The sequence below is a fragment of the Tiliqua scincoides genome, chromosome 1 (assembly GCF_035046505.1).
Source record: "Tiliqua scincoides isolate rTilSci1 chromosome 1, rTilSci1.hap2, whole genome shotgun sequence".
NCBI classification, from domain to species: domain Eukaryota; kingdom Metazoa; phylum Chordata; class Lepidosauria; order Squamata; family Scincidae; genus Tiliqua; species Tiliqua scincoides.
This window is the reverse complement of record NC_089821.1, coordinates 95,549,047-95,621,135: the sequence shown is the minus strand read 5'-3', so window position 1 is coordinate 95,621,135 and position 72,089 is coordinate 95,549,047. Positions and strand designations below refer to the sequence as shown.

Sequence of the window (72,089 nt, the reverse complement as noted above, 5' to 3'; positions counted from 1 at the left end):
TAGCGACGCCAGTGGGGAGAAGGACTGAAACCCCTTCCCTGATGTCACAGTCTCAACCTTGATCAGTTTCCCCCACTCAGCCAATGTGGCTGCCATTAAGTTATAAAAATTGAGTCCACCAACCTTAATCGCTGACTTTATGTACCAAATAATTTGGCCCTCATTCTGCCCAGCTTTGAAACTGCTTTGAAACAATATCATGTTTTCTATATGCCAAAGGGCCATGGGGAAGCTGACATTTAATTTGAAAACCCTCATTACTGCCATGCATTCCAGTTAACAAACCATAGCAAAATTCAATGAAATATTTTCCATCCAATTGCTTAAATGGTATGTATGTGGAACCCAGAGGAAAGGAGTAACTGGACTGAAAACTGACAATAGCCACTTACTGAAAAGGGACATGCATGCAAACATTGTCGTTGTGCTGCAGCACAATGACAATGAAGTTACTACTACTACTTAGCAAATGGGGCCAAATGAACAGCAATGCAGAACTAACAGAACACCCAGCTGTCATTTCTGAAGCAGCAGCAAAGCTCTGTTGGGATCAACACCAAACAGCCCGAGGCTGGTGGTTTGGATATTGCGGTTTTAATTCTTTGGCTAAGAGTTTCTGACGCTGGTGTTTGCAAAAGGATATGAAAGCCAGATCTGGGGAAGCTTGCTTTGACTTCTCATGCCCATGTTTCGGATTCATTGTTGTTTTAGACAGCCTTTCAACTATGATGGATACTGTTGTATTTATGATGGATCCAGTCCCTGATCATAGCCAGCATTCAAGAGTACCCTGAACAGTGCAGGATTTAGGCATAAGCTAAACAAGCTACAGCTTAAGGTCTCACAATCCTCAGGAGCCTCAAAAGGATAATCTTTTCTTGAAGGAACCTTGTAATAAAATCATCAATGGAACTCTAGCACTGAGTGTCTTCACCTTCAGAAACAAGGTGGCGGATAGCGGCGACAGAACCTTTTTGGTCATGTCGCCCTGTTTGTGGAACTCTCTCCCTAAATGTATTCACCTGGCACCTACATCATTCTGTTTTTAATGCTAGATAAAAGCTCTTCAGATCCTTTTAAGGTTTTTTCCTGCTGCTGGGTGTTTAGTTGCAGCTTTGGCTTAAAGGAAAGAAAAATCAGTGGACATTATGGATTCTGTACCCATCTACCACAAAGAGTACAGTCAAGTTTCCCATGTTTGGGGAGATTGTAGGGGGTCAGCTCATTGGGTGCAGTTGGTGAACCTTGCTTGGGAAGCTCTGCCTTGCTGTTCGTTGATGAATCTGCTTTATTATTAATTTTGTTGGGGTGTGGCAAGGGATGGGCTTCTGAGAAAAAGCAGAGGTAGAAATCTCTCCCTTTAACCCATTTCTGCCCGACCCACAGATGTACACATTTGGTCGCTGTTGCTTATATGCAACATTGGGCAGAAATGGCTTAAATAAGCATATACAGTAAATAGAAAAAGAACTCTGTGTGTCTGTATGTGTTGCGAATAATTGTAACAGCTATCCCAAATCCCATCAGAAAGACAGAAGATGCCTCCTTAGCTGTACTTAAAAAAAAAATGGGCTGAGTTCTTCTATGATAAACTGTCCTAATTATCCCAGGGACTTTGTTCTACTTTTCCTGCATGCATCGAGCAAGCTGATCCCTTGCCTTGAAGTTACATCTCTGCAGTGCCGAAAGCAGCCTTTTGCCCACAATCTCAACGGCACAGATGAAAGGAGCTTAACTTTGATCCAGTTTCTGGTATTATAAATTCTGGCGCAGTCCAACGAAGAGAGCGAGAGACAGGGAGGAGAGACGCTTTAATTCTTCATGTAGTTTTTCAAACTTTAAAACACGATGTGAGAAGGGGAGGCAAATGTGATGCTGGTTGTGAAATATTTATGTGCTAGTGCAGCATGTTTCATCTAAAGCCAGTCACACAATTAAGGAGCTCACTGAGTAGCACAAACTGCCTCCGGCATATGCAGAATGCAGCGTTGTCAACATTGTCCTTGTCTCCAGTGCTGCTCATCTTTTGTCCTGTAAGCAGCACAGAGCAAGGCATGGCTAGGCACTGAGATAGCTGATCTTTGGCTGGTAATTCTTTGATGCACTGAGTGCTGCTTTCAGTCTGGAGGAGGAAGTGAGCCACAAACTCAAACCGGACGTCTTCAGTGCCCAATACCTGTTGCTTTACCAAATGTCTACGTTTTCACTCATGGTTCCTTAAATCAGATATCTGCGTTCCATGTTTTCCCTATGGGAAGACAGCCTCTCCCATTCCCAACTAGAAATGAGTCCATCAAAAGATGTATATATTTTTGACTATTGGCACTAGCAGGCAGCCTTGCATGCCTTGCTCACTGCCTATTCTTTAGATCTGCCTTTTGGTCCATCGCTTCCATATGAAGAGTGGATGTAATTATACCGCATGGTCTGCCTAGGGAAGAACTTGACAACTGGTATAAAAAGGTTGTGTGGGTTTTCCCCTTGTGTCAGGAAGATGGTTTGGGTCTTGGGGCAGGAACCACAGAACTCTGCAACGAATGCCTTGGGCTTCGCAGCTTGAACCGGAATGTAGAGTCAGCCACAGACAAGATGACGACAAGCTCAACTCTATGATCTGAGGATCTAGCTCTGAGTGGGGCATGCCTCTGATCCAATCTGTCATGTTACAAATGCAGTTGCTTTGCTGGATCAAATGGTTAGTAATAACAGATGCACACGATGCCTGTAGCGTCTGAGAGGAGACATCCTTTAATGGGACTGAGATTCCATTCACAGAAAGAACCGTCAGCAAGTTGTACAAGCACTCATTCCAAGTGGGGCTTAAATTTAAACATCTGGTTGCTGGATGTGGGTTTCTTTTCACATACACTCGACTTGATCTGCAAGGGGGGGTTGCATGCATAGAAAACCGTTTCAGTGCACAGATGGCTCTTTTCTGCACCAGGACAAATCTCTATTAATTTTAGACCTGGAACCAAACAATGCTACATTGTCTTTAAGCTAAAAGTAAGCTAATGTTATAAATATGGAGCTAATGACATACTCATTTTTTTCACATTATCACCTCAAACATATTAATTGCTTTCTAAAGCAACTTATCTTTGTGAACAGAAAAAAACCCCTCAGATTTTCTTTTAATAGCTGGACAATTGTTTAAATTTAACTTTTGGGGCTTTTATATACCGTACATAACCATCTTATTTTATTAAACTACTTAGGGTGCAGTCCTAACCAACTTTCCAGCGCTGACATAGCTGTGCCAATGTGGTGTGCATCCTGCAGTGGGGAGGCAGTCAAGGGGGCATGTTTGCTACATTACCTTGGGTCTGCATTGTAGCTAGGTCAGTGCTGGAAAGTTGGTTAGGATTGCGCCCTTAATGAGACAATAGGAGTTCACAACAGTACAATTACTGTTAAAAAGTGTTTTGAATGTGTGAATGCATGTATCATGTAGAAATACTGGTGCTCTGATAAACACTACTTGAAGATGAAGTTCTTATTTCTGTTCTTCAATAGCAGATTTGTTGATTTTCTTTAATCATTGTAACTCCCTTTCATACATGGTCCAACCAGAGCTAAGTATTTTCAGAACTCCTTAAAAGTTTAAAAACACTTTAAAAATGGTTGTCTGGGAGTTCGCTTGTGTGCTTCAATTGTTTCCATTGAAAGAAAATGGAATCTAAAGGTGATTTACTGGATCGTGCCCTTTTTCATTTACAGCAATACCTTCACTTTCACTGCTGTGCTTCTTCAGCCATTTTCAACTGTAACCACATTTCAAATTTTATTCACCTGCTTTCCTCTTTTGTCCAATTTCATCCAACCTTCCATGACATTTGTCAACATTCTTACATTTATTTTTCTTTTATTTCTGTTTAGTCAGGTTTCACACACATTCACATGTGTTATATAGTTATTTACATTTTTTGCCAGCCAAATAAATTTGCAAGCTAATTAAGGCTATGCTCTGACATTCATCCAGGTTCTGGTCCTTAACCAGATGAAAGTGCAAGGTACTGCTGTATTTGAGAATATTCACCTTCCATACTTGCTGAAAATTATAAATATTATAAAACCTGCTCCTAGATTACCTGGGAATTCTTTGATGTCTCAGTGCATTCTTTGATGCAATATCATAAAATCTTTTTAAACAGGTTTTCAGAATCTCTGTTCTAGATTTTATGTAGGGTGTTAACAAAGAAGGCCTAGTGATAAAAACAGACAATAAGCACTGACTTAATTATATACTTGTATGAATATGCTTTTGCATCCCTTGTAATTATGTAAATGAATTCTCAAAGCACTTACATATGAAATAATTACATTGTTACTTACCCAATTAATTAGCAATGTAGTAGTAAAGTACAGTATGTATCACAAATTTTACTCTTCACATCTAGATTTCTTTTCTTGTTTGTTTCAAATCAATTGAATTTTCTCCAAACTCATTTTCTCAAAATTCTACTCTGAATTTACCCCAAAAACTGCTGCTCTTATCTGGGAATACAATATAAAATTGATTCTCCCCCCCCCCCCAGCATCTTGTATAAACTGCATAAACATTGCAGCTGCCTTTATAAATCATGGGTTGTGGTTGTTTTTTTTGGGGGGGGGGGCTTAAGATGTGACTTCTGTATTGTATTTGTGAGTCAAGTCATTCTAGATGTTGTACACATTGTATGTTAAATGAAACACTAACAGCTTGGTGAAAGTTCCATTATGGTCAAATGCTGAATCCTAAGCAAAAATACTTATAAGCAATCAATAAGTTTTCTTCTATCCTGGAGTTGGAGAGAGCTCTTGTCACTAGCGTTGCTAGGGGAGTGCGGGGTGTGTGAAATAAATTATTTCTTTTATTTTAATTTAATTATTTATAATTATTTATTTTAATTTGCTTGGTGATGTCACTTCTGGCCATGACATCACTTCCAATGGGTCCTGGACAGATTGTCATTCTAAAAAGTGGGTCCTGGTGCTAAAAGTTTGAGAACTGCTGCAATAAGGTATTAGTAAGTTGACATGGGGGTGTGTGTGACTCTACGAGATTTCAAAATCACTAAGATCAGAGTTTGGAGGAATAATCCCATCATGTTATATATCAATCAATGCGCAATTTCATGCAGAATGCAATGAAACAAACCGCATTGAAATATCTGTGTTCTATCAAAAGGTACAGCCAAAAAACCAGTGGGGGCGGGGTGATGGTACATCACCTCATCCACCACCTGGGGTGTTGCCCCGCCCACTGCATGGGGTTGACGTGCAGGCCTCCCGCACTGGGAGACACGAATCCTAGATGCCACTGCTTCTCCCTACCATGGTCCAAATCTAGATCACTTCCCCGCCCTTGGTATTTCCCCTGGGATGGGAAAAAACCCAAAAAGAACCTGAGGTTTCTAACATACAAAACATAAAAACAAAATGAATAGCACAATCACAGTTAGTTAACACTATAAAATTACCAAAAGAGCTAGCAGAAAGCAAGAGTTCAATACTATCTATCTATCTATCTATCTATCTATCTATCTATCTATCTATCTATCTATCTATCTATCTATCTATCTATCTATCAAATTAAAAGAGGAGAAAAACAGCAGAATCAGAAATCACAAAGCCTTTTAGACTAAAAATGGTGAGACAGTACACCAATAGAGACGGAGGAAGCTGAGAATGCAATCCTAAATGTTGGTTTGGCTGATGCAGCGGCTGCTGCGCTGGCTGAAGGTGACCTAAATATGTCATTAAATCATGTTTGTGGCACCTGGAATAGGCCTGCACCACTCTACCAACGCTGCATTGTGAGCCCCTGGCCACCAGTGCAGTCACGTAAGATGCTGAACAGCACAGGAGCATGGAAAGGGAGACAGGAAGGGGGCATTTCTGGATGTGGAGAGAGTAAAATGGGAACTGGATCAGACCTGGGAGAGGGGTGGAATTAGTAGAGATCCAAGTAACCTCATAATGCAGGGTGGGGCATTACTTGGGGTAAGGGAAAAAATTTCCCCTTACTCTGAGGAGACCTCCAGCTGCATCCTAACATGCACTGGATACAGTGCTTACCATGCAGCCTGGCTGTGCCAGAGCAGGTTAGGATTGGGCTGCCTATGGCAGTGAGTTCCACAGGATAGGTGCTACCACCAAGAAAGCACTTTTTGTGTATCCCCTCCAATCAAGCTTTAATAAACAGCAGAACATGCATCAGGGGATGAGCAGATCTACTTGAAGGGAGGGGGTGAAGTTTTGTGTACTTTAGTTCTCAACAGTTATCTAAGAGTAAGCCCCCAATACAACATGTATAAACATGTATAGTATTCACTGCATGACTGTGTGAACAAAAGGGACAAGTTTTGTTAAAGGGTAAAAATTCATATTATGAAATCCTGTAAACACACAATCTTCTTTCCCGGTGAGATGACAGTCTGAAGTTTGATATCAGGGAGAGAAGAGAGTGAATGAAGAGGCAAGAATGTCTTTAATGAGGCGTCTTGGGGTCATAACCCCAACTGTGGGGCATAAGGCAGTGACCTACTCTAATGCAATCTAAATGATACATCTGGGTCAACAGTATAAATAATAGATAATAAAAGTGCTCTCCTTGCTTTGCAATAGACCAGAGGGTTCCATATGCCACTTGGGGAGAGACAGAAACGCAACATCATTTTGCCGAGAAGTCTTTAAAAATATTTCCCTGAGGAACAGACTAGACTCAAGACATTCTACGCAAGTGGCTTCCACTCTTGGACAACTGATGAGTTAAATGTAACAGCTTGTTGAAGGTCAAGTCATATTTTTATTACGATATGATAAATTGGAAGAATTAACAAACGGAAAATGCCTTTGGGAATTATTTTTCATCCTGCTGCTTCTCCGGAAGACACTGTTGGAAAGGATGCTAGGAAGCAACCATAGGGATGGCCAACATCAACCTCTTCTTCCACGCATCTATCAAGCGGACGCGTGTTTATTTTATTTCTACCCCAGTTTCCTTCAAAAGAATTCAGAGCAGTAATTGCTTTATAACAGTAAAAACAATAAAGAGGAAAACCAACAGCAAATAACAGTGTGCAGACAGAAAGAAATTAGAGCAATTGAGGGCCTCCTGGAAAAGTCCTAAGGATGGGAACTTGAGTCAGGTGACTTCAGTCAGAGTTGCAAAAACACATTTTTTGCTGTTTACACTCGAGTCACTGAATCAGTCAGTGACTCAAGTCTGAGGACACTGACTCAGTCCCCGCATATGCAGACTCAAGTCTGTGTTGGGGGTGCTTGCTTACTTTTTATCGGCACATGAAAGATCTTGTGGGGCCATCATTCAGACTGGGAGAGCAGCAGGGAAGTTCCATCCAGGAGACACAGAAGGGTTAATGTTCTGCTTTTGAATTGAGCAGGAAGGGGGGAGGGGCGAAGGCGCTCCTGTTCATCTCTAATGGAACTGATGGTCCTTTGAGAAAGGATGGGTGGTTTGATTTTTTTTCTTTGGGTCAGGTAGGGCAGAAGGAGGAGCCCAAGGGGGTTCTTGCCTTAGAATTGGCTGTAGAAGCCTAGGGAGGGGGAGGCAGTTTGTAGTGATCACACTTTCCAACTTCACGGCTCCTCATTGCGACATTGTTACTTGGAAGGAGGAAGCTTCATTGAATGACTGACTACTACAAATGGGACTACTTCTGAGTAGACCAGCAAAGGATTGGATCATCCTGGTAAGCCTCGCAGCTGCTGCACATGACCCTCCTCCGTCTTGCTGCTTCTGTCCCCACTTCCATGCAGTCCCACACCCCCTCCTGCCTTGTTTACAGATGGGGTGGGGACATCAGGGGAGTGTTTAATGAGAACTCACTCTCACTTGCACACACACACATCTGGCAGCAGCCCTGGTTTTTTGTGGAGCCACGGATGGCTTTTTAAAGAGAAAGACTTGTGACTCGTCTCTTCTTGTTGCAAAAACGCTCTGGGTAACTCTGAAAGTCCACTGATTAGGAATTATTTTCGACTGAAGTTGTGGGGTGGGGGGGAAGACTCATGACTCAAGCCACACTTGACTCATCCATTCCTGAACAGTCCTGTTGCCCAGGTGGAAGAATGCATTCAAAGAAGGTGTCGAGCAGGTTTCTCCTGGGAAGAATACTGTATTTTACAGTGTTGGCCATTGCTGAAAAGGCCCTGCCTCTTGGACTGACCTGCTGCACTTAAATCAGTGAATGAAACTTCCTGTTATAAAATGCTTAGCATTTGTATAATGTTTTATGAGTGTGCAAAATGCTTCACCAGTATTACCTTGGCAATGTCCTTTCAACAACCTGGTAAGGCGAGTAAGAATGAACATTGTTAAACTGCAACTAGGGAGCAGAGGCTGAAAGTGAGCTACTTGCCTAAGACCACAGAGTAAGAATTCATGGGAGAGGTGAGAGTTAAACTGGAGAAGTCCTAAACTGCAGCCTCTTCATCATCTCCATGGTACCAATGTTGGTTGAAGTGCATGTAAGGAAAAGGCAGTCCTTAAGGCAGTGGTTCTCAAACTGGTGGGTCACGATCCACCTGTTTGTGTAATGCTTCCCCGTCCCTTTAAGGCAGGGGTCTCCAAACCCCGGCCCGGGGGCCAGATATGGCCGGCGGAGAGCCTCTATCCGGCCCATGGCCAGTCTCTGATCCCCTGAGAGTCTCTGGCTCAGTTGACCAAACACAACCAGAGTTGTGCTAGTGGGGTAGGGCAGTGGTATTCAAACTGGGGCATCGCGATGCCCCAGCCTGTGGGTCCTGGCCTCTGCCCCCTTAAGGGGCAGGGTCAACCAGGAGACAGGGGAAAGGCAGCAGTGCGATCTGTAGGATCGCACAGCTCAGGGGGCTGCAGGGGCTTGGGTGCACTTGCCCAAGCCTCCTGCAGCCTCCCAGGGGTGCAGGGAGCCCTGCGCAACCTTCGGCAGAGCTCCCCAGGTCAGGAAAAGTGAAAGCGGAGCAATCGTGCCCCGCTCCGCAAAACTGGAAGCGGAGCATGATTGCTCCGTTTTTCCTTGTGATGGGGCTGCAGGGACTGGGGTGCACCCTCCAGTCCCTGCAGCAGCCATCCCTGTGTGTGGGGAGCCCTGCATGAGCGCCTGCAGGGCTCCCCAGGTCAGGGAAAGGCAGAGTGGGGTGATTGCGCTCCGCTTCTGCTTTTGCAGAGGCAGAGCAGATCCTGGGGATTGTGTTGCTACCTTCCCCCTGCCCCTGCTGCCTCCTCCCTTGCCCCCACAAAGACTTACTGCGGGTTTCAAACTCCCAGAGAGTTTGAAATCCGCAGGGGTAGGGGAATGGGGGTCCATTTAAGTGTGTGTGCTTTATTTCTTGGGCTGTGTTGGTGCTTATTGAAATCCTGGACATTTGAGCCCATTCACTCATTCATTTCAGTCATTCATCAAAGTTCCATCTCTAATGTATTGATTTAAATTTTAGATTTCATTTTTTTTTCTGGCCCTTGACACCATGTCAGATATTTGATGCGCCCCTTCGGCCAAAAAGTTTGGAGACCCCTGCTTTAAGGCATGGGAGAAGGGGAGGGAGGCAGCCAGGCAATCCCCAGGATCACATCACTAAGGGGGGCAAGGGGGGCTGCTTTCCACTCACTTTGAACCATGCAGGGCTTCAGCAGGCTGCAGAAGGTGTGGGGAGCCCTGCGCAGCCCTCTGCAGCACCCCCAACTCTTGGAATCTGCAATAAAAGCAGGCACAAAGCACCTACTGCAAAACAGATCAAATAGTGCTGGCCTCTGTTTCTGAGTATATGAACTGAGTATACCTCATTTTCTGAGTATATGAACACATTCCAGTGCCATAACAAAAAACTCCAGGGGTTAAGAACAAGGTTAACAGGGTAAAAATGGTCCCACCTTAAGGTAATGCAGCCAGTAGTGGCTTCATTTATAATTGGAATGTGATGGGTCTGACAAGGCTCAAACAGGTTCTGGCATTCCTCACCAACCAGGCAGCTGCCACCTTCCCTTCTCAGCAAAATTGGAACTAGGAATGTGCAGGTGCTTTTCACAGGAATGCTGGCTGAGGACAGGAGGCTGTTTCCTTGAGAAGGAAAGTTTGTACAAAAAAGAGATAGGCCTGCACTGTCATCCTTTGAAGATGGGGGTGAAATGCTTGTTATAGCCTGCATCCAAGCCTTAAACAGCACAGTTTTTTTTTCCAGGAAACACACCGTTTGCTCTCCAGACTGACCTTGCCTGGTTGCACGTTAGAAGGTTCCCTGCTTGATTCCTGCCTAGCACCGTTAGTTCTTCGAAGATTTTCTTTTGCAGCTTAGTTAGTCCCTTTCCCTTCCCTACCTTAGTTAGGGTGGTAGAAGCAGAGGCTCATTCGCCTGCCTCAGTTTTCTCTGGGAAATGCTGAAGAGCCTCAAGTTCTTCTTTGGACCTTGTGCAGGATCTAAGGTTCCCACTGATCTGGCCCATTCTCAGTGGCAGGATTCATTTCCTCAATAAGCAGCTGAGGCTACAGGCTTCTTCCTCCTCACGTCTGGTGAGGAAGGCTGTGCCAACTGCCAGAATAGTAGGTGTAACAGTCATCTAGGCCCGATCCTTCCTTCTTCAGCAGGAAAGGCCATGCCACTGATTCGTCACTCCCCACAACTGGCAGATTGGGCAGTGATCACCTGGAAAGCAACCTGAGGCTTGCAGCCCCATTTTACCTACAAAAGGCAGCTAAATTTGGCTTCAAGAGCCAACTCCACCTTTCCTCATCTTCTGCCTCTGGAGGCCCCAAGTGCCAGCAGTTAGCATGATGCCACATCTCTGCCCCCCCCCCCCCCACATCAATCTCATGGCAGATTATCTTCAGCCGTTTGCCAAAAGGTGGTCAATACCAACCTCTGATTGCTGGGTCAAGACAATGTGGTATGAATATGCTTTGGAACTCAGGCAGTTTCCCAGGGGCAGGTTTGTGGATTCTCATAGGGTGAAATGTGGTGCCAAGCATCGACTCATCCTGGGGGCAACAGACCACCTGCTTCAGACTGGAGCCATAGAACCTGTCACTTGGGATCTGATTGGACCTGAGGTCTACTCACATTTCTTCATGGACCTCAAGAAAATTGCAGACTTCAGAGCAATCCTTGAAGAGGCCAAACCTCTTAATGAGGTGACAGAAGTTCAAGACAGAGATGTTACACTCTGTTTTCAGACAAGATGACTTTCTGGCATCAGCAGAGCTAATGGAAGCCTTTCTCACAGGAGTTCTGCCTACTTTGCAGGCCTCCATTTTCGGTTTTGGTCTCTCCCCTACTGAAGACTGACTTCAGTAAAACAGTCTAGATTTTGGTTGCTCTTACACTTCCTGTCAAGGTTTGCCAAGTTTTGCTTTATAGTCATTTGTTCTCCTTCTAAAAGGAACCAGTCTAGTGTGTAATAAAAAAAGAAATAAAAATAGACAGCCATTAAGATAATTCTAGAATGCTTGCTATTGATTAGTTACTTCTAGGTAAACAGATATACATATATTATACCATATGCTTCATGCGCACTTCTTTTACGTTTTTACATAGTCCTAAAACATCTAAGGATGCAATTCTGTATATGCTTTCCTGAGAGTAAGTTCCACTGAACTTAGTGGAACTTACTTCTGAGTATATCTACAAAGGATTGTGCTGTAAAAGTGCCACAGAACCAGAGCATGTAGAACAGTATATACAGATTATATAGAAGAAATATTACAGGACAGTCTAACTTCCTGTTTCCTAAAAATAGTTGATTAGTCCATGTGATGGCTTGTCTCACATGATAGCCTCATGGAATGAACAAGTTTGTCAAAACTCGGGAGCTAAAGATAGATTTAAAAACCACAGTTTAGTCAGTGGCTTGTGACATTCTGCTTCATTAAGGAAAGGGCTGCGTGTATAGACATTAGCAGCTGTTTGTCTAAATACAACCCTTAAAGAATCTTTGTTCTTTTTCTTCAGGGGTGTCCAAACTTCTTGGCAGGAGGGCCACATCATCTATCTGACACTGTGTTGGGGGCCTGGAAAAAAAGAGTTAATTTACATTTCAAATTTGAATAAATTTACACAAATGAATATATTAGAGATGGAGCTTATATGAATAAATGAAAGTCTTGCAAAAGGCCTTGCACAAAGCAAGGCTGGCCTTTCCATAGCTGCTGCTGCAACATCAGAGATGTGAAACAGCAAGCAGTGGAGGGAGCCCTCATCCCACAGCTCATGCAAGAGGTTGAACAGTCACCCACATGCTGAGAGCAGTTGTGTAGGGCCAGCACGGGCTCCAGCAAGTCTCCAGAGGGCCAGAGGCTCACTGGAGACTGGGGGCTCCCCGTGGGCCAGATTGGGAGTCCCCGAGGGCCGCAAGTGGCCCCAGGGCCGGGGTATGGGCACCCCTGCTCTACTTGTATGTAGGGTACTGCCCTGCAAAAAGCAAAGAATGTGATGTGACACACTGTGCACCTTTACGGACAAATGGCCAGAGGATTCTTCACTTTAGCCAGTACTGTAACATGTACAGGGACAACCCTTACTATACAGCTGCAGCCAGGCCTTCCCTGGAGAAATAAGGTGCCACTTGTACGAGAGAACACACTGCTGGTGCCAGGCTAACTTCCCAGCCCTTCTTGCACTTGTAACCTTCCTGCCTTACCTTGCTGCTTATAAATTACCTTAATTATGGCTGCCTATTTTTATTTTCCTTTTTATTATGATCTACACAGGACCTAGGAGAGGGGGTAAAGGGGGTAATTTGTACCCTGGTCCAGGGTCAGAAAGGGGGCCCAGGAGCCAAAGGAGGGGGCCCAGAAAGTTCCTGGGATCTGACATTTTCCTATCTCACCTGAACTCGCTGCCCGCACATGATGCTTGGGCACAACCAGGTGCAATGTGTGCAGTGTTACCTGCTGCTGCAAGCCATGCACTCCAAGCCCAGGAATGCATCCATGATCCTCCTTAACACAGTGTCAAATCTGGGAGGAAACTGGCCTGCTACAGTAGCTTTCTGGTTTGTGGATCCCATAACCTTGAAGGAGTGTATAGAAGCTCAGGAACCCAGTTGCGGGGCTACAGCTGCTGCAGAAGTTCATTTTGGTCCATTCTAATGTGAGCTAATTTTCTGCAATAAATTTTCTATATTTCAAAGATTTTAGAGAGACTTAGGAGTGTGTTTGGTTTTCCAGATTACTTTGTCTAGCTGTCATATGCTGCATGGTCAGGTAGACCTGGGCTCTGCATCAAGGAGTCTAGTAGACCTGGACTCCAAAGACTATTATGGCTGTCAGCACCCTCCCCCTGCCCTATTTTGCCCCCCATTCTACCTGCCCCCATTGCGCCCCTCTCCCTTTGGGAAGGAGCCCAAAAGAAACTTTGTACCCCCCAATAAAATTCCTCTCATAGGCCCTGGATCTACACACAGGAGACTGGTTCTTTTAAAAAACAGAAAATATGACTATAAAGCAACATTTGGCAAGGTTTGTGGGAGTACCAAAAATCCAGGCAGTTTTACTGTTCTACGTTAGCAGAGTCTGAACAGTATTCCTCTAGGTATATTTGAAAGCTCCTTTGAAAAATTATTTTAATGACTTAAATTTGCAGTTGAAAAGGAAAATTGCTGGGGTAAATTAATCTTACCTCTAATGAAATCATTCAAAAATATTTTGTCATCTTAAATTCACACTTTAAGGTCCTGTGCACATTTACTGGCAAGTAAGTCCCACTGAATGAATAGAAAAGTTTATTACAATTGTAAAGTTACTGATTAGTTCTCTTACTGTATTGTTTTTGCGTCTGAAACCTGAGCCTGATTACACTGGAAGCCCAGGCTGAGATCTGCTTCTCTTTGGTAGGATAACAGCATCATGTACCCTTGGACCATTTTTAGAATATAAATTAATAATGCAATCTGTTGGCGAGGCAGCGAGAGATGAGGTGGACAAAGGCAATGCAGGAAAAATGTATTCTAATCCTTCAGCAAAAGAGGAGTGAAGTTTTCTTTTCTCAGGGATACAGTCTCATACTTGGGTTTGAGCAGAACAGGAATCATAAGCTTACATTGTAGCTTACCTTTATGCTGCCCCAGCTGACAAGCTAGAACAGCATAAACCTTATGCATGACTACTCAGAAGTAAGACGCATTGTGTCAAATAGGGATTACTCCCAGGAAAGTGTGTGTAGGATTGCAGCCCAAGTCAAGTAAGTTTAGAGCCCCAGGATTGGAGCAATTTCACCAATTGCATTTACACATATCCTCCACATGTGGGTAATTCCTGGGCTTCTAAAGTCATGTTGTGACAGATACCTTTGACATCTTGATGACCACTGCTTTGTTCGGAGCCCATCTTCTTCCCAGCACATTTGCTGTGCGGAATCCCAGGGCAGACTAGGGACAATAAGCTGTATATCACATTTTAGATATTATTTGCATTTAGTAGCAGCTAAAAAAGATAATAATGTAGTTGGCATAATAATGGGCATCCCTGAGACATAACAAACAATGAAACCACACTGCCCCCTACAGGTATCTAAAATAGTAGGCCCCAATGCTGTGACATCTAAAGCAGGGGTGCTCACACTTTTTTGGCTCGAGAGCTACTTTGAAACCCAGCAAGGCCTGGAAATCTACCAGAGTTTTTTTACAATGTTCACGCCATCATAACATATAACATTTCTGTGTACAATGTATGTTGGTGTACCTTGCATAACCGCATGAGCCAATATTGCACAACACAACGTAATTAACTATAAACATTTTTTGTAATTACTTGAGTTTACTTTGATGACTTGCACTGAAGTGAATCAGCCAAGGATGCATAGTCCAGATAGTAGCTGCTGACAGCCAGCCTCAAGCACACTTCTAAATGTTCATCAGTCATGGTGGAATAGTACTTGGACTTAATAATCTTCCTGTAGGAAAAGGCTGACTCACATAAATAAGTGGAGCCCTTCCTGCCTCAGGTGCTCTTATATCCCTGAGGGCCCTATTGCCTTCAAGTGGCTGCAGCTGTGCAGCCACTCTGCTGGATGCCCAGGCCTTACCCTTAAAGGGGCCACTGCTGACACCACATCTACCTCCTCACCAGATCTTCCTGGATTCCAATACAAGGGGGGGGGGGGGAGCAGATCTCTATACAGACCAGTGCAAAAACAGGGGAAAGGTGTGGGGGAGGGAAGATCTCTATATAGACATCACAGCAAGACCAGTGCAAAACCCCTTGCACACAGAACCAACAGATGGAAGTGGGGGGGGAGGGCAGATCTCCATACATACCAGTGCAAAAACAGGGGAAAGGTAAGTCATCCCCAGGAGAGTCAACGGGGCTCACTCCCAGGGATGCGTGGACAGGAGAGAAGCCTGCCAGCGGCTCCTCTCCAGGACTACTCATGAGTCAGCCCCAGTAGAGTCAATGGGGCTCACTCCCAGGGATGTGTGGACAGGAGCTCACTCCCAGGGTGTGGCTCACTCGCAGGGATGCGTCACTCCCAGGGCGGGACTCACTCGCAGGAATGCGTGGATGGGAGAGAAGCCTGCAATCTACTCATTTTGCCTGGCGATCGACTGGTAGATCGCGATCGACTTACTGAGCACCCCTGATCTAAAGCATCTTAAGGCCCGAATCACACGTTTCCCCTACCTATATCCCTTTCATCATGACAGTAACATTTCTATTGTTAGAATAGAAGACAAACAGAATTCTGCAACCTGCATAAATTACGTAAATTAAGATGTTATGCATATATTTTGTAGAATTTGGTCTGCTACTGTGGTTATAGGAAGGCACTGCAGTCCTAGTTCTTGACCACAGTAAATTCAGTGGACAAGGCATTGCCCCCACATCTTTTTAAAGTAGTTTTGCAAATATAAGAGTCTGAGTTTTGTTTCCAAAAATGCAATACATTAAGGCAGAGAATAGGAAGATGCTGAAATCCTTACTTTACACCAGCAATTTTCAATCTTTTGCATCTTATGGCACACTGATAAGGTGCTAAAATTGTCAAAGCACACGATCAGTTTTTTGACAATTGACAAAGCACACCACACTGCCGGTGGGGGGGCTCCCATACCCTAATAGCCCTACTAATAAATGATCCTCCCCCAGAAGTTTAGTATTTTCTAAACTTCTAAACTCCTGCGGCATACCTGCAGACTGTTTGCGACACACCAATATGCTATGGCAGTGGTTGAAAATCGCTGATCTACACACCAGTTATTCAGCGTACACATTCCTGTCTGAAAGTTCAGCCCCTTTGGGCAGGAGCATTTGCATTATACCAGGCTTGACACTGTTAGACCTTCCCAATATAAACACAGCTCACCAAGGACTCCAAAACCCCCTTTGCTGTCTGAACAGCACTGGGAGTAAAAAAGACTCTCCAATTGTGCGCAGTTTTCGCAATTCACAAACTAATAAAGTATGAGGTGTATTCTCTTGTCACTTTTTCATTTTGATTGCTTTGAATTTGTTGTTGAAATCTCATTTTTATCAATTTTGATTGTTGTCTTTGGGTCCTTTAACAACCACTTATCTATAATCCAGAGATTCCAATGACTGCTCCAAAGGATTCTTCTATACCAAACAATTCTGAGAGAAATGTCAGAATGTCAGAAATGTAACCTATTGAATGAGGAGAAGCAAAAGAAAAACTTTGGAAGAGTTGACCTCCTGAATTGCCACCTGACTGAGAGGAACCTGGCCTCTTCCTGTGCAAGTCATAGGAGCTGAGTGTGCAAATATCAGCAGATGAAGCTTTTTATTGCACAGGTATTGGTGATAAGCTGCTATAGACCCTGGAATAAAGGCCTGCATTGTATCCCTGTGGTATTGCTGCCTATTCCCTGAACGATGAATTGGGCACTACCACCAGCACTGAGGATTCAGGGGATTCCCAGCCAGGTGGGCCCTCTGATTGATGCAGGCCCTCAGCCTGTCTGGCCAACCTCTGAGGCCACTCCAGTTGCAACCTGCTAGTGCAGTGGTCTTCAATCTTTTTCATACCACAACCCCAAACAATCTATCAGGTATGAGACTGGGTACCCACTTTTGGTCCCACCTCTCTCCTAGGATCCTATATGTCCACTCCCTGAGCCCATCAGCACCCACTCCCCCCTTTCGCCTTCCCAGCACTGTTCACTGTAACCAAATATTCTTATAGAAGAGAGCAGAAAAAGTTACCATGAAACCTGGCACTAGTGAAAGCTATTTTAGCACAGTTGCTAAGAACCTGAGCAGGACTGGGACACAATCTCTTGGTACCTGAAGGGGTAAACCAGATGCCTCCCCCTTTACCTGGTGGTGCTCTGGTCCAGTGGTCTTCAATCCTTTCCATTCTTGTAAGTTGTCATGAGCTCACAACTGAGGCTTTGTAACCTCATTGGGGTCCTAATCCCAAAGTTGAAAAACACTGTGCTAGTGAATGTACAGTTGCCCCTCTGCATCAGCACAGTTTCATTCTCAGAATGCATAAATCCATGGATAATGAGATCCACAGGTGGGGCTATATAGCACCTCTGGACACGACCGGAGGTGCCCTATGGTCACACCTGGAGGTGTTTTGAACGGTGGAGAGATCACGCGCAACTTCCCCACGTCTCAGAAGACCTATCAAAGACATCTGAGACACATCTTTTTCCTGAAAAAAGTCAGATCTACATGTTCCGAAACCACAGATAAGTAGGGCTGACTGTACATCAAAGCGCTATTAAAAGGTACAGGAATAGGGGTCAGTAAACAGGTTGGCAACCCTCTCGTCACCATCCAATCTCTGCTCGGCTGTCTTTGGTCACTCTGTACCTTGTTGTGTCATGCTTTCGTCTCTCATCAGCAAGGGCAAGAGTTGGCAATGAATCCTGGTACTTGTGCTGGCCAGAGCAATGAAAATGCAACGAGGCCTGCAGCAGGCTGAAGTCGGCTGATCAGAGGATAGAGCAGTGAGCTTTTCACAACCCATGAAAAATCAGCTCACGACCCACAGTTTGGGAACTGCCAATTTAAAGCATTTGCACCACACCCTGCAGCCAACAGTACTCCCTGAGTAGCTTATGTACCATTGTCCAAAAATTACATAAATGGGATTTACTCTCAAGTCAGTGTATACAAGAATGATAGCCCTGCAGTGCCAGATATAACTTGGTGAGGTCCTAAAGCAGGGGTGGCCACCCTGCAGAACACGTGCCACTAGTGGCATGCGGACTCTTCCTAAGTGGCACGCACAAAGTTGCCTGTCATGACCATGCTGGCCAACACAGGGATCCAAGGCTGTGAGTGCATGGTGCTTCTTCCAGCACAAATTCCAGAAAGGGTGCTATAAAGCCTGGGGCAGGGTGAAGATAGCCAAGCAAAGGCTTGAAATATCACGTTGTCCAGCAAAACCACCTAAGCATGTCCATCCGAAATAAGTTGGGAGTGGTATGCTGAAGATTCTGTACATAAAAAACGGTATGTGGCGTATTGAGTGGTTGGCCACTTGTGCTCTAAAGAAGGAAAATCAAAATCATTTCATACAGAGGGTCAAAAGTTAGCATTCATGGTGCCTGCTGAGGGCTGGAAGTGACATCATTAAGCACAAAGTGACATCATTAAGCATATGATGGCCAGAAATAAGCACTTTGTTCTCACATAGGAACTCATTAGCTGCAAATGACAGAAGAGAATATGTGCAAATCTTGTTCATAATTTCAAGATATGAGAGGGTCCAATCATCATGCTGCAAGCTCCCCATTATAATGGGGGCCAGAGAAATTGTTTCTGGGGGCCGTATTCCGCCCATTGGCCTTATATTTGACACCCCTGCTCTAAAGCTCGTTAGGCACCTCATGAAAAGCTTGATGAGGGCCCTTGTTAAAAAATTACACCCAAATTTGCTGCACAAGCTATTTAAGAAAAGTCTAAGCATACACACTCGATTTTAAAATCTCCCCCAAATGGAATTTCTTTGAAGCCTCTGCGGATTGTGAGGCCCTTCCTAAGCTGTAGCTTGTATAGTTCCTACCTAAATCTAGCACTACAGCCCTGGTTCTAAGGATACGTGGACAGAACTGTGCTCCAACTTCAAGCACAACTGATTCTGAGTAACTTTGCTAAGGAGCAGGGTGTGCATCAACCCAGGGGCAGATCGGGGGGGGGGGCATGGGTGTGTGGGACCCTCAAAACATCATGCCAGCAGGGAAGGGCGGCCCCGGTATGGGGAGCAGCCCAATTGGGAGCACAGGTCTGCCCACCTGGAAGAGGCAGCTTCAGAGGGCAGAGCTGGAACGGGAGCCCAGGACTAACTGGCAGGTAGATCTGGGCTCCTAGTCTGAGTGGGAGGCCAGGTCTACCCACCCACCAAACTTCAGCCACAGAGGGCTAAGGTCAACTGGGAGCCCAAGTCTACTTGCCTGGAAGAGGCAGCTCCAGCGGGCAGTCTCAGAATGGGAGTCCAGATCTACCTGGCAGGTAGATCTGGGCTCCAAGTCCAGGTGGGAGCCCAGGTCCATCTGCCCAGTAAACCACAACCATGGAGGTCAAACTTCAACCAGGAGTTGAACCAGGTAGATAGACCTGCCTGGGCTCTGGAGTTAAGGTAGTGCTTATGCCCCCCCCCAACACAGGATCCACCCCTGCATCAACCACTCAGGTCCACCACCTTCTCCCTCCCCCCACTAAGGCTGCAATCCACACTACAGAGACACTATAATGGGACCTGCTTCTGAGCAGACATGCATAGGATTGAGCTCTCCTCTCCACACTTAACTGGAAGTTAACTGGAGAGAGGTGAAAAGCGGTGTCCCCCAAGGATCTGTCCTGGGACCGGTGCTTTTCAACCTCTTCATAAATGACCTGGAGACAGGGTTGAGCAGTGAAGTGGCTAAGTTTGCAGACGACACCAAACTTTTCCGAGTGGTAAAGACCAGAAGTGATTGTGAGGAGCTCCAGAAGGATCTCTCCAGACTGGCAGAATGGGCAGCAAAATGGCAGATGCGCTTCAATGTCAGTAAGTGTAAAGTCATGCACATTGGGGCAAAAAATCAAAACTTCACATATAGGCTGATGGGTTCTGAGCTGTCTGTGACAGATCAGGAGAGAGATCTTGGGGTGGTGGTGGACAGGGGTGGTGGTGGACAGGTTTTTTTCCTTGTTTAGTCATTTTTAAAGAGACTGTGTTTTTTTAGTGACTCTGCACAGATGACCATCAGTGTTGTCAGATTTACAAATCCAGAATCCCTGTCTGAAAAGGGCAGAACTGTAGAAGGACAAATCCATCAATGATTACTAGCAGTGATGGCTCCATGGAACCTCCACGTTCAGGGGTAGTGTACCTCTGAATAGCAGTTGCTGGGCTTGTAGGGGTTGCTACCCACCGGGTAGATGGGACTCGTCAGCCTAGGAAGGCAGCTCATCTAAGAGAAGGAAACTCTGACCTCAAACCTCCACTGCCTTGTGGCTACATCCAGTTCTGGAAAAGGCTTCAGGAGTCAACCTCGAGGCAAAATCAGGAGCCGGAGTCCCTTAGGCAGTTCATGGCTGAACACAGTCACGTTCTGGCAACTCCTGCGACGCCGCTGGAACCAACCGTATTGGCTTCTGCCTTTCCATTGGACCATTCCAGCGACGTGGAGAGGGGGGATTTGCTGCATGGGTAACAGCCTATCCTCCATACCTTCTTTACCCAGGCTTCGCGCACTGGAGAGGACACTCCAACTTCGCCATACGGCGTCGGCACAACACGGGAAGCAGCAGTTTACCGGTTATAAGTCTTTGCTCGATTGGCGTAGAGCATGACGCCAGGGGCTGCTTCCGACGGTGGGAGAGATCATTGCATCTCATTGGGCAGCTACCGCCCGCCTTAAGCTGGGCAGTCCCCAGCCAGTAAGGTGTTGCCTCGCCACGGTCCGTTAACCTCATGGGGTGCGTGGGGTTTAGGGTGAAAACCGACAAGCGGATCGACAACTCTGCACCATGCAACAGAAAACAGAAAACTACTGCCCTAAAGCTGGGCACCTGGAACGTTAGGACAATGACACCTGGCTTCTCTGATGACCTGCAAGAAATAGACGACGCACGCAAAACAGCTGTCATCGACATGGAGCTGAGCAGACTGCAGATGGACATCGTCGCCCTTCAAGAGACTAGGCTGCCAGATTCCGGATCTGTCAAGGAGAGAAATTTCTCATTTTTCTGGCAGGGAAAACCACCAAACGAAACCAGGGAACATGGTGTTGGCTTTGCGGTCAGAAATACCGTGCTGAAATCCATCATCCCACCTACTGTGGGAAGTGAAAGAATTTTGTCCCTGCAGCTCCAGTCATCAGCAGGACCTGTCACTCTCATCAGTGCTTATGCACCGACTCTGTCGTCTCCAGCAGAAGCCAAAGACAAATTCTATGATGACCTGGCTACCACTGTCAAGAAAATCCCTGTAAAAGAGCCATTTTTCATCCTCGGCGATTTCAATGCTAGAGTTGGTGCTGATAACAGTTCATGGCCCACTTGCTTAGGTCAGTTTGGCACTGGGAGGATGAACGAAAATGGCCAACGCCTGCTAGAGTTTTGCTGTCATCACGGTCTCTGTGTCAGCAACACGTTCTTCAACACAAAGCCCCAACATAGAGTCTCTTGGAGACATCCAAGATCAAAGCACTGGCACCAGCTCGACCTGATCCTCACCAGACGCTCCAGCCTTCCCAGCATCAAGATCACACGCAGTTATCATGGTGCTGCCTGCGACACTGACCACTCCCTGGTGTGCAGCAGAGTGAAACTGCAAACAAAGCGACTGTATCACACGAAAAAGGAAGGAAGACCTCGCATTGATACCAGCAAGACCCGGGATCAGAGAAAAGTGGAGGAATTTGCACAAGCGCTTGAGGAATCTCTTCCAGGCCCGGCCGACGCAAACGCATCCAACAGATGGGAACATTTCAAGAATACCGTTTACAACACCGCCTTGTCCATATTCGGCAAGACGACCAACAAGGCGGCAGACTGGTTTGAAGCCCACTCTGAGGAGTTGACACCAGTCATTGAGGAAAAGAGGAGAGCTCAAGCAGCATACAAGGCCTGTCCCAGTGAGTGCAACCTGCAGGTCCTCCGAACTGCTCGCAGCAAAGTCCAACAGACTGCCAGGAGATGTGCTAACGACTACTGGCTCCAGCTCTGTTCCGAGATACAGATAGCAGCTGACACGGGCAACATCAAGGGGATGTATGATGGTATCAAGCAGGCCCTAGGTCCAACACAGAAGAAAATTGCCCCTCTGAAGTCTGCCACAGGCGAGGTCATCCAGGATCGGGCGCAGCAGATGGAACGCTGGGTGCAGCACTACTCTGAGCTATATTCCAGAGAAAATGTAGTCACCGAAGAAGCACTGAACAACATTGAGTGCCTGCCTGTGCTGGAAGAGCTTGACAGTGAACCAACCCTAGAAGAACTTCACGTGGCCCTGGACTCCCTTGCCTTTGGCAAGGCACCTGGAAAAGACAGCATCCCTGCTGAAGTCCTAAAATGCTGCAAAGAGATCATCGTCACTGAGCTGCATGAAATCCTCTGTCTCTGCTGGAGAGAAGGTGGAGTACCTCAAGACATGAGGGATGCAAACATCATCACGCTGTACAAGAACAAAGGTGACAGGGGTGACTGCAACAACTACCGCGGCATCTCTCTCCTTAGCGTTGTAGGAAAGTTGTTTGCCCGAGTTGTACTAAAGAGGCTCCAGGTACTTGCAGAGAGTGTCTATCCAGAATCGCAGTGTGGATTCCGAGCCAACAGGTCCACCACTGATATGGTATTCTCCCTTAGACAACTGCAGGAGAAATGCAGGGAACAACGACAGCCACTCTTTATAGCCTTCATAGATCTCACAAAGGCTTTCGACCTGGTCAGCAGAGACGGCCTCTTCAAGATTCTCCCCAAGATTGGATGTCCACCCAGGCTCCTCAGCATCATCAGATCTTTCCACAAGGACATGAAGGGCACTGTTGTCTTCGATGGCTCCACATCAGACCCTTTTGACATCCGAAGCGGAGTGAAGCAGGGCTGTGTTCTTGCACCAACCTTGTTTGGGATTTTCTTTGCTGTCCTGCTGAAGCAGGCCTTTGGAACTGCAACAGAAGGCATCTATCTCCGGACCAGATCAGATGGAAAGCTCTTCAACCTCTCCAGACTGAGAGCAAAATCCAAAGTCCAGCTGAAATGTCTGCGTGACTTCCTCTTTGCCGACGATGCAGCTGTCACTACCCACTCTGCCAAAGATCTCCAGCAGCTCATGGATCGTTTTAGCAAGGCCTGCCAAGATTTTGGACTGACAATCAGCCTGAAGAAAACACAGGTCATGGTTCAGGATGTGGACTCACCTCCCTGCATTACAATCTCTGAGCATGAACTGGAGGTTGTCCATGACTTTGTGTACCTTGGCTCAACGATCTCCGACACTCATTCTCTCGATACCGAGCTAAACAAGCGCATCGGTAAAGCAGCTACCACGTTTTCCAGACTCACAAAGAGAGTCTGGTCCAACAAGAAGCTGACGGAACATACCAAGATCCAGGTCTACAGAGCTTGCGTCCTGAGTACACTTCTGTACTGCAGCGAGTCATGGACTCTTCGCTCACAACAGGAGAGGAAACTGAGCGCTTTCCACATGCGCTGCCTCCGACGCATCCTCGGCATCACCTGGCAGGACAAAGTTCCAAACAACACAGTCCTGGAACATGCTGGAATCCCTAGCATGTATTCACTGCTGAAACAGAGACGCCTGCGTTGGCTTGGTCATGTCGTGAGAATGGATGATGGCCGGATCCCAAAGGATCTCCTCTATGGAGAACTCGTGCAAGGAAAGCGCCCTACAGGTAGACCACAGCTGCGATACAAGGACATCTGCAAGAGGGATCTGAAGGCCTTAGGGATGGACCTCAACAAGTGGGAAACCCTGGCCTCTGAGCGGCCCGCTTGGAGGCATGCTGTGCAGCATGGCCTTTCCCAGTTTGAAGAGACACTTTGCCAACAGTCTGAGGCTAAGAGGCAAAGAAGGAAGGCCCATAGCCAGGGAGACAGACCAGGGACAGACTGCACTTGCTCCCGGTGTGGAAGGGATTGTCACTCCCGGATTGGCCTTTTCAGCCACACTAGACGCTGTGCCAGAACCACCTTTCAGAGCGCGATACCATAGTCTTTCGAGACTGAAGGTTGCCAATACAAGGTGGACAGGTCGATGAAAGTGTCGACCCAATGTGCGGCGGCAGTGAAGAAGGCCAATTCTATGCTTGGGATCATTAGGAAGGGTATTGAGAACAAAACGGTTAGTATTATAATGCCGTTGTACAAATCGATGGTAAGGCCACACCTGGAGTATTGTGTCCAGTTCTGGTCGCCGCATCTCAAAAAAGACATAGTGGAAATGGAAAAGGTGCAAAAGAGAGCGACTAAGATGATTACGGGGCTGGGGCACCTTCCTTATGAGGAAAGGCTACGGCGTTTGGGCCTCTTCAGCCTAGAAAAGAGACGCTTGAGGGGGGACATGATTGAGACATACAAAATTATGCAGGGGATGGACAGAGTGGATAGGGAGATGCTCTTTACACTCTCACATAATACCAGAACCAGGGGACATCCACTAAAATTGAGTGTTGGGCGGGTTAGGACAGACAAAAGAAAATATTTCTTTACTCAGCGAGTGGTCGGTCTGTGGAACTCCTTGCCACAGGATGTGGTGCTGGCGTCTAGCCTAGATGCCTTTAAAAGGGGATTGGACGAGTTTCTGGAGGAAAAATCCATTATGGGGTACAAGCCATGATGTGTATGTGCAACCTCCTGATTTTAGGAATGGGTTAAGTCAGAATGCCAGATGTAGGGGAGAGCACCAGGATGAGGTCTCTTGTTATCTGGTGTGCTCCCTGGGGCATTTGGTGGGCCGCTGTGAGATACAGGAAGCTGGACTAGATGGGCCTATGGCCTGATCCAGTGGGGCTGTTCTTATGTTCTTATGTTCTTATGAAGTAAGCCCCATTGACTCTAATGGGACTTACTTCTGAGTAGACATGCCTAGGATGGGGCTCTGAGGTTGCACAGAGACCCTGGTCAAAGCCCTCATAGAGGCAGAAAGGGGAGTAGCCGCTGCAGTCTGGGCCTCCCCCTGAAGAAAGCCCTCCATCCTGTAGCCTCAAGGAGAACCAGCCTCTATTACGGTACCATCCACTCCAATGCACCTGCCATTGACTTGCATGGAACTGACTCCACCAAGTAGATTTCACTTCTACTATACCCGCGAGTCGCAATAATATGCGACTCTATTCTTTTCCTAGCTCTATGTTCGCCTCCCTCCAACGACCCTCCAGCGGAATAATGTGCGACTCTACCCTTTTCTTATCTCTATGTTCGCCTCCCCCAAGGACCCTGCAGCGAGGTGCACACCACACTGCCTGACTCCTCCCTCGCAGTTCTGTCCTCCCAAGCAACCGACAACGGCCACTCCGAGAAGAAGCGGTTGCTGGGAGAAAGAACGGCTACCTTTCCGTTTTTCCATCCCGAGCTTCTTAACCATTCCGCCCGCTCCTGACTCAGGCATCGCTATGGACAGCCTCAACGTGAGGGAGAGTGCGTGACGGGGGTCCTTCCAGAGAGCGGAACCGGAACCGGAAGTGTAGAACGAAGGGGGTAGGTGGGCGGGGTCGAGCGGAGCAGGGTTGCTGCGCACTGAGTCGCTTCCTTCCACCTGAGAGGAGCGGACGGTGCCGGGAGGCTCGTTGTCAGTGGTGCGACGCCATCATGCCGCTCTTCGCCTCCAACCCCTTCGAGCAGGACGTGGGTGAGTCAGTCGGGCCGGGGCGGGAGTGGAGGGGGAGACCCTGCCTGGGAGGGAAGTGCCTTGACACTGGGGGGGGGGGGCAGGCCCGCCCGCCGTGGTGATGGCTTTGTTGCGCCGTTGAAGGCTGGCATGTGAGGCTGGGGAGCCCCAGGCAGGTCTCAGGCCAGCCCCACTGGGAGTGGCGCAGCTCTCATGGCCAGGAGGCGCTCCTGGTGGCTGGGGTTCCTGTCAGGCTGGGGAGACAGGGGAGGCAGGGGTCCTGCGAGAGATGCTACCGCTGTGTGAGGCACCCAAGCACCCACCACCCGTGTGGGTGGTGGGTGCCTGGGTGCCTCACACAGCAGCGGTGCCTCTCGCAGGACCCCTCTCGCAGGACCCCTGCAGGGAGGCTCTGCCTCCCCACCCACCACACTCCCCTGGAGTGAACTGCCCATCCTCCACCACCCAAAACATCCCCACCGCCTACCCTTCCGTAAGGGGCTCCCTAGCCTTGAGAACGCAGGGTGTTTCCTTGACCGGTTCTTACGCCTGCCCCAGGGCACCCTTGCGCAAGAGCCGGGCTGTGATTTCGTGTCATCGCCGAGCAGGGTGTTTGCTTTTTCCATCCTGCAGCTGGGGATTTCATAGGCACCCTGATCCAGGTTGGCCAGACGTCATAACCACAAAAGAGGACAAGGCATGTAGCACCTCCCAGATTAAAAAAAAAAGTGGGACAGAACAAAATAAAAGAGAAAAACGCTCCTCATGTGTTGATTCCACGTGGTTAATTTAAATGCTGTACTTTAATTTAAATATTATATCACTTGTAGTTTGGGAGTGGTGCAGCTCCCGTGGGCCACTGTGAGATACAGGAAGCTGGACTAGATGGGCCTATAGCCTGATCAAGCAGGGCTGTTCTTATAAACTTTAAAACAATGTTATTTCTGAAAACTGTTTTGAGAACTTTGTTTGAAAAGCAGTATATAAATACAGTCAATGATAGTAATGTACAATTATAATAATATTATTACAATATTATTGTAATACAATACAATATTATTGTGTTAAAAAACAATAATATTTGTTACATAGAATCTGCTAATTACAAGGCTATGTGCTACCTGCAGGGGTCTGGTCACAGGGGAAAGGAGGACTTTTCAGTACTTTTCCAGGACACCAGGTTAAAAAAGAGGGCATGTCTGGGAAAAAGTGGATGTCTAGTTACTCTGCCCTAATTAAGTGGTGGCAACTGTTGCAAGACTGCTTACCACTCAAGTTGGAGTGTGCGACTATACCTTGTGTTGTTTCTCCTTGTTTTTTTTTTTAAGAGTGCCTGACCTATTTCTCGGGTATACAGAGGAGGCAGGATTGTCTATTGAACAATACGGTGATCTGCCTCCAGAGCTTTTGTAGTATTTGTTTAAATATTGGTAGTGTGCTGCCTAAGGGCCCAGTCCTATCCAACTTTTCAGCACTGGTGCAGCCACAGTGCAGTCCCAAAGTAAGGGAACAAATGTTCCCATACCTTGAGGAGGCCTCTGTGACTGCCTCCCCACCATAGGATGCAGTGCGTGCCCCACTGGTACAGCTTTACTGGCACTGGAAAATTGGATAGGATTGGGCTGTAAGTCATTGTTTCTCAACCAGTCATACGGGTACCACCAGTGGTACTTGTGGGACCCCAGACTTCTGCTACCCAGCAGTGAGATGAGTAAGGTGATGTGATAAATATCAGTAGGAACCTTGGCTTGGTGGGCAGAGCTCCAAAGCATGCTTTTCGCACAATCTAAAAAGTCCTCTTGTCCACCCTGAGCCTCTAACTGTTGTTTGTCATGTCATGTCTGGCCTCTCAACCCAGAAGTAACTGGTGATGATGTCATCACGAGTTACTTCCCATGGTGCTTCCAATAGGGGGATCATGGGAAGTGGTATGGCAGGGGACAGACAAGAAATGCTGTCCTAAGTGATTCCAATTTTTCTATGGCTGGAGAATTGAAGCTGCAAATTGGTGACTTGCCTGAGAGTTAATTCAAGGATAAGTCAGTGCTGTAGTCCAACAATTTGTCCACAGGACCCTGGTTGTCAAGGAATAGTATTGGGGGGGGCAGAACTATGGGGCAGTTGCTTGTGCTATTCATCTGTCCAAATATTGTACCACTAGCTTTGTTGGTTAGGAGTAGAGAATTAGGGGAAACGGGAAGCTTGAAATGATTTACTCTTATCTCTGGGGTAGTTAGATGGCAAGACCAGTGGTGTTTATTTCAGAGTGTTTCACAGGCTACAATTTCGCAGTCATACAGTGGAGAAATTGAGGCCAGACCTGGTTATGTTGGTCTCTTTGAGCTGTTTGTCTTCCATTTGACCAGTGGAAGAAGATAGATAGGAGTACAAAAATAGACTTCAAGAGGTTAATTTTGCACCTGTGCCTTTACGGTATCTTTTCTTACTCCGTTGAGTAAATCAGTAACCAATCTTAAATTGGTATAACTGGAGTTTGGAAAATGATTTTCCCATATATAAGAACTGAAAAAAACATGAACGCTGCTGTATCCTACTGTTTGTTAGTGTTTTATTGTATCAATAGACATGACATGACACTTTTTCCTCTTTCTCATTTTCAGTGACCTCTAGTGAGGTCAGCTGTTTGCTGTTGTCATTCTTGATTGGTGGATAGTTTGAAATCTGAGAAGAGGCACTTTTCACAAAGCGCCTGTGTCTGAAGAATTGAGAAATTAGTGACATTGGCCTTTATTTAAGTGTTTTATGTATAACTAATGAGGGTATACTCTCCATCCCATATAAATTGTCATAATCATGTAGTCTATAAATAAATTAAATATACATTATTCTCCACACTGTTCAAATCGGTACACAGTAAAATTGATAAAACCATGAAACAGAAAATAGTCATAAAACAAAATGCTTTAAAAGGCAATACTGTACTTAAAATCCAACACCTGCATATTAACCATATAACAGAAGTACAAGACATACTCAAAGTACTTTCATGCAGAAAAACCAACCTGGGCCCACCTGACAAAATAGAGTAGCCATAATGTCCTTCCTAAAGATATTGAATGCAGACTGCAGCTTGCCAAGTGTACAGTATTTGTCTCTTGGTGTTGCAGGTAAGAAGATTGAATTGTGGGTGCATGCCACATGAACCTTCTTTGTGTGGCTGAGTGGCAAATAAGAGAGAAGGGTTGCTCTGTAGGCTGCAAGGCCTAGACCATGCAGTCGGGCTTTCAAGGTGATAACCTGTGCATTGTCAAGCCTGGAAGCAATCTGAGAACCAGTGCAACTCAGCCAAAATAGGTATAATGTGGGCTTTACACTCTTCTGCTGCCAATAGTCAGGCAGCTGCATTTTCTAAAAACTACGAAGATTAGATGTATACTCAGGTGTGCGTTTGTGATACTATCACTTTTAGTTTTGCAGGTGTATTTAGTTCTGGGAACAAATAGAGTTCTGTTCTTGAAATCACAAGTGTAGCAGATCTTCTTTAGCAGATGAAGGCTGCAGTCCTGTGCGTGACTACTCAATTTCCATGCATTTCAGTAGTTTAGGTATAGTCTTAATTTCTGGTGCAAATCAGAAAATATATTTTAGTTTTACTTGTACTAATTATTGTTGAATAACAAAGGGCTCTTTAAACTTTGGAAGTGGATTTAAATTTTCTGATGTTGCCATGTGGATGTGGGTGAAGCCAATGATATCTGAATTTTCAGAAGGCATTTGACAAGGTTCCTGAGAAAACTCCACAGTCGGGGAATATGTGGGCAGGTCCTCTCATGGATTAGGAACTGGTGGAAGACCGGAAAACAGTGAGTGGGTGTAAACGGGCAATTTTCACAATGAAGAGAGCTGAAAAGTGGTGTGCCCCAAGAATCGGTCTTGGAACCAATGCTTTTCAACTTGTACATAAACGACCTGGAGTCTGGGATAAATAGCGAAGTGGCTTGTGAATGATGCAAAACTTTTCTGGGTGGTGAAGACCAGAAGGGATTGTGAAGAGTTCCAGAAGAACCAGTCCAAACTGGGAAAATTGGCAGCAAAATGGCAGATGCGCTTCGATGTAAGTAAGTATAAATTGATGCACATTGAAGCAAGAAATCAAAGCTTCATATATAGGCTAATGGGTTCTGAGCTGTCTATGGCAGATCAAGAGAGAGATCTTGGGGTGTTGGTGGACAGCTCAATGAAAGTGTCGACCCAGTTTGTGGTGGCTGTGAAGAAGGCCAATTTCACACTTGAGATAATTAGAAAAGGGGTTTGAGAATAAAAGGACCAATATTATGCTGTTGTACAAATTGACGGTAAGGCCATGTCTGGAGTATATAAAATTATGCAGGGGATGCATAGAGTAAGTAGGGGAATGTTCTTCTCCTTGTCACATAGCGCCAGAACGAGGAACATCCACTAAGTTTTGGGAGAGTTATAACAGACCAAAAAAAAATCTCTTTAACCAGTGTGTAACTTGTGCTACAAGATGTTGTGATGGCACCTGGACTAGATGCCTTTAAAAGGGGAGCGGACAGCTTTATGAATGAAAAGTCCATCACAGGGTACAAGGCATAATGGGTATATGCAACCTCCAGGCTCTAGAACACTGGTTTCCACCCTGTGGTCTGCGGCGCACAGGTGGTCTGCGAGACCCTGAGAAGTGCTCCGTCTGGTCTCAGGAACAAAAATCACCATTGATAACTTCCAGTGTCTCACTGATCAAGCAATCTCTCACAGACCACTAATGAGGGCAGAGAACAGACTGCCTACAGCCAGAATGACTGAAGTGCCAGCTGTGGTTATGGGCAGTCCATTCTCCATCCTCTCCATGAGGGAGCACTTGGGGACAGACCTCCAGAGAGGGTGGAGATCAGATCCCCTACAGCAGCATGTGGTTCATGATGATTCCAGTTTTTGCCCCAGTGGTCCACGGGTTCCTAAAGGTTGGGAACCACTGCTCTAGAGGTAGGTTACCTCAGAATGCTAGGAGCATGGGAGTGGCAACAGGACACAGTTCTCTTGTTGTCTTGTATGCTTCCTGAGGCATCTGGTCAACCATTGTGAGATATAGGAAGCTGGACTAGATGGGCTTTTGGCCTGATCCAACAGGGCTTATGTTCTCATATTCTTTATAATGGATGAGCAAATTCAAATCTTTCTTTAAGAAATATTTCTCAAACTTGAGAAATTTCCCATCAAGGAAATTGAGTTGTAGTGTGCATATGCACACATTTTTAGAAAATTCTTAGGAAGACATCAGTATTTTTCTACCCTCTACACATTTGTTGAAATAGATATGTTGAGGAGTGGTTATCGTAATACGCTGTTGTACATGGCAATCCAATAAAAGTAACTTCTGTAATTTATGCTGTAACATGTCTACAGAAAGTCTACAATGTAGGTAGTAAGAGAACAAGAGAAGGCATACTGCACAGCTGACCTTGCACTACCCACCTTGACCTTTTGCTAGAGATGATGATTTATGTTCATAGGATAAGGTTGAGAGATAGGAAGTTCAGTGCAGATGGACTTTGCTTTCTGGCACCAATTCTATCATCTTTAGTCAACATAATAAAAAGTACTCACCAAAGAACTTTCTGTTTAATGTAAGTTAATTGTTTACTCTTGATCTACCAACACTGAAAATAGAAATAATGGGAACAGAGATGGCAAGTTTTCCCTTAACAGTTCTTTCTTCTGCTGTTCTACAGAGACTGCTTTGGGTGACATCCAGAGCTTGTGTCAAAGTTTTAGGTATTATCTTCTGTTTGTCACACTATAATATGAGATATGTATAATATGAGAACTGGGAAAACTGTCACAGGGAACTCTGGAACTCTTTACATGGCAGTAAACAAGGCTCTTTGAGCCATTGTCATTGTAGAAAAAAATTACACATTTGTGTCTTAGATTTAACAGGTTTTGTGAGTGTGTGTAGATCAGCGGATCTTAAAATTTGAAGCACTGTGACCCACCTAAAAAGTTTCATTTTACCAGCTACTCAGTCCTCTGTGGCTATAATGGCGAATGAACAGCAGTGCTCCTCGCCCCAAGTAACAGCTTGTTTAATCCTTGATGCACATAGCCTAATCTACCCTGTCAGTTTTGCAAATCACCAAAAATTGGGTCAGGACCCACAGTTTAAGAACCACGGGTGTTGATGACTTGCATGAACACTTAGTAAAATGTATATTTAGGATGCCCAAATTAATTGGCATTTGTGCTATTGGAGATCAATGAACTGGTGAATTAATGATATCAGCAATACAGGCATACCTCACTTTGTAGTGCTTCATTAATGTGGTGCTTTTCAATTATTGAAATTCATCAATTCAACCTCAGAAAGGTGTTCCCACACCATACAGATGCCGCATTCTTCAGAAATTCTCTATCCAGTCAACTGGAAGTGCTCTGTTAACTCAGGAGGAGCAAGCTGCTGGGAGAAACCATTTCTCTTGTTGCCACCACTCACCAGGTTAGGATTTTAAAAGTCTGTGATTTTGCTTTGCATTGATTTGTGGTGGTGATCTGGAACAGAACCCACCATATTAGCAAGGTATGCCTGTATTGCTAGGTAATTTGGTGTATATGCGAGTAGCTGAAACACTGTCAGCACAGTCCTATCCATGTACCCAGAAGCAAGACCCATTGAGTTCAATACAGCATGCTTGTTAGTAAGTGTGTATAGGATTGCAGAATAAGAAACCTGATTTGGTTTTATTGTCTTGTCTATTCTTCTTAGTGCTTTACTAATACACCTGTTTGTTTGCAGGCTAATGAGTCATGTTTTTAATAATGCATACTTTTATTTTGTTCAGTAATTGATATTTATGCATTAGCCAGATAGCTTCTGCAGCTGGGGTTGAAAAATTAGAGTAACTAGGTATCTAAGACTTCACCGTAATCCTGTGTTCATAGAGCTGCTTTGGTTGCCTCTGTGGCAAGACTCTGCATCTTTCCAAAGAAAACACCTGGCATTTTTCTATAATTTTCTTGCTCAGAGTAAAGTTTTATGGGTCTGTATTGGAGACTTGTTTCAAAGCTTTAATTGTTCTTGACATTAAATGGGTCCAACTGCCTATAAAAGTACTGAAAAGAAAAGCAGCAAGATATTCTGAAAAAGAAATGACTTGGGGAATCCTCTAATACAGCTGAATAGTTAGTGGGCGAAGCAGACAACTGACTTTATAGAGCTTCTCTGTGGTGCTTCTCTAAGGTGCCATGTAGTTCTTCAGTTGGTCATTAATTTTTAAAAGTTTTAGATATTTTCTCACAGAGGTAGTAATGTTTGTTGCTGCGGACAAATATACACTTTAAATGAACTACTTAATATTTTCTCCATCTTTTGAAAGAAATGAGAATTTTACAGTAATTGTGCTGCAAGCCCTTTTTTGAGCTGTACCTAAAACTGAGAAATAAGAAATTTATTGAAGATGTGCACACTTCTAAAGAGCTAATAGTTTGAAAATGTATACAGTTGGGGAAAGCAGTTATGAAGAACTTTTTTAAAACTTTAAAAGCTTGAGTTTAGCTGTTACAGCTAAATAACTTATATGAGATGGCGACTTTGGGATGGTAGCCACAGTTCATTTTTTTTCACACTGCAATGAATGTTTTTTCTCATTTTATACCTCTGCTACAGTTGGAATACAGAAACTTTTTGTTTGAAGTTCACAGCTTCAGGAGTATGTTTAGAATATAAAGGACTTGTTTAGCTAGTGGTAGTTGTAAACAAAAGAGTACTTGTGTGTTAAAAAGGTGATGATTCTGAAAGCACTGGTTTACTTCACAGAAAAGGCCACAGATGAGTACAGCACTGCTGAAGACTGGGGACTTATTATGGATATATGTGATAAAGTTGGAAGCACTCCTAATGGGTGAGACACTTCTTTGGCTTGCCAACCCTCCTTGAATGTCATTTTGTGGTACAATTAAACTGCTGTCTACTGATCTGCAGTTCCTGTATGCAGATCTGACGGGCAGTTCCATTCTTTCCAGTCAATTTAGGCAGGTATATCTAGTAATGAGATTATGTTACGTGGTCCCGGATATAAATGTTTATTCATTTAAGATAGGATTAGATAGTGTAACAAGGTCACCCCAGGTGTGGTCCAGATGTGTAAATTATTTCACCTTAAAGATACAAGAAATTTTTAACATAGGGGAAAGAAGTGCAATCAAGATAATCAATCTTTTATAAATGGTGTTTAACTAGTATGAACCTTCTTTGCAATAAGTTTTGCAACTCTTGGTGTATGTTGGGTTATGATATTCCTATGCAGTTAGACTTAGCTATATGTATCTTTTCTCATTGAAAATGTATTTATTTGCTTGTTACTAAACTACCAAAGGGGGAAAGGTGTATGATTGATTCAAAACTCTTGCTTTGAGCTTTAAAACAAATTTTCTTTTATTTGAACCAGGGGAGCGGGAGGAATTGTCATTAGTGGTACCACTTTTTACCATTTTTTTTAGCAATTAGCTAGTGTTCCAGATTAGATTTTGCCTTGTTCAATTTAAAAGTAAAAATTCACATTTGGTTGAAAGCAGAAGAGATGGATAGAAAGGAGAGGCCTTTTCAGACTGTCATAGCCTGTATTGGATTAACACAAGGAGGAGCAGGACTGTGCTTTCTCTCCCTCTGTTGGTCAGCTCTGTACACACAGAGCTGTTTAATTGGGACTTAAATTTTTCAAGGTTCCTCTTGCTCAGGTAGAATCTGATCAGGTAGGCTCTGTACTCACAGCTATTCAGTGCATGAAGAGTGGGCAAAGTGAGAGGATGCCATCCCCCTCCCCACATATTACTTCTGTACAGAATTTGGAAAAGGCCACTGAGATGCCATATGATATAAGGTTAAGAGGAGCAGATCATGGATTCAAAGGGGAGAGCAGTTAAACTATAGGGATCTACCTGCTCGATCATGAACCTGTTCACTTCCAAGGACCTACCTGCCTGATCATGAACTGGTTCACTTCCAAGTAAATAAGCTAAGTTTATGAGTAAATCATCTGGGATTTACAGGTCCAACCTTGTTATACACGGATTTTTTATACACGAATTTGACTCAACGTGAATGGCCACTGCAAATGAGAAGGAATGTGCTGATCCCTGGAGAAGGGGAAAAAATCCATCCCTTTAAAATCACGGTTTAAAAAACTGCTTTTCATGCTGTTGTAGAGTGACAGTCATGCAAATAATCATTCCAGTCTTCAGCTGAGCCAGGCAAAGGCAGGGGGTCTTATGCATTTCTGTCTCTCTACAACAGCAAGAAAAACTGTTTTAAACCGCAATTGTAAAGGGGCGTACTTTTTAATTTTTTTAAACAGCTTTTATTTAACACAGTTTATGGTATCAGCAGGGAGTCCCAGTATCAAACCCCTGAGGATGTTGAAGCGTGACATTATTCCGTTAGGAGCAATTGAGGGGCAAGAAACCTGGAAGCGGGTCATTAAATCTATTTTTCCACTGTTTTTTTATCTGCAGATTTTTTTTATCCACGAGGGGTTCTGGAACAGAACCCTCATGGATAACAAGGGATGACATGTACTTCCTAAACTGTACACTTAAAGTTGCGTTCTGAGGTTTTTAGTTTTGTTCATTTACCTATGGCTCAATCTTACTTAAATCAGAAGTACCGTTGGTATTGCTAATGACAGGGTTCTCTCCCAAAACACTTGCTTTGGATATCTTTTGTGAGACTTGCTTATCCCCCTTTTAGAGTCTGACACTGATATAATTTTTTCTAGAGCAAAAGATTGCCTTAAAGCAATTTTAAAGAGAGTAAATCACAAGGTGCCACATGTTGCTCTTCAGGCGCTAACTGTAAGTATGATTTCTTTTGAAAAACATTGGTTGCTTATATAAGGTCACAGTTATGACAGATTTCATATTTGTGTTTGCAGCAGAAGTAAGATAATATATATTTGTGTTGTGCTCAATATCTTTATCACTGTTTGCACAGAGAACCCTTTCTATTTTATGTTGCGGATTTAACTCACTTGGTTTCCTTCCAATTTCACTTGTTAGCTATTAGGAGCCTGTGTTTCAAACTGTGGCAAGATTTTTCACTTAGAAATTTGCTCACGGGACTTTGCCAGTGAAGTGCGTGTAATAATAAACAAGGTAAGATTCTTATATGTATTGTATTTCATGAAAGCCAGTGAGAACAGCATAGATATATATGGACTTGGATCCAGAGGAATAGAGTCAGTTTCAGTACCTTTATTGGCATACAGTTAAAAGATCATTAAACACTTTCATACAGCTAATAAAAAAAAATGTTTGCTTATAACATAACACACCAACTTGCAATTAACTCCCGAAATTCAGAGACTTCAAAGAAATGGGGGCACGCTTCAGATTAGATGCCACAATTTGCGAGATAAATGTGGCTATCTGGGAAATGGTGTTAGGGTCAGTGGAAGCTAATAAGGCTTGCAATATAGCAGAATCCTCCAAGAAAAAATTGAGATAGGGTTGGAGAGCTGGACATTTCCTCCTGGCCTCATAATGAAGCGGACAATGGAAAAGAAGATGGACTAAAGTTTCTACAGCACGCTGAGAACATGGACAAATTCTCTCATGTGGAGGAGTACCATTGAATCTGCCCCAAAGGACAGCAGATGGAATGGAATTACTACGGGCCATAGAAAAGGCCCTTCTAATTTTTGGACATTCCAAGGTGTATAAATAGTTGGGAGTTTCCCCTACTCTGACCGGTAAATGAAAGTGTAATGGTGAGCAGACTTTGTTGGCAGCAGATAAAATATTGGAAGTATGAATATCCAGGAGTCTCTCTTTGATGAGCCTAAATGCCTCGTCTTGTGACAACTGGCCAAGTAAATCAGGCTCGACTCCCAGTTGTTTTATTTTTGTACTCCAAAATTTATCTGTAAAGTAAGGGTCATCAAGAAGATGGAATAGAAGAGTGTTGGAATCAGTGTTGTAGAGAATTTTAAGCCAATATTTAGTCGCTCTAATCCACGCCAGAGTTTCAAGTTGGATTTGACCTGATTCTATACAGAGCACCTCATAAGAAACACACCGGGGCAAACCTAGTATGCTTCTTAAAAAGACTGACTGAATCTGCTCCAGTGAGCTATTAAACGATTGGATCCAGAGTGGCACCCCGTATAGAAGTTGGGGGGAGCATTTCGCATTAAAGAATAGAGTCTTCTTGATCCCTCCTCCATCCTGTAGTTCCCAGTGACCCCCAAGAGCCAAACGAGGAATAGAGGACCTCCAAGGGCTGTGGATTAGGAGAGGTCATTGAAGGAAATATCTTAGGAGACATCTATGTGTGAGCAGAAGTGATTTTCTGCTTGCGCCGATGATAACTGGGATCCAACCCAGTGTACAGGCAGCCCCCCCCATATCCGCGAATCCAGTATCTGCGGTTTCATTTGTCCATGATTCCAGAGGGCCCTGCACCTCCTCCCCAGTTAGTGTTGTTTAGGTGTTTACTGAGGTGAAAATGTTTTTTCCTTTTACAGGTCTATCTAAGCATGCAAACTTATAGCATGTCATGGGCAACCTGCAAACAGTGTGAATGCTTGAAAAGATTAAATCAAATTCTGACAGGAAGCAAGAAGTTAACTGTTTCCTGTTCGCTTGAAAAGACTAGTTTGAATACTTTCAGCCTGCCTGCAGCCTGCCCACATGGTTCTATAAGTTTGCATTTTTATAGCAATCTGTAAAAGTAAGAAACATTTTTGCTCTGGTAAGCACCTACACAACATTAATGGGCTCAGTGGGGTGCAGAGCGACCTGTGGAGATAGGGCTCCCCCGTATCCACCGTTTGTGTGTCCATAGGGGGACCCTGGAACACATTCCCCCATGGATAAGGAGGGATGCCTGTACAGGCGTGTGCCCATGTTCGTGAGGGTTCTGTCCTGGAATCCCCTGCAGATAGCTGAACTCATGGATATGGAAAGATACACCCCCCACTCTGGGGAGCTGTGCACCTCTGGAGTTTTTCTGAGCCCGACAGAGGCCATGCTCATCCGCTTGCCTATGGCCTCTGTGGACCTCAAAATGACCATTACAGAGAAAAAAACATTACTTCTGGTTTTATCATAAAACAGAAGTGACATTTTTATTGCCTTATAACATTGGTTCCCAAACTGAGCTGGGGCTCCCTGGGGAGCCATGGAAACCAGCCAGGGAGCCGTGGAATCCTGGAAAAAAACGCATCAGTCTATATAATGTCTAGGAGAGAAACCTGTCGTCTTATACAATGCATAGGATTGTAGACCTAATGGAGAGCTTCATTAGACCCAGCAGGTCAAGGGAGCCGCCAATCAAAAAACTTTGTGAACCATTGCCTTATAAGATATTATGAGGCCTGGAGAAGCTTAACTGAAACCCTGACTATGGGAGCCCTCCTATATTTACATTTGCACAGTATTTTCCTCATATTTGCTTAGATTTAGGAAACAGAATGAGTTGACTGAATTAGGATAGAGAAATAAAGTAGATTAAACTTTAGTGGTGAGTTAAGGATGGAATTTAACAGTACACAAAATAATAACATTTTTCACAGTTGTGCTTTATTACTATTATGGAAGAAAATTAGGGTAACTTGTAATATTTGAAGTGACAGCTTCAGTTGGTAGAAAATTTCAGGGAAGTGCTAGTTTTCTTACAGTAGTAAGAGTGGAAGTATTTGCATCTCTGGAAGCTTATCATATATATCAGTAATACTATTCGTAATAAGTGTTGTGGATAATTACCACCTCCTTAGTTTGGAGCCAACCTATTTAAATGCTGTGGAAACAACTCATTTTGTAAACCCATATTGCTTTTGTAGCTTTTAAATCACAAGTATTGCTCATTCATCACACTTGTGTCTTCTCCGACTGCTAGGTTTTTTGTTTTGTTTTTGTAGGCTCATCCAAAAGTATGTGAAAAACTAAAAGCTCTAATGGTGGAATGGTCGGAAGAATTTCAGAAAGACCCACAGTTTAGTCTAATATCAGCAACTATTAAGTCTCTTAAGGAAGAAGGGGTTACATTTCCTACAACTGGGACACAGGTGAGAGATTCTGTTTCAGGCATGTTGAAATGTCCCTTTGTACATGCAACATTTTGCAAAGTTAAAGGCTAGTGTTAACACGGGCTGTCATGAAAGAGGAGGGGGACTTGCAATGACCACCCACTAATCCAGGGCAGTGATGCTTAGTTCCAAGCACTCACTCCTGTCCTGTCCCCCACTCTTCCAGTTGGTTTAATGTGCAGCTTGGTGGGATCAGACCTGGTAGATCTCGTCCATTGTCACCAGCCCAAGAGATCCAGTTCCCATAGGGGTTCTTTGGGCAAAACCCATACCCAAGAATGCTATTAAGAGTTGTTAAAATGCTCTCACTCTGCCAGTAATACCTGCACAGTGGGGAGGGTGACAAATCCACTGATCCCAGAACAGGCAGAGGTTTTAGGCAAAACGGTTTTATCAACAGGTTAGGGAAAAATCACAGTTTAAACAGGCTTAGTTTCTTACTAATAAACATCCTCTGAATGGGGTTGACCCTGCAGAGAAGCCTCCACGTGCAGGCAAAGACTAGTCAGAGAGCCTGGGTCCAATCTCGGCCCAGCGTAAGCTGAGGCAACAAAGAACTCCCAATCTCTGGATGGGAAGGACAAACAAACATAAAACAAAACCTAAAGCATCTAGCTTTTTTTGGTCTCTTCTCTACTTCCCTGGGGCTCTCCCCAGCAGCTTTCAGTCTGCTTACCAGAGAGGCTCTCTCTGTCTTGCCCATTCTCAAACATGCAGCTAGAGAGAGAGAAAGTCTCAGGCCTAGATCTCTTCCTCTGGCCCCATCTCTCCAGCCCTCCAATTGGCTGTTTCCCCTTTGAGCCTGAAGCACCTCAGACATTGGAGGGAAGATCATGCACAGCAAATACAACTGTTAACTGTTCCATCACACGGTCACCCAAAATGAGCACATGGGACAGAGGCTTGGATTGATAACTTTTATTAAATTCACAATAAGAATAACCTGCAGCAGAGAGAACTTAGCTAAAAGGGAACCACTTTTAACTGGCTGCTAATTGCTTGGGGGAAATGACCTGGGCGTCTACCACCCCCAGATCCCATGGATATGACATACTGGCTCAGAGAAACACCCAATCAGAGACTGGATTAGTTTATCCTGGCCAACCTTGAAGGGTTGAGGCAGCTGGCTAGCATCGACCCACACAGGCAAAGCTTTGAGTGAGCCTCTGTTCAGACCAGCCAAGAGTCTCACCAGCTAGCCTCACCAACCCCAACAAGTGTTGTCAGAGAGGTTAGAGCTCACCCTTTGACTTTATTGACCTCAGCATGCATGCCACCCCCATTCCTGGCTACCCTCCAGCACACCACCTGCCACATGAGGAGGGTTAGGCTAGTGCTTAACCCCCACTGCCCCAAGCAAGCCCAAAAGGCTGCTATTTTCCAAAAGAAAAATATTGGCTCCAGCCGTGGACAAATATATCCCATCACCTCTGAACAGCAACGGTGAGGAGAACATACCTGGGTAGGAGATGAAGTTCCCACTGTGCTGAGACATGACCTGCCTCAAGTATTAACCTTTTGCCTGGAGATGTCAACAGCAAGGGCATTGACAGCTCCACACCACACCCTCCGGGGAAGCATGTCTGACTAGTAAATTACTACCTCCAGCAACCAACTCTGTTTCAGGATGTGATCCCTACAGACTTACAGCCTCATGGACAACAAGGTCTTCTGGCACAAGTCGTTCTCGCCCAGATGGACTACTGTTTACCTGAGGAAGCGACCTGGTATTGAAGAATTCATGCAGCAGATGAAGCAGCTGGCCCCAGAGCATATCCCCCTTTCAGCCCTCCATACCCTTGCCACATCGCCCAAGCCAAGCTGGGTGCCAAAGTCCAAGGCCGCTACTCTCTGCCTTTCCCAAAATAAAATAAATAAAAGTCCAGGGCAGCAAGGAGGGTTGAAATCGCCAATAAATAGATGATTCTGCAGGTGACAGTATCAGTAACACTACCTTTTGAGAGAATTGAGGAAGTTGAGTTGACTTTGACATAAGGTTTCCACCTAAAGAACATTAAGTTCTCCTAGCACCTCTTGGGCTGCTTCTCCTTTTCTGCTTTTAAACAATTTTTAAAAAGTTAAATGTGTTCTTTTTATTAAAGTATAAGCAAATATAGAAGTTTTATCACTTGATGTAGAATATTTATATTGCTGGTATTTTTACAGAGTCTCTCAACTGCTGCCAAGAATGATGCATCATCAAGCAAAAACAAAGAGGATGAAGATATAGCTAAAGGTAAAGTATTAGTCACTGTATGTCTTGAGCGTTATAACATTTAAAGTGTTTTCTGAGCTTGTACTCGGAAGCACCACATGCTTAAAATGGATAACATTTTCTGTCTAAAGAAAGCAGAACTTGTGAAGTGAAAAGTGATAGGGATGTGAAGACAAAGGGAGTGGCCACCTTTTTTTAAGATGTGGATGGAATAGAGAGAACTAGGGATTCTCCTACTTAGTGCCATGTATCTAAGAAAAATGCATACCCTTTTGAATCTACTGTTCACTTTCAATTTGCTCTTGGAATGTTTGTCACCACTTATTTCTAGAAGCATTAGAATTTAGCACTGCAGCTCTGAAACTTGTCAAGATGTCATATTAATTGCTTATATTTATCAGCAAATCTGAGACCTTTAGATGTTCATAATAGTGGCTTTAACAATTGGTGGGTGTATGTAAACATATGCAGTATTTTTATAAAGGTAACTTTCAAATGTGGAAAAAGTAGTCATCTGAAAAATTGCATTTTACTTTGCACATAATAAACTTTATTTTCTTCTTTCTTTGGGTATTTTTTGGTCACCTTCTCAAAGTTATTTCTTCAAATAGAAACTCTCAGAGAGAACTTGAATTCTAGGACCACTTTTGGGGCGCACCAGTGTTAAGGATCTGTATGTGACTAGCAAGCTTTGGCGTTAATCTGTATGGTATAGTATTGTTGGCTTTGTTGAAAGGATTTGGGAACAAGAGAGCCACTGCTGCCTTGCATTTATAGCTTCCTGCATATTGGTCAGAGGGATTATTTTGTCTTCCTCTTCTAATCTCTGTTTGGGATTAGTATGCCAATTCACAGATTTTGTGTGCGACTGTAGGCTATATATACAGTTGTGAAAAAGGATTATGAACATGTTGAAGTCCTTGAAGCTATAGTACAATTAAGAAGGTTCCACATTCAGAAATCTTGAAAGACCCACCCTAGTGGCGTAAAAATGCAATTAAGATCTTTAATCAGATGAATCAGTATTCAGTACATCTCTCTTTTCCAAATTGTAGCAATTGAATTATCTTTGCAAGAACAAAAACAGCAGCAAACAGAAACAAAATCTTTATACCCATCTGTAGAAGTTCAACAGAACAACCAGAAAATTTCAAGAAAGGTTCGAGCCTTATATGACTTTGAAGCTGTTGAAGATAATGAGCTCACCTTTAAGAGTGGAGATATTATTATTGTTCTGGATGACAGGTATGTTATACATCCTTGAGTAGAAAATAAATATACTTTATAGGGGGCAGTATTATTGTTATTTAAAGATTGATATCCCACCTTTCCCTCCAAATAAAAGGAGTGATTAATTATTGAACTAAACTTACTTCTCGCTTTCTCTACCTTACTATGACTTTTAAATCTTTGAACAGTTACTTGCTGCTAATTGCCTAATGCGCCTTGGTTGTAAGTCATTTAATCAAATTCTTTTTGAATTTCTTCTCAAAATACAGGTTGGTCCTTGACCAAAACTTCCCTATGTAGTTTATACCACTTTTTATTTGTGTGTATAGTGAGTATCTTGGCATGCTGTTTCTTTAAATCCCTGGAATTATAGGAGGAACCAGTTATCTAGATCTAGTTATCAAGATTCCGTTTGGCTTCAGGCTGGGGTTTGGAATGGAAACTGACTTGTTGGATGACCTTTGCTATGTGCTTTGCAGAGGTAATGCCTCTCTGTTAGCTTTACTGGACATCTCTGTGACTTTCTTTACCATCAGCACTGGTATCTTTCTGGACCACCTAACTGGGATGGCACTTTGGGGGCACCATTTTGTGGTGGCTTCAAGCCTTCTTCAAGGGTAGGTTCCAGATGTATGTGCTGGGAGATAACTGTTGGGTGCAATAGTTGTTGGCCTACAATGTCCCTCAGGTTTTCATTCTGTCTCCCATACCTTTTAACATCTAAATGAATCTACTGTGGGAGTCATTTGGGGATTGAGTATCGCCAATATGTGAATACTATCCAGCTCTCTCTAGCTCATTTCCATCTTACGCCCAGGGAACTGTGGGAAGGCTTAAATTGGTTTTTAGAGTTGGTGATAGCTTGAATGAGGGCTAACAAGCTAAAATAAATCCAGATGAGGTGCTTTTAGTGAAGAGATTTTGTTGTCTGATGTGCTTTTGTGGTGGCTCTGTTTCCTTATTTAGATATAAGCCATCTTGTCCTTTCCATTAGGTTTGGATATGTGCTATGTAATATTTTAAAATAAATTCAGCATTCAGCTCTTAAGCATACAGTGTTGTAGAAGCGCCGAGCCCCCACCATAATTCCTCAATCATATACCTGCCCATGCATTATTTTCAGTTTTTAAAAAAACCTTCAATTGAAACCTTTTCAGTTGGTGTGTGCAGTCCCCACAGCAGTTGCTAAGTGTTAAAACTCTCCTACTTGTCTATGGTGGCTTTTCATAGTGCCCCAACTGTATTTTTAAGGGAGAGGGGAACCAGGCCAAACTACCCATTATGAAGAACGTGTTGGGTTGACTCTTAGATGTAAAATACATTGAAATGTATAGAATTTTCAATTAAAGTTGAGATGTTTGGGAATGTATTATGACATGATATTGCAGGCCTCTCAGCTTCTGAGACTTTATTTCCACCACCAGAAATATTTCTTGAGAATGATGCCTTTTTAAAAATACAGGGTAAATCCAGTGGCATATGGATTTGAAAACACTTTGAAAGTATACATAAAGTATTTTTATGAAGAAAATTACCATGAAATTGACTTACCCAGAAGTCTTTAAATAGCTTAATTTTTTTTTAAGTGGGTGGTGGTCTATGCTTAGGTGTCTAGCCTATTTCATGTACCTTATAGAAGGTCCTGGGATTTATGACAACTGGATCAACAGTGCTTTTCTCACTGCCTTGGAACAGTAATGTTCTTAGAATAGGAAATGCCTCCCATGGAAAAGGAAGGAAAACAGGTTTATCTTCTGTGATTTTCTCTGAATACTTAGTTTGTGTCTTATTAGAGTAATATAGAATGATACATTATAGTAAACTCCTAATTGACTTTTTTCTGAAGTAGAGAGGTTCAAAAAGTAAATTGAGAAATTAGGCACTCTTCTGAAGGCTGTTTCCATACAGAAGTTAAGACAATGAGGGCACAACCCTAACCAGGTCTACCCAAAAGTTGAAAACAATTGAGACAAGTTAATTGTGAGTTTTATAAGTAACTTTCTGAGAAGATTTTTTTTCCCATGGGTTCTCCTGTGTTGGCTTTGTGTCCTGGGCAATTTGACAGGTTGCTGCAACAGTGCATTGATTTGTCTTGCGTATGATTGAGTTTTGTGTTGGTAGCTTTCTTGTATTAGAACTATGAATGTAAAAGAGAAATTTATAGTTGCTACTATTTGAACATGTAGAAAGGTATATCCTTAAGGTTGTGGGAAGGGGAGGGAAAACAATCAACCAGTATCACATGTCAACCAATATTGCATGTGCATTGGAGAAAAAATCCATTACCAGTTACAAGCCATGATGTATATGTGCAACCTCCTGATTTTAGAAACGGGCTATGTCAGAATGCCAGATGCATGGGAGGGCACCAGGATGCAGGTCTCTTGTTATCTGGTGTGCTCCCTGGGGCATTTGGTGGGTCGCTGTGAGATACAGGAAGCTGGACTAGATAGGTCTATGACCTGATCCAGTGGGGCTGTTTTTATGTCAGTGTTTGATATAATATAATTTTTTTATTCTTCAGTGATGCCAATTGGTGGAAAGGAGAAAATCACAGAGGGGTAGGATTGTTCCCTTCTAATTTTGTGACCTTTAACTTAAATGATGAGCCTGAGTCAGGTAAGCAGAATAAAAGCATAGTAGTTTTGAAAGCAGTTTAAAACTGATGCATAACATATTGTTCTAATTTTATGGAAGTGCCATGAAATTGAATGACTTCTCCAGGGTCACTGGGTACCTTGGGAGTTGGATCTGTTCCTCTGATTCACAATATCGAATTGTGATGTAATTCTAAATCACTTTTGTTCTACACAATATGACAGGATATCTTTCATTTTATGAGCAGTAACTTCCCTTATGTGTGTCAGTAATATATTTCAAGACGTTTCTTCCTCAAGGGCTAACTTGCTCTAAAACTGCAAATGGAGTGAGATGTTAGGAAAAAATTTTCTTGAATGCAGAACTGCACCCCTGATTAGGAATTTCGCGGTGTTACTAAACAAATGTTCAAATATCACAAGTCAGGCTGCTAAAACTCATGAGATGAAATGTTGTTTAGTTTGCAGTCTAGATTTTGAGCTCAGAGAGCACTGTACACATGTTTTAAAGATGCTCTTTTAACCAGTAAAGCAAAATATAAGATTACTTTTCCATGTACTATATTGAGAAAGTACTTTTCCATGTACTATATTAAGGAAACTTGGAGGTTTAATGTTATGAACTAATTTTGAAAGTTAATATAAAAAAATGTATGCTGTATTAGAAGTTAGTCTGAAGAGAAACTGAAGCCCTTACTTCTCTTAGCAGAAGCAGTGGATAAAAATTCTTCTGAAAACAGCACAGAGGAAATCACAAAAGCTGAGCCTGAGCCAGTTTACATAGATGAGGTATGTGATCACTTTCAGAATGTTTCCCATATTCTTCCTGAAGATGTTATTGTTGTCATAAGAGAGAAACTGAATTTTGTAAACTTGCATTTCTATAAGAACTTTATAATGATTTTGTAGTGATGCTTTCCCCCCATCTTTTAGGATAAGATGGATAAGACATTACAGTTACTTCAGAGCATAGATCCATCAGATCCCAAGTCTGATTCTCCTGATCTTCTGGCTTTAGAAGGTATTTCTTGGAATTGTTGATTCTCACTAGTTTAATGAACAGACTTGTATTCTGAAAGGGAGCAAAGTTGAGAGTTTTTAGTCTTGATAATTAAAACATAATATTGAGAAATCATTATGCTTAAATATGTACAGAATTGTGTAACAAGTGCACATCTCTCTTGCCACCAGTAAAAACATACTTTGGGAAACCAGTGCCAACTTTTGCTGTGTGTATGTGCCAAAATACATGTGATCTTGTCACCTGTTGTGATTTGTAGCGTACCTGCACATTCCTGATAGGTATGTAGTCATTAAGAACATTTCAGTCTTTTAAAATAAAGAGAATGCAATCTTTGAACACTGGTATCCCATAATGGAGTCCTTTAAAAACCAAAATGACCAGTTTTTTTGGCAGGCATGCCACAACTAAAGTCTGTAGTTTGAGAGCCACATGAGAAGTACATATGGAGATTTCTGCATTGTAGTGGTATGTAGTCTCTAGTTAACTGAACTGGGAATCAGACAGAAGTAGTAGGCCTTATATATTGCAACCAGATCCACATGCCCTTTCCTCCTGTCTAAGTATTCCATAAACACCTGAACATTTATTGATTGATTTTTCTGTGTAAACTACTTTGTAAACTACTGTTGAAAAGCAGTATATAAATATGCCTGCATTAGGGTAGTACAGCATTGGTGTATCAGCATTATGACAGACAAGAAAACCAGAAGAGGGATCATTAAAGAGAAGAGGGATTAATAAAGAAGTTGGCCTTGCAATATTAACTTCATACATAACTTTAGAATGGCCACAAATTTACCACAAATCTTACTTGGTAAATAGTTTAAACATGCTATTTATTGGCAGTCCACTTAAAACCTATATTGCTTATCATAAACACTTATATTGCTTGAAATTTCCTTTTATGATCTGACCTTTTAACAACTTCTCCAATAGTAGCAATCTTGTGTTTTCAGATATTTGTCAACAGATGGGTCCCATGATAGATGAAAAACTAGAAGAAATTGATAGGTAAGACTACCATTTAGTATTTCTAAGTATAAAAGTACTGTGTGCTTCCTCTGTGTGGAGGTCGAATGTAAGACACTCGTATTTTTTGCGGATCTCTTTAAACTTGCCAAATGCATTGGCTTAGTAGGCTGAATTAAGAGTAAAGTCTTGCTAGGCCTAGTATAAATAAGGGGATAATCTGAGCTTGCAGATAAAATAGATCATATTTATCATGACTTGGACTCTGGTTTAACAGTTCCAGAAGTTGTGCCTACGGCATCTGTCAATTCCATCATTATGGATTCTTTTCAACAGTTACAGCCTGAGGATGTGGATAGGGTCTTCTGGAGTTTAAGACTATCTTCATGCCCACTTGACCCTTGCCCAGCATGGCTAATTCTATCTGCTAGGGCTGATCTGGGCACTTGGGAGGAACACTTTGTAAATTCATCCTTGCAGGAGGGAATGATGCCTGGCACCCTGAAGATCGCAATTGTACTCTTCCTCTTTAAAAAAAAACCTTCTTTAGACTCCACCAATCTAAACAACTGCCAATCAGAATCTAACCTTCCTTTCTTGGTAAGGTGATTGAGCAGGTGGGGGCATCTCAGCATCAGGGGGTCCTATATGAGACGGATTATCTGGACCCCTTCCAATCCAGCTTCAGGCCAGGCTTTGGAATAGAGACAGCCTTGGTTGCCCTGTTGGATGATCTTTACCGAGGACTAGACGGGTGAACACGTCCTTGTTGGTTCTCTTGGATCTCTCAGTAGCTTTCAGTACTGTCAGCCATGGTATCCTTCTGGGTTGGCTGACCAAACTGGGGATTGGAGGCACTGCTTTGCAGTGGTTCTGCTCCTTGTCACCAAGGAGCGGGGTGTCACCAATTTGCTGATGACACCCAGCTCTATCTCTCCTTACTGTATCTTTCCAGGGAGGCTGTGGAAGTCCTGCAATGATGTCTGGAGGTAATTGGGGTCTAGATGAGGGTTAATAGTTTGAGATTGAATCCAGAAGGCAGAGGTCCTTCTGGATTCAATTCAGGAAATCCTTGATGCAGATACTGAGGCATCTGCCTGCTCTGATTTGGGTTGCAGTTCCTCTGCAGGAGCAAGTGCACAGTTTGGGTTTACTCCTGGGTTCACAGCTTTCCCTGGAGAGCCATGTGGCCAGGGGTGTGTTTACTTGTCTCCGGCTGGTGCGCCAGCTGCAGCCATACTTGAGTCGATCGGACCTGACCACAGTAGGGTATGCACTAGTGACTTCAAGATTAGATTACTGTAACAACACTCTATGTGGGGCTGCCCTTGAAGACGGTTCGGAATCTGCAACTAGTGCAGAATGTGGTGGCCAGGGTGGTTGATGGAGCAAAGTGGTTTGTTTCTGTCGGACCGCTGCTTTGGCGACTGCACTGGTTGCCCATTCGTTTCTGGGCCCAATTCAAGGTCCTGGTTTTGACCTTTAAAGCCCTTCACTGTTTGGGGCCAGGTTATCTGACGGACTGCCTTCTCCCATATATTCCAAGCTGCCTTCTTAGGTCATCTGTAGAGGCTTTCCTGCAAGTGCCGCCTTTCTCACCATCCCCCTGATGGTGGCATAGGGGCAAGCCTTCTCAGTAGTGGCGTCACAATTATGGAACTTCCTACCAGAGGAATTAAGATCTACCCCCTCCCTCATGGTGTTTCAGCAAGCCTTACAACATTTTTGTTTTGTTTTGCATTTGGAATGGCTGCCTCCTGTGCCTCTGTAGCAGTTCCTTGAGTATTTTTTGCCCTCCTCCAATTGCTGTTTTTTCTCCTATTGTATTTACAATTTATTTTCTATTGTTATTTTTAATTTTTTATTCTATTGTATATTTTGTGTGTGTGTGTGTGTGTGTTTTAATCTATAAATTGTAAGCTGCCTTGGGCATCTGCTTCAGCAGAGGGAAAACAGGGTAGAAATCTTTTTAATAATAATAATAATAATAGGGATGGAAAGAAGTTTGTACACATATCTGATTCTAGTCAACTTCATTTGTTGCTGGTCAGCAGTTCAAGCAGGTATTCTTGTTCAGCGTTGTGGTGCTCTGTGTCTGATAGACTCTGACTTCTCGTTTCATCAGTAGAATGATGCATCCCAACTAGCGCCGCTATTGTCAGAAGCTCCCTCCTAGAATGGAAGGGTGTTCAACTCATGCAAGGGCTTCCACGTGAAAAACACGTCTTTCGTTCACAGAGGGAGCCTCTGACAATGGAAGTGCTAATTGGGATGCTACCCTGAATTGGCTTCAGAACTTCAACTGGTGTACATCTCTATGTACCTTTTTCCATGTTACTCTAAGTCAGAATCCAAAGATATTACAGACATCAATCAAGCCTTCCCTTGTTGGTTTCTGTGTTCTACTACATTGGTCCCAAAAGTGCTGAAGAGAAATTATGGAAGATCTGCATAGCTGCCCAGAGTGGAGAGGGAAGGGTCCTGAAGATCAGTTCATTGTTTAAGGGTAATGGCAAGCAGTCTGGATAGATCTGCTAAATAGCTTCAGAAAGTTCATGTTTCCTGTAGTGCAGTGGTTCTCAAACTTCCCGTGAGATTTACTCCCGGGGTAAATCTTTGCAGGGGCAGCAAAGCGATCCCCAGGATCACGCCCCTATGGGGGGAGGGGGGCTATTATTTCACAAACCATACGTGCTCCCAGGGTCCAGGGGGTGCGGGGAGCCTAGCGCATCACTTGCAGGGCTCTCTGCGGCTTGTAAACAGTGAGAGTTCCAAGTGCAATGAAACCGGAACTTCCTGGGGATAGCTTTGTTGCTTCCTCCCCTGCCCCTTAAAGGGAACGGGGCATCTTTACACAAGCTGGTGGATCGCGACCCACCAGTTTGAGAACCACTGCTGTAGTGTATTAGGAGTACCAAAACGGAGTGGGGGACAAGTTGTTACAGAGAGACATGCAGTAGAGAGCACTCCCCAGACTGAATATTTTGAATAAACTTCTTTCCAAGAGGGAAATACAAAATTTTCACACTGAATGGAACAACCTTTTTTGTTTGCTGAGTGAAATTTGGGTCCAATCAAAGGCATAGTGTTGCTTTAAAAAAAAAAAAAAGAGGCTATACTGTCTTCTGCTGTGCTGTGTGATAAACTTTAGTGTACAAATGTATAATGGCTAAAAGTACTTATTCCCTTTTGAAATAGGAAGCATTCAGAACTGTCTGAACTAAATGTTAAAGCACTGGAAGCTTTGGAAATGTACAACAAACTAATGAACCAGGCTCCTCTGTATTCTACTTACTCAAAGGTGCATTCATCAGCACATTATCCACCTGCATCAGCTGGTGTTCCAGTACAGGTCAGAGCTCCTCCCCCTTCTTAATTCTCAGCATCTCCAGCAAGTGTTCTTATGTAAAAATGGTTCAGGGAGTATAGAAGAGAGCAGGTTTCACAGCTGGTCTATAAACATCTTGAGTACTTCATATGGATTTCGAGTCATGCTGCGTGAAATGTCATCATATGCTTGAGCAAAACAGCTTTGATTACAACTGCAGTATATGCTTCTTTACTCAATACTGCTTTTCACCCCATCATGTAGTTAATAGCTGGAGAATACTTTAATGATTGTGATCCTTTTTATGGTTTTGGATCCAATCTTGCTGTTCCATAAGAATCCACTTGTTTAAATCAAAGGGAACTCTTGATTTTTCTGTTTGCCCTTCTATGCTGCATTCCATGCTGTTTTCAGTGGGTCCCCCTGTCATCCGTAGAAGCTTGTGAGGACTTTAGTGGGGACGGGAGAGGGATGGAAATCCTTGTTTATGAGCAGAATTTTATCCATGATAGTTAGGATCCAAGCCATTACATTTTGCGAGTTAAATGTTGTTTCTATTGATTACTTGTTTCAGACTAACAGCCCAGTTTATGTGTCTTGCTGGGATAACTTTAAGAACTTTAACTCAAGGCATACTGACTAGGTCAGCAGTACAACAACACAAATAATACACCAGCACCAGGTTCCCATGGTGTTTCGTCAGTCTCAGGAATCTGACTGACATTGCAATCCTATGCATATCTTTTCGGAAGTAATCCCCATTGAGTTCCATGGGACTTTCTCCCATGCAAGAGTGACTAGGATTGGAACCTGATTGTATGATCTGCAAAAAATATAAGGATGGACAATTGATGCTTTCCAAGAAGTCAAAATCCTTATCCCCAGTGTTCCCATAAGCATCAGCATTTGGCACATGAGATCATTCTGAATCCAAACATTCTGCTGAAATAAACTAAGCAAAAACAAAGAGGACAGGGGGAAAAAGAGAATTTGCAGGCAATAATTAAGCTTTAAAAAATGGCTGCATATATTAGGTGGGTTTTACATAATCATTGTAAAAAGAATAGTTACTATGGTAACTGCCACATCAAAGATGATGCATTTAGCTGTTATGCCTTACTGTGAACTCTTACAAATGATGAAAGATTGATTATATTTGGGGGTGTAAAGGAAATTATGAGTATTAGACATCTGGAGTTCTAATATTCTTTTCACTTCAGGATAATGTTGCTTCCTGTTTTAAGATCAAGAACTAGCAAGTGATAACTACAGTTCAGAAACAAATTGTACAATGCTATAAAGCTGCTTCTTATAGTTAAATATTTAAAAATAAAAATCAACTTGGTCTCAACTCACATATTGAAATACGTGCATATGTATTTTGAGACATCTTTGATTTCTTCGTCGTTGCTTGGTCTAATACAGTAATTCTCAAACTCTGAGAGTCTGAGAACTGGGGGTAAGTATTTGTGGGGGCAGGGACTGGGATGGGGATGTCCCAACAACACTGCAGTTACCATGGCGCCATGGGCACCCAGGAGCATTTAAGCATACTTGGGGGACTGTGCAGCTTCCCAGCAGGTCCTAGGGACTTGCAGCCCCCTCCGTGATCCTCCCCTCTGCAGCAGTGAGCTTCGATCTGTAGTTGGAGCCCACTTCTGGTTATGGAAGTTCTGCGCTCTGGAGCTCTGACTGCAAATTGAAAGTGGGCTCCGACTACACATAGGAGCTCACTGCAGCAGAGGAGAGGATCGTGGAGGGGGCTGCAAACCTCCAGGACTCTCTGGGAGGCTGCACAGTCTCCCCCCAATAGGTTTAAATGCTCCTGCGTGCCTGTGGTGCTGCGATAACTGCAGCGCAGTCAGGACACCCATTTATGGGTCACTTCGATTAAGGAAAAGTGACCCTTTTAAGTTCCAATGGTAGGTTGCAACCCACCAGTTTGAGCACCAGTAGTGCTCAAGAACACTAGTGGCAAAAACACGTTTAAAGTGTCTGCTAATCAATAGCTCCATATGATTTCAAGAAAGCCTATAAATTCTTTTTATCTTCTTCCTAAGATATTCAGGATCTTTCATAATTTAAAATATTTTGGCAAGGAAGCAGTAGGACACAGTGGCCTGCAAACATCATAGTTCAAGGCTCTCCCCAAACTGGGATTGTGTTTAAATTCCTGTTTCTTCCTGCTAGATTTGTTAGTATGGGTGATCTTTAATAAGAGTTGCAAGTAATTCTGGAATGCCCCTAAAGTTATTTTGGAAAGTGATCTTGTGTGTGTTAATTCTACTTCATCCAGGGGAAATAGAAAAATCCTTTTTCTGTTTCACAGGTTAATACAGAGAGATCAGCACTGCTTCTCTTGCCTATCAGTCAGATCAGAGGCATTTATCTTATTGACTAGAACAGAAAATGGGTAGGAGAGGGTTTGTTTTTAGTGAATGAGACTACCTGCACACTTTCCTGTTTTAGCAACTGAAGGTTAAATTTTTTTTGAAAATGACAACTTAAATTCTGATGCACAGCTTGAACACCAGGCATAAAAGTCTAGAATTTGGGTTAATTTTTAGTTTACTAGGTAATGTGCCAACTTTGCCACTACACTCACCCTTGTGAGTGCACACCTCTTTCCATCACTGTTTGGTGCTTTCTCAGGGGAAAATCACCATGAGCAATGGTTTTATTATATACACAGCTACCACCAATTTTGGAATAGTCTTTGTGTGCTTTACTCCCTTATCTTGATTACTAGCCATGCCATTTAAACACGTTATTTTTGTTCTGTTTCCCTTATAGCCCTATCCCATCCATTCTCATGGTGGGAACTATATGGTTCATGGTGTCCCTCAAAGCTACACTCCTGGAGGTGATCAGATTGGTCCACTGAGATCCTTGCCTCCAACTCTTAATTCTTCAGTAACATCTCAGCCTGCTCAGACAGCTTATTTAAGGTATTCCACTTGCCAGTCTTAAAGAATAGAAATATGCTTGACAATCAGTTTCATGAGTATTAAATGTCACTTTCATGTTTGGGATGATGGTGTTTGTGTGCAGTAGTAAAACATAATTCATCCTGTATTGACATCATTTTGCGTGTTAGCTAACATTTTTCGTTTTTGTTTCAGCACCAGTCTAGATACTATGTCCAGCCCTGCTTATGTGAACCAGAATTCTTGCCTTCCACCAGCTAATACAGTTTATTCCCAGCAAATGGGTATGCCTATGGATATGCTAGCCTACCAGAACACTGCATCTAGTTTGCCTCAAGGAGCATGCTACCCAGCAGTTCCAGCTCATTCACTTCCGCAGCCACAAACAAATTACCATCAACAACCTCTCCTGTGAAAATGCAGTCTGTTCTGAAAACAATCTTGGATGTTGCTGACCCTTGTCATTTAAATTGTCCTGCATTGATTTAGGATACTTCTGCTCAAGGGAAAAGACAACCAAGCAAATTCAAAATAAAACTTAATTCAAGTTTTCTGCCTAGCTGTTTAAACAGGGTGAGCTGCTAATGTGTTGAAAAAAGGCCTTCAAACCCTGTCTTGTGTAGTGTTCTCTCTACTCTTCCTATTTGCAATGAAGCCTCTATAAAAGTAACCTTTCCTTGTAATACAAGAGGAACCTTTGTAAGTTTATATATATATATAAGTGTGTGTGTGTATATCTACATCTCTTCCTGTTTGTTCTCTCCAGACTTTACTAATGCCATTGTTTTTATGGAACCTTTAAATTTTCAAGTGCTGTCTTGAAATCCATTTTATTCAGATAATTTTGCTTTTCAGTATGCACTCCTGCTAGATCATCTCAACAAATTGCATTTTATGGTTGTACAATAAAGCTGTTGTGAACTTGGGAGAAGAACATTTTGAATGGCAGAGAAAGTTTATGGTTTCTGCCAGACAGGATTTTTCATTGCGTTTCCCAGAAAACGAGTGCTAATTGTTGTTGTGGAGTAGTCCTTATTCCCTGTCAAAGGGAAGAGATGGTCTCAGGAGGGGTGTGTGTGTGTTCACTAATTTCCAAATAGAAGTTGCCCTCATGGAACAAAGCTCTTTGCTCTGTCTTCTCCCTCTATCTCTCCTTGAAGTGTGTCAAATGTATGTGAGGGGGCCTTTGGAAATAAGCTCACACCATGGTTTTTTCACATTTATGATCTATGAACTTTTTGGTTTTACTTTTTCAGCCTTAAGTAGCAAATGCACACTGATAATCATGGGGAGCTAAAATACTATAGTCATGTACAGTTGGCATTCTTCAGGTGTCAAGAAGACTTTTTGTCTTGTTTGAAAACAGTAGGATGTTCATTCTTTTCATATTGTCTATTTACTTATTCAGTTATTTAACATAATAGCTGTGTTTATAGGTTACATGTGACTGATTTGGACACTTGAAGTAGGGAAGTAAGCAAATGATGTCATAAACAAAAGGTGAAGACAGAGCACATGGTAATCTTAAGGCATTTATACACTGGTCTGGTGAGTCCTTATGCAGTGTGTACACAAATATGTTACTTTGTGGTAAGGTCTGTGTTAGTCTGCAACAAATTTGCCTGTCATCTTGACCCTTTCAGTTCCTATACTGGTGCTAATTAAGCTGCTTGGAAACATGGTGGTGATCGAATGCAGTTTCATTTTGGACCAATCTGGTGTTTGTCCTTCTGCTCTGTCATCTGAAAACCTGCGTGTGGGCCTTCTACAGTCTACATGCAAGGAAGCATAAGTCTCGCTTTTCTTTGGTGGTTTTCAGTTTTCTTTTTCTCTCCAAGGATTTTCAAGAATGGCATGGAACATACACATTCTTTTCTTTTCAAAATTGAATTCATTTCACAGGGTGCTCTTTAGGAACCATATTTAGAGCAAGGTCAGTGTGTTTCTCTCTCAGTTGAAATGTTCTATAAACAAAATGAAGACTTTTGAAAAAGTATGTAGCTTCATATTTGTCAATGCAATAGGTAATCAGTTTTTATTGATTCATGATCTTTGATACTACATTTAAGCCGTGCCCAATATCTGACTGTGATGTTGAGATGAAGCAACTTTTTCATAATTTTTCTTTATATTTAATATAAATAGTGTGTATATATCTACTTTTCTGAGATTTTATACACAACTACATATATACTCACTCTAAATCACTGAAATTTTATATATGGTTGCATTTCGCATTATTGCTAGTTGCTGGTAGTCTTATAATGCACTTATGCAGGTTGTAAATATGTACAAACTTAGATGTTGAAATTGTGTTTTTAGTGTGTTGGTGTTGAGGGGAAGATCTTTTCCTCTTCCCTTTCCTAGACTACATTATTATTTATTGCTGAGGCATGATCATAATTGTGCTGCCAAAGGAAGTGACTACAGATTTCCATAGTTAGGGCCCTGACTCCATTGATATCAGTGTGTATTTGGTCATTGTTTTGAATGGAGTTGAGAATGTATTGCAGGCTTATACCTATTTTTATATTAAAAGTAAACAGTAAATGCTTTGCTTTTCATATAAACTAACTGTTCAAATAGGAATTCCTTCCAGTTTCTATAAAGGAGTGTACTGCAATTTGTTTCATGGGTATTAAAATAAGAGTAAAACTTCTATTATCTGCTATCTTAAATTGTATTTAAAAGTTTCCTTCATTTGGACAAATAACGCCCTGGGAAAACATTAAGTATAACACCTAATTCAGATTTTTTTTTTAAAAAAGAGGTTCACTCTTTAAAACTTTGGGGTGTTGTAAACCTTGGTGTCCATGTCTTTTAGAAATTCCAGTATTTTCCTTTTTCCACAAAAATTAAAACTGCTAGAATTTTAAAATTGCTTCTACTTGTGTGTTGACTTGGTTTTCATATGTTTACTGTTTGTGTTCTGCCAGCTTCTGGAATAACCTGACAGGTGAAAGGCTGCCAAAAAGGGTGGCTTGGTCATGCTTTTACTGTGCTTTTTCTGTCTGAACACTTTCCCCTTATCTATGCATCATTTCTCAAGAAAAATGTGTCACAGAGCTAAGCATAAGCAGGTTTTGTTGCAAAAACAAAAAAAATTAGTGTGCAAAAGGCTAAACTGTCTCCCCTAGAAAAATTCTTATTTGAAGGAAGTTTGCCCAAAAATAAATTATTTTGATTCTGAGCTAATTAGTGAAAGGGATACTTCAGAGTGCTAGAATGTCTAGGGATTCACTCTATGCAAGCAGCTCCCATTGTGGGTTTGTCAGAGTTCGGACTACAAATTTCTTACAACAAAATACAGCCTAGGGGGTGGTGTGGTGTGTGTGTGTTTTGTTTTTTACTCTATTTTTGAGCAATCTCTGGTGTCAACAGTTTTGAATTTTGGATTGTATGAAATACCTGTTCAGCTTCTTGTCTACAAAATGTTTGTGTTGACTTGTGCAAATAAACTTATTTAACAAAAAAAGTGTATAGTTTTTAAATACATGGTAATGGTGTCTTGGTTTCCTGAAATATGCTGCAATTCAAGTACATTTTTCATTGAAAAACAGTATATAAATATTTTATTGTAGTAATTATTGTACATTGGATAAGACAGAATTCAGTACTGAATTCTAAACATTATAAGCACCTGACAAATCAAAGGTTGACTAAGTATGAAATAACCTTGTTAATGACTCATGGAGTCACCTTAAAGCGGTGTTCAACTCTTAATCCAGCTTCTTTATTGCCAAAAGAGGAGGAAAATGAACAATGTATGCATGATTGTATGCAAGCAGTAGACATATTGTCTACTCCATGTACTGATTTGAAAGATGTTCCTTTGGAGGCCCCAGAGCTTCAGCTTTTTGTAGATGGGCCTGCATTTTATAAAGAAGGGAAAAGGTATGCAGGATATGCAGTTACCACTCGGGATACAGTTGTAATTGCAAAGAGTCTTTCACCTGGAGTAAGTGCACAACTTGCAGAATTGTTAGCTTTAATAGCAGCTTGCAAGTTTGCCAAGGGCAAAAGACTTAACCTTTGGACAGACTCACAATATTGTTTTAGTTAATGTCATTTTGTTGGTTCTATTTAGCAACAACAAGGATGGTGGACATGTTGCACATGGTAAGGAGATTGCTGAGCTGCTAGAGGCTATCCAATTGCCTAAGGAGATAGTCTGTTTAGTATGAGCCTTGCAATGCATAATAGCTATCTCCTTAGGCAATAAATTTGCTTGAGTTTGCTGCAAAAGCAGCTGCCATACAAGAAGTGCAGGCAGCGCAACTAACTACACCAATAAGTGAGTGGCAGCAAGCTGCTCCAGAGATGGAAAAGGAAAAATAGATAAAATAGGGATTACAACCTGATGATAATGGTATATGGAAATCTGAGCACAGGTTGGTGCTCCCTCGAAGCAAACAATATGAAGTGTTGCAGAAAATTCATGATAATACTCATGGGGGAGCTAAAAAAATGGCCGAACTTGTGCTTAGACAATTTATATCTCCAAGAATTCATGAAACTGCTAGAAGAATAGTAAAAAGCTGCTACTATTGTCAGCAATGCAATCCAAAAGAGAAAAGCGAAACCCCCAGGTGGTCGGCTATGGGCCCATAGACCTATGCAGCCTATTCAAATTGACTTTACTGAACTGGTACCTTCAGAGGGAAAGAAGTATTTGCTTGTAATGGTAGATCAACTGACAGGTTAGGTAGAAGCTTTTCCTGTGAAACAAGTTGATGCAACAACTGTGTGTAAACTGATTCTAAATGAAATTTGTTGTAAGTTCGGCTTGCCAGAATTTTTGGACTAAGACCAAGGCTCACATTTCACAGCTAAACTGTGTAAATTATTGATGGAAGCAATAGGTACCAAGTGAGTTTACCACACCCCCCATCATGCTCAATCTTCAGGCTGGGTAGAAAGATTGAATTTTACTCTGAAGAGTATTTTGACAAAGCTATGTATGGAACTTAAGATGAAATGGACAAAAGTTCTTCCTTTAGTTTTGTACATTGTCTGAACCATGCCTGGTAAAAGGACAAAATTGTCACCTTATGAACTTCTGTTTAGGCATGTTCCTCCTACTTTAGTTCCATTAACCTCTCTTCCAAAAGACTGAAACTAGTGAGTTAACTGAAGAGACTTATAAGTATTTGAAGGCTTTGCAGTGGGATCTAGTGTCTTTGCAAAAGTATGCTATTCAATCTCAATCATTGCCTTTGTGAGAAGCTGTTCATTGTATCTCCCTAGGTGATTTCATCTAGGTAAAGACTTACAAGAAGGCATCTTTGCGTCCCTAGTGGCAAGGTCCCTTTGAGACTCTGTTGGTGAGTCCCACTGTTGTTTGAGTGAAAGAACTTCCTACCTAGATTCATCACACCAGAGTCAAGAGGAGCACCATAACAAGGGCCTGCGCTGAAGAACAGGCTCCCCAGAAATAGACGGGCCAGCGTGGGAGCAACGTAGCCCAATTGACCAGCAAGGTGGGCCAAAAAAAGATGAACCAGCGCGGAAGCAACACAGTCCAACCCACCGGCAAGGTGGGCCTGAAGTAGAAACACCGAGGGAGCAGCGCAGCCTGACCGACCAGCAAAGCACGCCAGAAGTAGATGAAAAGTATTGAAATGACTTGTTATCCCCTTGGGAAACCGGAAGCATCTTCTTCAGATAACCTTTTCTGGTGCCCTTTCCCAGAAGGATGGCCGTGAAACGTGGCTTAGTTTATTGCAATATGTCTGTGTATGTTGTGGATGTGGCTTTGCTTATGGCTCCTGGATTAGGGCAAAATGATGAACATAATGCTTTTATTCGTTTTACTCACCAGATGAAAATGTGTATGCCAGTTTTGCAGAATACATCATGTTGGGTTTGTTCTCTTCTACCAGTGTCCAGTGAAAATGGTTTCCCAATGATACCAACTCCTTTAACTCCACAAAACATGACATGAGCACCCTCTTTAAAAAATCCCACTGGGAAGACCTTCATAACATGGAATGAGAATCATATCTGATAAATATCTGATAATAGTGGCAAAAATCGGAGAGTGGTGTTTCTTAAATCAAGGGGAACACTCTGTAGGCACTAGTATCTGTAAAAGATATTTTAATGGCACGCATTTTGGGACAAAGAAGGGACAAGAAATAAGTTTGGAGGATGAGTATTCCTGTAGCAGGGCCTATTGGGTGTACTCAAAGCCTTTAAATTGCTCTCTGATGTTCAAAACCCTCAGATTAATGTGTGAAATACAATACAATACAGGAATTTATATACCGCCTGTCTATGTCCTCAGATTTCTCCTTGGACTTTATTCAAGGCGGTTTACATGGGTAGGCAATTTAAATCCCCATAGGGATTTTTACAATCTGAAAGATTCTATCTTTCAAGAAACCACAACAATCAGATGTTTCTGTCTTGATCTGGCCACACATTCTGGCCTCTATCCTCCCACGTTCAGAGCAGATGGAATAACTCAGCTCAGCTTATCAGCTGCTTCAAGGTCTCATGGTGCCAGTGGCTTCGAACTGGCAACCTTCGGATGTTATCTTCAGGCAAATGGAGGCTCCACCCTCTAGACCAGACCTCCTGCCCATCTTTCCTGTGAAAGGAATCTTTTGGAGTGTATTGCAGCATATCCAGATGTACCTAAGAAAGACAGTAGAATTTTTGTCTGCTACTGCGAAGGTAGGGCTATAGTACCACGCTTTGTGAAACTGACTGTGTGGTCAGGATGAGTCCTATGAGTCTATGACTCAGCAGCTCTTCATAACCTCAGTCTCCTGTATAGTGTTTACTGGGTATGTAGAAATAGAGCTTATATTAGTCTTCCTAACTCATGGGATGGCTCATGTTATTGAGCATGGCTGAATCCTCCCATTTTGTTTAAAGAGCACTTGCCAACAGATAAAGTCCGAAATGTGCGAAGTGCCAAGGAAGATGTAGATAAAACTCGGCCTATGACATGGAGAGTGCTAAATGATTGGACAGGCTCCTGTGCAGCTTTCCCTTAGGCTTGTGGGGGAGCCTTCTGGAGAGTAGGTGAAGGGCTGATACGAGTCCAAGGTGTAATTGAGCAAGTGACAACACTGCGGATGCTTTGCTTGATTTGGCTTCTGAGCAGAAGCAACTAAAGCAGGCTGTGATTCAACATCGCATTGTTCTTGATCTCCTATTGGCTGCAAAGAGAAGAGTTTGTGCGCTCATTAGCCAGGAGTGTTTTGTGTATATCCCAGTGTTTTGTGTATATCCCAGATGTATATAACACTACCTGGGATTGTGCCCATCACATACGTGCAGTAGCTAAAGCTATGGCAAGGTAACGGGTAGTAGGACTCTGGGCTAATTTGTTTAGTTGGTTTCCTGATGTAGAAAGTTGGTTGCATAACCTAATAAGAACTGTAGTAGTTTTGATTTGTGCCTTACTAGTGATATATATCATGCTAAAATGTAGCTGTTGCCTAGTTAAGAAGGTCATATCAAAAAGATCTAAAAGGTCTAGACCCAAAAGAGAGTATTAATATCAGTATTCCATGATTATACTTTTTCAGTAATAGTATACTTACAGTATAATAACACACATTATGTATCAATATATGCAGAATATAAAGTTGTATTGGTGGCTCAGATGGAATATTCCATCTGTGCCAAGAGGGGTCACTGTGGGAAATTTTAGTGGTTTTATAATCTTTTTATTAAATCATATATTTAGTGATTTATCCTATGTTGTAAGGAGCTAGGAATGAATATTACTCTGCAGATAGGACAGCTGAGGCCTAGTGTCATGGCTGCAGCCAGAGGGTTGCAGTTCCAGCTTTAAGCCTGCTTACGCAACAGATAAAGTGAAAAACAAGTTTATGACCAAGGGCTCCGTCGGCTGGGGGCCAGGGACTTTTTGCTCTTACAATATCTGGGAGAACAGATATGGGAAACGTGTCAGGATGTACAGAGAAAGAGATACAGGAAACATGTCAGGTCGTTCAGGGCAAAGTGACCTCCTGATTTGAGAATTGCGGAAAGTCCCAGGATGAGAGCCAAAGCTTGCATAAGAGGGTCTCATTGGATAAGGGATGTACTTATTTACACAATGCTATAAAACTTTTGTGCATGGAGAGGTTGCTTGGGGGGCTGGTCCTGTGTCCTGAGATGGCCTTGTTTTTCTTTCTCTTCTTGACATGAACCACTACCCCATACTCTGCAAATATGTCCTGTGAATTATTTCATCTTGCCCACACATTTGGAAGCATTTTTGCACCAAAGGCATGATCAAACTAGCTTCTCTAAAAATAAAAAAGCTTCATTCTCTAGATGTTAAATTCTGTACACTGATAATAATTTGTGCTCGCACTAGTGCAGTGTTTCTCCACCAGTGGGACAGGTACCACCAGTGGTACTTGAGGTGATGTCTGGAGCTGCTCTTGGGATGCTTGGACACCTATTGCCCAGCAGTAAGACCAGGAACACAACACAATGAACAGTTGTAGGAGACTCCAAAGCATACTTTTCCATGCTTGGAAAAGCCCTCCCTTCCACCCTGAACCTCTTACTGGTATTTGTTGTGATGCATCTGGTCTTCCAACTCAAAAGTAACTGGCAATGTTGTCATCACCAGTTACTTCTGGCAGTACTTTGAATAGGTGAACCATGTGAAGTGGAACAGCAGAGGACAAACATTGAGAAACACTGCACTAGTGGGATCCAAATCATAAGTGGAATTCTGCTCACACAACAGGCTTTTGCTGCTACCTTCTTCCCACTGCAGCCCTTTTTGCCTGCTAAAGTCTTCCTGATGGTAAAGAAAGCTTACATACTTCACCCTTGAGCCATTGGGATCGTTACAGTTGCACGAAGTTGGTTGTATAACACCATTACATGGCAGGAATTGGCTATATTGGGATAAAGGAAAGAGCAACATTCAAGTTCTCTATTCCATACATTAAACTCCAACATAACATTTCTCAATTGCTGCTAGTTCAGGGCTCAGACTTGCTAGACTTCACTTTTCTCCCCCCCCCCCATTATCTCAAGAGGGAAGAGAGAAGAATGAGAAAAGGAGAGAGAAGAACTAAAGAGTATTGTTCAAAACCATTAAGCCAAAAGATTACTCATAGAACATAATACAAGCTAAGGACACCTTATGACCCAGTTAAGAGTAGAAAATAAAGGATTATGTAACTTGACAACCTTATAAGGCTCTGAAGCGAAATGTTCCTGTGAGTCATTCTGTGTAATTCACAGGAACCTATGCCGTCAGTTACTAATTTGCATTCACTTGAATCTTTTGCATCTTTTGTGGGCTCATGCTTTCGGTTCTGAAAGTTTTAGTTTTGTAGGAGTAGGGAAAATGCTCTTCTGGGTTCTGCTGATGGGATTTTCTTGCCCAGATCTGTAAGCTGAGAAACGTATTTCAAAGTCTAGTACTGTGGTTCCTTTCTAGCAGAGACCAGGTGAAATGGCAGTAAATTCTAACTTGTGGTTAATCTGGCTCTTGTCTACTGCAGAGACACCAAACTTTAATTAGGGTGAAGCTGCTTTGACATGAACAGGAGAAAGTGTTGAAAACGGTATGGTCTTCCTTTTATTTAATCCACATGCAGTGATTCTAAATAGTTCTTGGTGTTACATTCTGTAAAGCTCACCAGTTTTTAAGTTGATTTTCTAAATTGCTTTCAAACAGGCTTCTCCTGGAGAAGTCTCACATTAAAGGTAGCATGTGATGCTTTTTGGCTCCTATTCTTTAAACTCTTATAGCTTTTGGCTAATAGCTTTCAACTAGAATGTCTTCCATCCACCTATATTTAAGTGGATGATGCATTTTATCAGGCTGAAAGGTTTTACTCCTAACAAAGGAAAAACACTTGTTAACAGTACTTAAAGGGGAAAAAAACCACTATTACACATACTCAAACTGTTCATGAACTTTGTGTCATCAGTGGTGTAACGGTAAACTTTAAACTTCAGGAACCCGTCGTGGTGGTGGGGGGTCTCTCCATAGCCACACCCCTACAGGCCACTATTTAAAAAGGAAAGGAAGAAGGAAACCACTACATATCTTAGAGTGTGCATTTCTCATACCACTTATTTCTACTTTTTAAACTTAATTTAAATAGCTACTGTGGCTAATTTCATCCTAGATTGTTGTAGTGGATTGCAATAGTTCTAAAACAGATATATGAAAACTAAAAAATTGGACTAAAATCTCAAAAGTATATTAGAGTGCTAGTCTATGCACATCTGGACAACAGCTGGTGTGTATAGGATACCCTGTGAGTGTAATTGTGTCTCCATAGTCACCACCAAATGTTCTATAAAAACCAGACTTGCAGAACATGAGAGGCACTGCCGTTTAGTGCACCTGAATCAATCAGCAATAGCACAGCATACAGTAGAAATGGGTCATCAAATTTCAAAGCAACACAGGTTCTTTCCAGTAATAGATTTTATTTCCCAAGACTTTACAGAGAAGCGACAAAAAAAAAATCCCCAAAATATCAACAGAAAAGACAAGGCTCTACATATTAGCAATAACTGGCTTCCAGTCCTAAAAATAATAGACATTAAAGAACTTTATAAGGAAGAGATTTCTAGTAGAGATGGGATACTGTGATTGGGCTGAGTGTACTTTAAGAATGCCACAGTAAAATGGAACTCTAAGCCCTTGGATTTTTTAACTGTCATTTCTGACTTGCTCTCCAGCAACGTGTCCTATCTAGGTGTGTTTTCCCTGATGGAGTTCTGAAAAAACAACATAGATTCTAATTCTTTGACACAACCATAGTCTTCTCACCCAAATAATGATATACTAAATTGTTGGACTATGCATATTTATTCAGAAGAAACCCCCACTTTGTTCATAGGGTTTACACTCAGGTAAATTTATAAAATTATAACCTTAATATAACATAAACTACATACTGTAGCTACTCACCTACAGGGTGAGAAATTTCTGCCAATAAATCAAGCTTAGATCATTACCTTGCCTTATCTGTGAGGTTACTCAGGGATCAGGCTTTTTCCAGCAATTCATGGCAGAACCATTGCAGAGATAATTAGGAGGCTGTTAATCTCCAAGGCAACCCTTCCAGAGCAAAGTTAACCTTTTATTCTCCTCCTGAGAAACAAGGCACCTTAAAGAAGGATTGGATTCATGGTTCTTCTGCAGTGGTTCCCAACCTTTCTTCACTTGCATACTCCTTGGCAGCCCTTTTCCATACATTGTACCCCTCATATTAGCTACATGTTTGTAATTAATATTAATATAAGCCCTAATCTCCTCTGTATGAAAATCCATGCTTCATGTATTCATCACAGCGTTTTCTCTTTTTATCTGAAGAACTGAAGACTCTGACTTTGCACTTTTTTTGCACCAGAAGTGTTCTGAAAAATTCCATGTTTCAGCTTTTTTATGGTGCTGGTTTTCAATCACTGATTTATACATGAATTGATGACCAAAAACTAGTCATTGGTGGGGCTTTCAACTAGTGACCTCCCTTCCTGCCTTGCTGGCCCTGCAAGGCATTCTGGATCACTACCTGCCTTTTTCTGCCACTATTCCATTCTTTTTCAAGTACTCCTAAAGGTCTTGTCAAGTGCGCCTGGGGCTACATGTACCCCAGGTTGGAAACCACTGTTCTACTGGTATGTTTACAATGCACTTATTCTGATAGTGTTTACGAAAAGGTTGTAAAGACCAGAATTAAAAAAGTTAAAGAATAAAAATGTTACTTAGCGTCTTTTACTATACTGTACAATTCTTAGGTAACAATTACTGATAGGTTATTTTTCAGGATCTGGTGTTGGGTAAAATCAGAGAAAACTATAGTCGGACACCACCCTAAGCTTAACCCCATGACTTATCCAAGGGTCATAGAGCATTCCATGATATTTTTGCTCAAAACCTGCCCTCAACTTATCTGTGAGATGGACTTATAGGCAAGTATCAATAGTATTATCTCTCTACCCTTGAGAAAGACAATAACCTTAATTTATTTTATGCCTACTGAGCTTGATGTGGTTTTGCAGTTGAGGTTCCTTTGAAAAATGTGTCAAAGGCAGCACCTGAGCTTTCCTACTGATGTCAATGTCTGCTGTAGGAGAACTGGAGCTCTGCTTCCCCTTAACTATACCCCTGGTCACATATGTTGATGCAGTTAACAAAACAATGTTGGGGGGGGGGCGGCTTTTTAAAAATGTAATATCCAACTTGTACTTTGAAGCTTGCTCTCTAATGGAAGCATTTCTTTTGAGCTCTCTCTCATTTCCTGTGCAGTGACAGACTTTTAGTAAAACTGCTTTGCCTATAACAAGTGTAAAAATCGTATGTCTTTGGGGCACAATTTATGCCATATTGCCTTGCCATACAATACCAAAAGGTGGGAAGAATTGTCAGCCCAGTTCGCTCTCTGAGTAGGACCACATATGGATTCCGTGCCTGCGTAGAACACATTTTGACCCTTCAGAGTTATACCTGGGGAACTGGAACTTACACTATCCCCCACTGAGTGGAGCTGAGTTAGCCTATTCAAAGCACGGAACAGATGTTTTCCCACTTGGTTCTCTTTGGACCGCTGCAAAGCCAGCATCTCAGAATTTTCAACATGAGTTCACATGAGGAGCATAGCATTTTAGCTGAGGGAACTTGCCTGTTGAATAACACTAAAATGTATGCAGGATTGCATAAAAGGCTACTGAAAGGCTACTGAAAAAACTCCACAATCAGGGAATTAGAGGACAGGTCCTCTCGTGGATTGAGAACTGGTTGGAGGCCAGGAAACAGAGAGTGGGTGTCAATGGGCAATTTTCACAATGGAGAGAGGTGAAAAGCAGTGTGCCCCAAGGATCTGTCCTGGGACCGGTGCTTTTCAACCTCTTCATAAATGACCTGGAGACAGGGTTGAGCAGTGAAGTGGCTAAGTTTGCAGATGACACCAAACTTTTCCGAGTGGTAAAGACCAGAAGTGATTGTGAGGAGCTCCAGCAGGATCTCTCCAGACTGGCAGAATGGGCAGCAAAATGGCAGATGCGCTTCAATGTCAGTAAGTGTAAAGTCATGCACATTGGGGCAAAAAATCAAAACTTTAGATATAGGCTGATGGGTTCTGAGCTGTCTGTGACAGATCAGGAGAGAGATCTTGGGGTGGTGGTGGACAGGTCGATGAAAGTGTCGACCCAATGTGCGGCGGCAGTGAAGAAGGCCAATTCTATGCTTGGGATCATTAGGAAGGGTATTGAGAACAAAACAGCTAGTATTATAATGCCGTTGTACAAATCGATGGTAAGGCCACACCTGGAGTATTGTGTCCAGTTCTGGTCGCCGCATCTCAAAAAAGACATAGTGGAAATGGAAAAGGTGCAAAAGAGAGCGACTAAGATGATTACTGGGCTGGGGCACCTTCCTTATGAGGAAAGGCTACGGCGTTTGGGCCTCTTCAGCCTAGAAAAGAGACGCTTGAGGGGGGACATGATTGAGACATACAAAATTATGCAGGGAATGGACAGAGTGGATAGGGAGATGCTCTTTACACTCTCACATAATACCAGAACCAGGGGACATCCACTAAAACTGAGTGTTGGGCGGGTTAGGACAGACAAAAGAAAATATTTCTTTACTCAGCGTGTGGTCGGTCTGTGGAACTCCTTGCCACAGGATGTGGTGCTGGCGTCTAGCCTAGATGCCTTTAAAAGGGGATTGGACAAGTTTCTGGAGGAAAAATCCATTATGGGGTACAAGCCATGATGTGTATGCGCAACCTCCTGATTTTAGAAATGGGTTATGTCAGAATGCCAGATGCAGGGGAGGGCACCAGGATGAGGTCTCTTGTTATCTGGTGTGCTCCCTGGGGCATTTGGTGGGCTGCTGTGAGATACAGGAAGCTGGACTAGATGGGCCTATGGCCTGATCCAGTGGGGCTGTTCTTATGTTCTTATGTCAAAATTACCAAAAAGAATTGTTTTACAATGATAAAATAGGTCCATTAATATAAAGTGGCAACTCAGACATACATACTTCAGTGCAACTACTTCCAGAAAAACACAGACAGCATGAAGTTTGTGACTTGACTGAAACATGATCCTGCTGCATGAAAAGCATGTACCCATGTAGGTACTCCCCATGGTCCCCAGGTAGTTCTGGATTGCACTGTGTGCAGGTCCCTATGCTAAAAGATGTGATAAACCTTTTGACCTGCTAACCATCTCCTAGTAACTCTCCTGCCACCTAGTAGCCCTTTTATTTTCTGCTATTGTGGTGCAACCCGTTAACATAGTGAGATTAAAATTGTCCTATTTGTTTTATTCATGAGCTGCAAATGTACTGCAAGCCATCAGGTGTATCGATAGGTTGCTACAGGTATAACTGAATTATCCACAGATTTTTCACCCTTAGTTTTATCTCAGTGTGATGAGAAGGGCTCTTTAAGTTAAAGGGAAAAAGCCTTTAACATTTGCCTCCTTAATGTGGGAGAGGGCAACTGACAATCAATCATTCTCCAGGCACTCCAACTTCACTCCAAGGCAAGTGACCTCTCCCTTCACCCTGACAAGTGAAATAATTCAAAGTGATTATCACCTTGTCTTTGCATTGTTTCCTGTGCTCCTGGTGAAGGGAGGGGTGGCTGCCTTGGAGTGAAGCCTTTCTAAGTGGCTGGAGAGAGAATGATTGCCTGATGCCTCTGTCCTGCATTACAAAGGTCAGTAAGGCTGTTTTCAAATTGCTGAACAAAGGGGCATTGTTTTTTAAATGGATTTCCTGTGATTTTTGGCATCCTCATGGGTTTTGGGAACACCAAATCTGTACTTTAGTCTAGATTAGTTGTGTATGGAAATTCTCACTGAAATCTGCAAAATATTTGAAAAACATTCAGTGACTTACAGTGCAATCCTATTCACATCTACTCAGAAGTATGACTGCATTGAGTTCAGTGGAACTTACTCCCAGGTAGGTATGCATAGGACTGCAGCTGGGGGGTGGGGGTGGGAGAATGAAAGACAGAACACTTAGCTAAAAATAGTCACCTTGCTGACCAGTGTGAGCTTTAACTATTTGGCCTCTAATTATTTACTTGAAAAGATTGAAATACATCAAAGAGAGACTGGATGGTATAGTGGTTCTGGAGCTGGACTTTCAAATCCCTGCTCAGCAAAGAAATTGCCTGGGTGACCTTGGGTCAGTCACTATATTTTAGCCTAACCAGTCTTACTGGCCTGTTGTGAGGAGGGAAGGAACTTATGAATACCACCCTGAGCTCCTTGGAGGAAGTGCAATATAAAAATATGGGAAAAAAATAAATACATTAAAATCTTAATTAATATGCCTTTTTGAAAATTTGTGTGAGGCAAGAGATAAATTTACTTATTTTACTTTGCTGACACAGATACTTTACATTGCTGGGAAAAGCCCACTTATTCATTTTTCCTTAACACAAAAGAAGGTGTAGGAAATTGAAGCAGTCTGCATCAATATTTCTTGGTCCAGCTGGTTTTTAAAAGCCAATTTGATGTGTTACTCATGTTTGGGAATAAGTGGTAGTCCTAATTTTAGTAAGACAATATTAAAGAGAGTCTTTTCTGCTAGTGTTTAAAGAATGTCAAGTTCATAGATTTTCAAGACAATTACAATTTCTGCTAAGGTAGAGGAGAGAGGTGACATATCCCTGTGGCCTTTTTGACAACACTCAAGCTTAAGGCTATAATTGATATGCAGAACTTAGGTATAAGGTACACCTAACTGTGTATGATCAGGCTGCATGTGTCCCAAGATGCAATTTAGCACCCATACTGATTAGTGGGGAGCCACATTTCAATTAAATGTTGAAAGGGTTAATTGAGCAGTTAAAGCTTGCAGTAGGGCAGCGATTTTCAACCTTTTTCATCTCGTGGCACACTGGCAAGGCACTAAAATGGTCAAGGCACACCATCAGCTTTTTGACAATTGACAAGGCACACCGGGCTGTCAATGGGGGCTCACATCCCCCAATGGTCCTATTGATAAATGATCCTCTCCCAAATTCCCACGGCACACCTGGGGACCATTTGTGGCACACCAGTGTGCCATGGCACAGTGGTTGAAAATGGCTGCAGTAGGGACATGCTGTGCAGGTGAGGCAGAACCACCCCACCCCATCTTAGTCTATGGAAAAGCACTGCAGCTGCCTTGCCTCTTTGGATGTAAGCAGGCAAGGCAGCTGTGGTGCTTTCCCATCAAACCAAGACTATAATGGGGTGGTTCTGCCTCACCTGCCACAACCACACCACACATCCCTGGCTTGCAGCCTTATGAAGCAGACACCTTTGGAAGAAAGACCACTGCTTGCATGGATTTATGCACCAAAGTGTCCTACTAGCCTTTCTTGGTTTGATGCCAGCAGTTCTGAGATTTTTATAGTGCCTTTCAGCCAACTGGCAGGCAACAATAAAAGCTTCACCCAGTAAGCATCTCCATTATAATACTCCTATCACGCATAACTTAATCCTAGCCATGTTTACTCAAAAGTAAGCCTTTCAGCCCTCATTGAGACTTTTCTTAATGCTTTATTTTTCATTTTATAGCTTAAAAAAAGGAAGATAAAATACTGGATGAAAGGAAGAAAACTAAAGAACAACTAGAACCTAACTGTAAGGAATGAAGAAGGGGAGAAAAAAACATAGCAAGGGATAGTTAAGCAATCAATGGCATTTTATATAGAGAGTTGTGTGAAAATGGTTTTGTTTTCTTTTGCAGGTTTTATTTTTTGAAAGGCAGAAAGCAATATTATATGTTTTTATTCCAAGTTCTCATTCTAAATTCTCATATTTATTATTTTTAAATACTTTAAAAGTGAACTAGGTAAGTGACATAGTGTCAGCTGAGGCAGCCACAGTAGCATTTCTAACTGGAAAAGAAATCTAATTTCTGGAAAATATCTTAAACACCAAAATGCGGTGTTTTGTGTTTTTATTCAAATATTTTAAACACAAATGCAGTGTGTTGTGTTTCTATGCATTTATTAAAAACAAAAATGCCTCTAGTTATAGGATGCGAAGCATGTAATACTATGTATTTCAAGGAACTGCTTCTAAGTATTCTCAGATATGTCTATTTGTAGTTGTTGCCGATAAGCTGTTCACTTGAAAAGTTAATAAAGTCGTTCACTCGAAAGTTAATAAAGTCAAAAGACCTTCAGTCCACCGAGCCATAGTAGGAGGGCACTTGTTCTTCCAATTTCTTAGTATCAGTCTTTTAGCGATCATAGGGGCAGAGAAAGAGTCAATTTCCGCTGTCCCACAGTTAACCACAGGCAACTAGTCATTGAGGCTTACACTTGGAGCACTTTTACAGCCTAACCCTGGGCTGCCTGGGGCGCTCAGGCTCCGCAGCACTGAGAAGGGCTGCCACCTGACCCTGTGCGCCCAGGGCTACCGCGGGAGGCGCCCCAGGAGAAGGGGACTTTTGTCCCCTTCTCCCGGGTAAGGTAAGCAGCCCCACAATGGGGCTACTCACTTTACCACCAACCAGAAGTTTGGCGGTAAGGTAAATGTACTCGTGTAGGGCGCAGACCACTCCACGAGGGCCTTGGATCCTGCAGAGCAGAGCTCTACAGACCTGCCTCACTCCCTCCTCTGTATCACGCCTCCCGCCTGCCCTCTCTCTGCCCTCGCAGGCCTCCCCCCTCCCTGGAATGCCTCCCCTCGCCCCTGCTACTGTGCTATGGCTCGGAGGTCCAGGAGACTGTCGAGCCACAGAAGCTGGGTGACTGCCCCGCGCTAGCCCAGCACTGGCTGGCACTGGGCTAGCGCAGGCAGGAGCTTGGTGGAGAGGCTCGCAAACGTGCCTTACGGCACATTTGCGGCAGTGCTCAGTGGCATGGAGCTGTGCCGCCGGGCACAGGATTGGGCTCTTAGCCCCCAAAGTGTATCAAAATGCACACTACAGCCTGCTCCTGTGCCTCAGGTCTGAGTTTACTCAGATGTTAGGTTACATTCAATTAAATATTCCTGAATTTTAGCTATACTTGATAATAGGCCTCATTGAAACAAAGGGCCCAATGCCTGAACAAATAGGATTAAGCTTAGTCCCTGCATTTCATCCAAAAGGAAGCAATGATGGAAAGGATTGAGGAAAAAAATCCTACATTATGATACTATGATGATAGTGAACAACGACAGCCACTCTTTATAGCCTTCATAGATCTCACGAATGCTTTCGACCTGGTCAGCAGGGACGGCCTCTTCAAGATTCTCCCCAAGATCGGATGTCCACCCAGGCTTCTCAGCATCATCAGGTCATTCCATGAGGACATGAAGGGCACTGTAGTCTTTGATGGCTCCACATCAGACCCCTTTGACATCCGAAGCAGAGTGAAGCAGGGCTGCGTTCTCGTGCCGACTTTGTTTTGGATTTTCTTCGCTGTCCTGCTGAAGCATGCCTTTGGAACTGCAACAGAAGGCATCTATCTCCAGACCAGATCAGACGGGAAGCTCTTCAACCTCTCCAGACTGAGAGCAAAGTCCAAAGTCCAGCTGAAATGTCTGCATGACTTCCTCTTTGCCGATGATGCAGCTGTCACGGCCCACTCTGCCAAAGATTTCCAGCAGTTCATGAACTGTTTTATCAATGCCTGCCAAGACTTTGGACTGACAATCAGCCTGAAGAAAACACAGGTCATGGTTCAGGATGTGGACTCGTCTCCCTGCACTGCAATCTGCATGAGCTGGAGGTTGTCCATGACTTTGTGTACCTTGGCTCAACGATCTCCGACACTCTTTCTCTGGATACCAAGTGAAACAAATGCATCGGTAAAGCCGCTACCACATTTTCCAGACTCAAGGTACAGGTGTACAAGTGCTACAAGGACATCTGCAAGAGGGATCTGAAAGCCTTAGGAATGAACCTCAACAGATGGGAAACCTTGGCCTCTGAGCATTCTACTTGGAGGCAGGCTGTGCAGCATGGCCTTTCCCAGTTTGAAGAGACACTTGGCCAACAGTCTGAGGCTAAGAGGCAAAGAAGGAAGGCCCATAGCCAGGGAGACAGACCAGGGACAGAC

General features: G+C 43.0%; 1 protein-coding gene across 2 annotated transcripts; it reads left to right on the top strand.

Moving 5' to 3' along the window:
• Positions 1–25,607: 25,607 nt before the first annotated feature.
• STAM2 (signal transducing adaptor molecule 2) lies at positions 25,608–56,525 on the top strand. Of its 2 annotated transcripts, none has more exons than XM_066611965.1 (14): positions 25,608–25,746; positions 33,521–33,605; positions 35,478–35,553; positions 35,758–35,853; positions 38,619–38,765; positions 40,953–41,022; positions 42,057–42,246; positions 44,756–44,850; positions 45,538–45,617; positions 45,762–45,849; positions 46,809–46,863; positions 50,020–50,173; positions 52,943–53,097; positions 53,272–56,525. In XM_066611965.1, the coding sequence occupies exons 1-14, from the start codon at positions 25,707–25,709 to the stop codon at positions 53,489–53,491; spliced, it is 1,551 nt and encodes a 516-aa protein (XP_066468062.1). In that variant the 5' UTR covers positions 25,608–25,706; the 3' UTR covers positions 53,492–56,525. The 2 variants fall into 2 exon arrangements, with proteins under 2 accessions (XP_066468062.1, XP_066468061.1); XM_066611964.1 differs by having other exon boundaries at positions 45,535–45,617.
• The last annotated feature ends 15,564 nt before the right edge of the window (positions 56,526–72,089 follow it).

Coding starts and splice junctions, on each gene's coding strand:
- STAM2 (XM_066611964.1), top strand. CDS start 25,707: ATGCCGCTCTTCGCCTCCAACCCCTTCGAGCAGGACGTGG. Junction 25,747..33,520: donor CCCCTTCGAGCAGGACGTGG/GTGAGTCAGTCG, acceptor TTTACTTCACAG/AAAAGGCCACAGATGAGTAC. Junction 38,766..40,952: donor TTCCTACAACTGGGACACAG/GTGAGAGATTCT, acceptor GTATTTTTACAG/AGTCTCTCAACTGCTGCCAA.